Source organism: Emydura macquarii, unplaced genomic scaffold (assembly GCF_026122565.2).
Source record: "Emydura macquarii macquarii isolate MOO-44397 ecotype Brisbane River unplaced genomic scaffold, CSIRO-AGI_Emac_v2 contig_499, whole genome shotgun sequence".
Taxonomy (NCBI): Eukaryota; Metazoa; Chordata; order Testudines; family Chelidae; genus Emydura; species Emydura macquarii.
In genome coordinates this window covers 13,623,205-13,695,293 of record NW_027130636.1, presented here as the reverse complement: position 1 = coordinate 13,695,293, position 72,089 = coordinate 13,623,205, and positions in this window count along the sequence as shown.

Genomic DNA, 72,089 nt, shown 5'->3' with positions numbered 1-72,089 from the left:
TGACAGATCTTTGGGATCCACTTTAGTCTGATAGGACTTAATCCTGCATGACTGAAATCAATGGGAGTTTTATCATAAAGTTGTATGGGCCAAGGATTAGGTCTTTACTTTAGAAGATTCTGTAATCTGAATTAGATTTCAGTATTTGATTCACCTTGGACTGGCCCTGTTTTGTTTACATGTTCAAAATATTTAGGATTCCCTGAAAACCCTTATTACTCCTTCTCCCTGCACCTCCACACAAGAGTCCAGATTATATAATGAATCAATTTATAAGGTGCAAATCTTAGCAATTTAGTTTATTGGGAATCATTTCCAGGAGACTCTGCTCCTGCAAATGGAGTGAGCAGGGAGATAATAGAAAAGGGGAAAGTTACTGGGAGGAAAATTTATGAATAAGAAAGATTCTCTTTTATTCTCACTCTATCCACTGTGGGCTTAAATTCAGAGGTGATTTGCTTTCCTTACCTACTTAACATTACTTCCTGGAGCTGATCTGAAAGTAACTGAAGTTAAGATGGAACCCTATGTGGTGTATTGCAAGTTAATGTAAATCGTCCTTTTTAAAATTCCGGTCTGCTTTGGGATGTGGTGTGATAGAAGAACCAAACTAAAAATGCAGCACGTGATTTTTTTTCATACTGTTTTTCTTCAAAAGTGGCAAGAATTATTAACAAAACAAAGAATTATTAACAAGAAAATAAGGTAATTTGGGGGGCTAACTTAGACATTTATATTTCTCCTCGGCGGATAATATTAAATATATAGAGACCAAGAGGAACCTCTATTTTCTGTGTTTAGCTGTTCTTTTTAGATTATTTTAACCTGATTTTTCTTAATATGGCATTAAAAAAACTCAGAAAATGATATGAGTACATTTGAAGGGCACCACAATGCCTCTCTCTTCAGGTATTGTGAAAGCGCACTTGGAAAACCATTTTAAAATGGTTTGGGTCTGTTTTTAGTCTCATGTACACATCAGTGTAAACTGGGCTTATCACTATTGACTTCAGAGTAATTGCATTTGTCATGAAACTTTTATCATCCAACTTGCTCCTCTTTTCTGACCCACACTTTGTGAACTTGTTTGACAATCATCTTCCCCTGCTGGACTTTTCTCTCAAATTAAGAAACACTGCCTTATTGCCCCAAAAATTGAACTGTAACTAGTACACTACCAAATCTCTTCCGGCAGTAACAGCTCATCGGTGGAAATTCCATACTGATGTCATTTTAAGTTAACGTTCTGTTTCTGTACTTGCCGACTACTCACTCAGGGCCAGACATTTAAAGGTACTCAGGTGTTGCTCCAGCGGTGCAAAGCCTATATCACTTTTGAAAATTGGACTTAGCCATCTATATCACGTTGGCCTTGCAACACTAAGTACAGCAACACTTAAATACTTTAAAAAATATTGGGCCTAACCCTCTAATACCCCACTGTAATGAGCTGTAGTGGCTGCTGGATACAAGTGCCTCTATAAACCAACAACAGGAGCTGGATTTTCCACTGCCTTGTATAGTCATTTACACTCAGGCAAAGTCCGTATGAAACAATTTTCAATCAGAACAGCAGCACTTGACACCCATTTTTTTTTCAGAAGTTTAATGACTCCCTTGGTGCAAGGCAGTGAAGTAGCAAGCCCGGAAAGTGCTGCTTGCTTTTTTTTATAAAGGTGACTTAGTGTCCCAGTGTATATGTACTCTTCAGAGGCACGGCTGCAGTACTGTGGTGTATAGGCTTCCCACATTGATGGAAGTGTTTTTTCTGTTGATGTACTTAATCCACCTCTCTGAAAGATGATAATTAGGTCAATAGAAGAATTCTTCCATCAACCTAGCTGCATTTACAGCAGAGGTTAGGTTGAACTTATTACATCACACAGGGTGCTTTTTTTTTCTCCACATACCTGAGTGATGTAGTTAGGTTAATCTAATTTTTTGATGTAGACCTGGCCTTGGTCTAGAGAAAGGAGTGGCAAAAAAGAATGTGAAATTTCCTGATGACATGTATATGTCACTTTGCCAGTTAATATACTGTCTGGTTTGTAATTAAAATTAAAGTTAACTTTAGACTAAAGCTTGATAAAATGGTTCATATCCATCCCCTTCTGTCCCAAGCATAGCAAATTAACATTTTCAAACAATACAGACAGTAATGCTTGATAAGACCATTGTAGACACACAATTTCTGAATCTCAAGTAACTATTTAGGGGCAAATCCATGGCGCACAGGAACCCAACGGAAGTAGTTACCCATGCCACTCCATGGCACACGGGAAGAATGCAGAGAGTCTGTGCTTGTGTATTGGCATCCCTATAGACCCTGCAGCTCTTGTTCCACAGGGCTCCCTCCATCTATGTTACAATTGAAACTGGCTGAAATTTACCAAATTTCAGTTGTTTTGGGGATTTTTTTCCCCTTAGAATTTAGGTTTGGAAAAAAAACCCAGTATGCATTTTTTTTTCCTGATACTTTTGTGAAAAATGTGCCCATTTTCCAACCAACTTGATTTAACAGAGGTGGGCATTTTGGAGGTGGGTTAGGGACAAGGACAGAAACATGCCAGTGGATCCACTAGCCAACTCTCCCCTCCCCCGGCCAAGGCTACGAGGGCTACTGCAGGCATGAAGCTTTAGTAGTGGCAATGGAGAGACTGGGTGGGGAGGATTTTAATCCTCTTGATCTCCTCATTGTGCAGATTGCTTACTCAGGGTGTGCACCCAGAAGACTTGGCCCAAGATGTACAGTTATATACATCTTCTCATGAAAACAATCTAGGATCCATCTCCAGTAGAAGAGTTTCTAAAGTACCTGCTATCTCCAGCATTCAGATATCATGATGATTTGGGCAAATGTTTGTGTACCAACCTGAAAACGTATTAAATTTCTAGAATATGTCGTGGGGTGAAGAGAGATTTAGGTGGGAAAAGCTTCAAGAGCAACCCATCATAAAATAGGGTCATACTGAGCTTGTCCAAGATCCCCTAATGATGCCCTGTTCACTATCCCAAGTTTATTGTTTCATAAGTTTTTATTTAAGAAAGTTCATTCTGTAATCAGATAAATTAGTGCACTGCAGATTTATTCCTCAACGTGTCTGCATTTGATATACACAACATTTTACGTTTTTATCCACTTAGCAAAGCATTTATTCTATTATCATGTAATCATTTCCAGTCTAAATACAGAATCTAGAAATTAGTGCACAATAATTTCTTCTTGTAACAGTTTTATTGCTGAATTAGCTATGAAGTTTTATCTATCTTTCCTATTTTGGAAATATCACACAAAGATTTGCTTCCATTTAAGTTGTAGTGGTCAGCTTTGTAATCTTAAACATAGCGAAGGATAAAGTGTATTATTGTAATTACAGCTGATCAAATTTTGTCAATTGTGACAGTTTTAAATTAGAAAAAATTCAGGGAATACTTTGACAACATTTTTTTATTTTGTTTTTCACCACCTCATCTCCAACACACTGGTTTTTGATGAACTATAAAGCTTGTCAATTCTCTTTCAATTTTGATGAAACTTTGAATTAAAAAAAAAGTATATGTGGGGGGGAACACACATTCTGTTATCCTCCCTACCCCTTTTTTTTCCTGGACAGCTCTAACAACACTAATAACACCAATACTAATACTCTTTATAAATCTAAAAATATTGTATGTTATCCAGAAGGGTTTCAAAACCCTTCATCTCATAGGATCTTAAGTAAGGCTGCCAGTCTGTTGTGGAAGTCATGGATTCCGTGACTTTCCATGACTTCCGCATTGGATGCTGCTGAGGTGACCCTTTGGCCAGCCACACTGGCCATGGCTGACCCTGGGGACTGCTTGAAAAGTGGTCCAGGGGTGGCCCCGAAGCACAGGGTGGAATGCCCCTGCTGCCGGAGCAGGAGCCAGCCATTGGCCCCTAAAGGCCCCCAGAGCAGTGTTGCCCGTGAGAGAAGTTAAGATTTAGTTAGGAGTATTTATAATAAAAGTCATGGACAGGTCACAGGCTGTGCATTTTTGTTTATCGCCCATGACCTGTCCATGACTCTTACTAAAAAATACCCATGACTAAATCTTAGCCTTAATCCTAAACAATACATATATGGTAGAGGAATTACTTATCTACCACTGAAGTGTACCCACATCTCTGTGTTACTGGGCATCTGTTTAACACTGTACTGTAACTCTATATAGTAGATTAGGGTAGGAAGTGAAGAATAGCAGAAAATCAATGTTATAGGGCTTGTAAAAAACAGCAGCTTCAAACAGTACAGCCCTCATTAATCCGCTGGTTCAAGCAAGACTTATAAGGGAGAGTATCCCCAGTTCACTCACTGTCCCCTCTTTGTTCATAAACTGGTTTCTCCATGTAATCACTTAGACCTATTTGTACTTGGTTTAGGAGAGTTGATGAAGTCTCAGTCCAGGCTGTATGCATGGCTCAGGGAGATAAACAAAGAAACCAGTATGAATGCTTGACTACTTTCCAATATTATGTTTTCTTCACACATAACAAATCTTTTAGCTGTCTTTCCTGTTTTGGAAATATGATGCCGACTTAACTTAACTAACATAGTATAAAACTGTTACATGGAGAAATATATTGTACATTAATCTCTAGATTTTGTATTTAAACTGGAAATTATTACATGATAATAGATTACATACTTTTCTAAGCAAATAAAAGCTTAAATGCTGTATATATTAAATGCAGACATGCAGTGTACTAACATAGATATGTTTATACCTACACAGGTGGACCAGTTATAGTTTCCTTTTAAGTTTTTTACTTTTGAGTTAACTATTGCTAGTTCTAGAAGTATTGTCTATTGTAAGCACAGGGAAAAACTGCCTAAATCTACTCTGTCCGTCTGTCCATCCCACTTGTTCACTGGCCTCACTAAGTAGGAGGATTTCCTGGACAAGTGTGGCCAATCCCCTCAACTTCTGCAGAAGCCAGAATTCAATTTTTTTAAAGTAAATATTTAGGCTATTAAAAATGTTAACTGAATGTGAATCAGTTTTGCAACTGCAGGGCACCATGAGGAGCTGCTACTGTTACACTGGCCAGCCTGTGAGGGAGTTTCACTTATTCTGCTTCAGTTCCGTTTAGCACTGTACAAGACAAAGCTAGACGTAGTGCTTGACATAAAGAGATCCCTGTCTGAGGACCCCACCCAATGAAGCCAATGGAAAGACTTCTGTTGACTTCTGTGGGAGCTGGATTGGATCATAAAAATAGACAAAACAATTCAAGCAAATGGCTTAGAATGCTGTTGCACCAGAACTGGGTGAATCCTTAGCTGCCCATCACAGAAAGTTTAAGGCTCTTTCAGCGACTGGAATAATACAAATGAGCCAAAGAATGGGCTGGAATCTGATCCATAGACTGCTCTGTCTAAACAGAGGGAGATGATCTATAGGTCATTGGCATTTGTATTTTTGTTAATAGATGTGTAACACCACTTTTAGCTTAACTGGGTTATTGGCTGTGTTGGTCAAGTGGTCGTTTTCACATCTTTCCCTTCTATTCTCTTCCATCTCTCTATTGCCTGCTCGTCTCTTCCACATCCTTTTTATTCTTTTTAGTTTTTAAATGCAAATTACCACTTCTGCCAGGCCACTTTCCCCTGCCATACTGAATCAGTGTTTCCACAATGAGCGCTTCCTCTAAGCTTGGAACTGTCACACATGGAGGAGAGAGAAGCAGTTTTCTGGTGATTCAGTGCAGCAGGGGACAGATGCTCAAATGGCAGCAGTAGTATACAATTAAGAAAGGCTAAAGGAGCATGAATAGAAGCATAGAACACAATGAAAGCTGTAGAACCATTCAATGTAACAAACTCAGGGCTTCCCAATTCAGTTTGCAAGAATGCAGTAGGCAAATTCATAAAACACTGAATATATTTGAAGCAGTTGATTACCTTATTTTTGTGTAGAAATATAAAGTGGAGATGGGCAAAAACGGTTCAGACTTTGTGAAATCTAAATCATAAATTACCCTGATTTTGTCCCTCTCTGATAAAGATTTATAAAACTTGTAAAGCCCTGGTTATCTTGATTTTAGTATTTTAACCCCCCTCTCCCCCCCCCCCCAAAGTATTCTTAAATGCTCCTCTGCCCAGGGCTTATTGCTGCATGAGTTTTCTCATATTGCCAAACTAATCAGTGGCATGTTTGATCCTGAACTCCCTGGGAGTTGAGAGTGGTCAGCATTTCAAAGGAGTTGCTCAGCATCTCATATTTAGAAATGATTGGATCATTCTAAGTGTAAGATAACTTTGTACTTCTACACCATCATGTATCTGAGCTTTACATACATTTGTTTGTTTGCCTGTCTGTCTCTCTTTCTGAAGGTTTTATATTTCCACCAATCACTAATATCTGAAGGCTTTCCCCATAAAATCAACAAAATCTCTAGTGGACTTCATGGGCTTTCTGGCACATCTTCCTTTTTGAGTTCACAACTGTGTTTGGAGTAGGGTTTTTGGCAATTCATTAATAAAACATACTTGGAACTTTTCATCCATTAATCTCAAAGGCAGAATAACATCATTGTTCCCATAATAAGGCTGAGGAAACTGAGGTGTAGGGGAGGTAAGTGACACACCCAAAAACACACTGAAAGCCAACAACAGATCCAGGAAAATATTTGACTCAGTCTGGTATTGTAACACCTGCTTCCTTCTCCAAAGGATTATTTTAAAGTGAACTCACAGGCACATTTTCAAAGCAAAGCAGTGGTGACATAGAGTATTTCTCCATATATTACTTACCTTAAACCAAAACTTAGTTCTGTTGAACCACACCCCATCTGTTGCACCATTCTTTGATGCAACAATGATCAGAAACACCCTATTTTTAAACAAAGGTCTTAGAAAATGTTGGAGAAATTCATATTAGACCCTTTGAAGCTTCCTTCTCTGATATTTTTGGTTCTGCTTCTCATGCTGGACCTTTGTTGTAACGTATGCCTCTTGTACCAGACTTTTGCAGTGGGATAAGGATATTGTTGTTGCTATTTAGCTCCTACAAGTGTGGAAGAAGGCACAATCCCTCCCCTGAGGAGCTCAAAGTCTAAAGAATGCATTCCTTTTTGGAAGTGATCAGTTTGGCCATGCTTAGTTCTGAAGATGATTATGCACAGTACGATGTTTTATTCAATAAGGTGTTCTCTCTTATCTGAGCCTGACTCCGCAAAATTGTCTCTTGAATGTCTATTCTAATTTGTGTTACACGCTCAAGACACTGTATTTAAAATAGATACTTATGACAAGCACCTTCTATTCAGATAAGCACTCCAAAAACACTCTATACATAAGATTAAGGACTGAAAACACACTCAGAACATTTTGAATAATTCCTTTCCCTCACAGAAATGTTCTTGAGAAACACTTAGACTTTCAGAATAATGTGTCATGTATTTCAGACACTACGAAGCCATCTAACTGTCAGCATCATTTCAGGAAAAACTGGATGATAAATGTAAGAGTATAAGATCTTTTAAACTATGGGTCACTCAGAAGTATGGATAGTTGCTTGACAGAAGTTGGACAGTAGGGATGTCCTCTTCACCAGTTTCATTATTACATATAATAACCTTCCGAGAAGAGGACTGGCTGGAATCTGTGAAGGTTGACCAGCATAATAAAGCTTTAAAAAAGACTGAATGTTAATTTGAGGCTAATGATTTATTTTTACATTTTCTTTTGGCACAAAGCTCTCACTGTGTTGTGTGTCTCTCAAAATTCTATTGGTCTTACCCATTTTTATTTTATTGTCTTGTGTTCTTTCTATCCTGTACTGTAGCTATCTCATCATTGAACTCCTTGAGTATTGCTTCCTATTTATGTATGGGTTGGACCATTTGTGTCTTTATTTTGAAAAAGAATAAAGGCAGGAAGAAAGTCTGAAAAATAACTTTTTAATAGGAATTTAGTGTTGGTGAAAGGTGCTGGATTTACAGCCCTGGAGAATGAAGTACTCTGTTTATCCATGTAGCTGGTACAGCACATGCATTGGCAGCATCTCCACAGCACTCCTCCAGAGCACCTCAAGCCTGAGTTGTAGATACTGATACTAGAGGTAAGAGAGCCAGGTTTGCTCTTCAGCTAATGTCAATGGAACTTGGTCAATTTACTTCAATGATGCTACGGAAATTTAACCATTTGAGTGGTCAGTCTCTTTGGTATATAGAATCATAGTGTTAGAAGGGACCACAAGGTTCATCTAGTCTAATTCCCTGCCAAGATGCAGAATTTGTTGTGGTTAAACCATCCAAGACAAATGGCTATCCAGCCTCCTTTTGAAAACCTCCACAACCTTCCTATGCAATCTGTTCCATTGTCCTACTATTTTTTTTACATTTAGGAAGCTTTTTCCTGAGATTTAATCTAAATTTGCTATTCTGTAGTTTGAACCCATTGCCTCATGTCCTGCCCTCTGTGGCAAGAGAGAGAACAACTTTTTTCTATCTTTTTTATGGCAGCCTTTCAAGTATTTGTAGACCATTATCATGTTCCCCCTCAATCTCCTCTTTTCCAAACTAAACCTATCCGGTTCCTTCAGCCTTTGCTCATATGGGTTGCATTTCATCCCTTTGATCATCTTTGTTGCTTGCTTCTGAATCCTTTCCAGTTTCTCTACATCTTTTCTATACATTGTTGACCAAAACTGGATACACTACTCCAGCTGAGACCTAATCAGCGCTGAGCAAAGTGGTTTTCTCGCCTTCCATGAATTGCATGCTATACCTCTGTTAATGAAACCTAAAACTGCATTTGTGCTTTTCTTTTCTTGCAACAGCATCTCATTGCTGACTCTGTTGTGATCCACCAGTACTCCCAGATCCTTCTCAGCAGTGCTGATGCCAAGCCAATTAACTCCCATTCTGTATTTGTGCATTTGGTTTTTCTTCCCTAAGTGTAGCCCCTTACATTTGTCTTTGTTGAATTTAATTTTGTTGTCTATAGCCCAGTTCTCCAATTTATCAAAATCCATCTGAATTTTAGCTCTATCCTTCAAAGTGTTGGCAATTCCCCCTAGCTTTGTGTCACCTGCAAATTTGATCAGTATGCTCTCTCTTTCTACATCCAGGTCATTCATAAAGATGATAAACAAGACCAGACCCAGAACAGATCCCTGTGGAACCCCACTTGGGACCTCCCTGCAATCTGACATCATTCCACTAATAGTTACTCTTTGTTTGCAGTTGTTTAACCAATTATGTATCCACTTAATGATAGTTCTGCCAAGCCCGCAGTTCTTCAGCTTACTTATCAGAATGTCATGTGGAACTCTATCAAAAGCCATACTGAAGTTCAAGTATATTATGTCCACTACATTTGCTTTATCCACCAAACCATTTATCCTGTCAAAGAAGGAAATCAAGCTCATTTGGCATGATTTGTTCTTGGTAAATCCATGCTGGCTGCTAGTGATTAGTCCTTCATCCTCCAGGTATTCACAAATTGAGTGTTTCATACATTGCTCTAGTAGCTTCCCAGATATTGAAGTCAGCCTGACTGGTCTATAGTTCCCTGGCTCCTCCTCTTTCCCCATTTTAAAGATGGGCACTACATCAGCCTTCTCCAGTCTTCTGGGATGTCTCCTGTCATTCATGAGTTTGCAAATATTATTTGCTGCTAATTCCTTTAGTACTCTTGGGTGAATAGCATCAAAGCTCCATCAATTTGAATTCATTCAAACTGGTCAGAAGATCTGACATGTTCTTTACTTATCCCAGTCTGCATCCCTTCCTCTTTATTGGTCCTCCTGACTTTGTTCATTGCCAACAAGCATAGTAATTAGTTGTAATTGTGAAGAAATGTTTAAACAACACTTGAGTGTGGTACATTGTATAAATGTGGAATTTACTATAACTTATTTCAATAAGGAAAGAGATAGACACTGCTGTGAACAGTTCCTTTGGCTTTTTTCCCTTCCAAAGACAGATGCAACAAACTTCCTGTCAAGGATTCCAAGTAACGTAGTCCAGTTTCTTAAGCGATTCTTTATACGAATAAATAGAATAATTGGAAGTACCACTAGTGGGCATTTAAAATGATTCAGGCCAAAGCTTGCTCTCCATTACAATGGTTTCAATCTAGAGTAACAGTCAGAGACTTTGGTGGAATTCCTCCAAATTTAAAATAATGTCACTGAAAGCTTATTCTGAAGATTTCCACTGGAAAGATTAGTAGGTCATTTTAAAATAAAATGTGAAAGACAGATTGGAATAACTTTTTGAAAACAAAATGAAGTGTGCAGTTAAAAACAAATGTGCAAATGTATCAGTAAGATTTCAGGAAGTTGTCCTTCCATCTTCCTTAGACTGCATCCCTAGAAATTTAGAGGGACCACAAAGAGGCTAATGGTGAGTGCTTTTGAAAATCCCTCTTTTAATTGGAAAGTTCACAGTATATATTCAAAGAAGTTCATGGGTTTTATTTTAAGTGCGTTACTCTGGGACTGTGTACTGAGGCTAGCAGTCATAATCTTGGTACTGATTCTATGCAAAAAAGGACATGAGGCAGGCATGGATGGATATTCAAATGGACAACAGCAAGACTTCTGAGGGTTTGAACCAACAATACAAAACAGGAAACATTTCTCTAGGATCTAATAACTAACATCCATCTAATAATACTTAACCCTTTAGGTAAATTTTTAAACAGCTGAGCTAATAGCAACTAATTTAATCTTCCAACCACCTGAGTGAGTAAGTATTAACATCCCCATTTAACTGAGACCCAGAGCAATGTAAAGTAGTGGGGAGGGGGTGTGGAACACAATGGCAATTCTTTACTGAACTACTTTAACTGGGCCCTCACCAGTAAGAAGTACAATAGTAGATTTAGTCCTATATAGTGGAGTTTGGTATCCTGGTATGCCTATTCTTGAGGGAGAATGGGTGGTCAGAAAGACACATAAAACTACTGACACATCTCATTTCCTAGGGCACAGGTTCTGCATTAAGATCTATATTTAGGTCAGGCCACAGCTAGGAAGAAAGAACCAAGCTTGGTTTCCTGTGGGGCCCAGATGGCGGGTGCCTCTAGGATAGCTTTATCAAAGATGGACAAACAAGCAGTGCAGACCCAGGCTTCACTCTTTTACTGCACTGCAGCAATCTTAGTTCTCAGGAGCCCCATTTTTCTCCATCTCCCGTATATACATTGTAACTGAGGTCAGCCCCTCTGCAGCAGTGCATTGCAGAAGGTCCCTTGTGGGATCCCTGCTGTCCTAGTTTGTCTTCCCTTAGCTTTCCCTCCACTTCCAGAAGAATCTCAGAGGTAAAAGCATGGCAAAATCACACCTCCCTTTGGCAGCAGGTCACTATATTGCTTTAAATTGCCTCAGTTAGAAAAGTCAGTGCAGTGGAGCCTGCACCAATGAGTAATGAGGGAGCTATAGGGCCTTATCCCAGACGCTGAACTATTAGTAGCTGTGGCTGTGACATCACTTCCTTGTGTTGGCTCTCAGAGGTGGATTAAAGCTAAATGGGACCCAAATCCACCAAAATCATAGGGCCTCTATTCAGGCTTCCCTCTCTACTGGCACTTCCTCCCAGGGGGATGCTTGTCTTTCTCCTGTTCCCCAGTGCTTGAACTTCTTTCCAAGTGAGGTAATTCAGTCATTCCATAGGCTGCCCTGTGGATCATTGGCCATCTGCCAATCAGCTGTACATTGCACCACCAGCTGCTGCTCTGACCCTTGCTGCTGCCTCCATGTCTCCTCTGATTACTCTGCATTCCAAGGATCCTGCCTCAATTCTCCTCTGCTTCCCAGTAGTATAATTGCGGGTAAGCTTGGGTGAACTGAGATTACCCACTCCTCATTAGTTTAGGCTAGTATTTACTTTTTTTTTCCCCACTCCACCACTGCTACTTCCTCTCTCCACACCCACATATCCAGATATGATGGTGCTGGCACCTGATTTGTTTTTAGTCCATTGATCTTTGAGCTTCACACAGTTCTCCCACTTTTATACTTTGAAATGGGGGATGTGCCCCCACAGTCTCTCTGAAAGGGTTAATGTGAGCCTGAGAAGCCAATTTTGCTACCTGGCTGCACTTGGAGGGTGAGTTAGGCATCACTGAAGATGAGTCCCAGGTGCAGGAAGAGTGGTGGGACTAAATCATTACCAGACCAGAGGGCTGAGTTGCAGGAAGATAGACCACTTCAGGGCCAGACTGGCTGTTGGCAGGGAGTACCAGATGGGGAAAGAGCCTGTTATGCCATGCCCAGCCATGAGAGAGCAGAGTGGGAGTGAGTGTACTCTCCAACACAAGTTCTGACCCAGCTTGTCCTCAAAATATCACATACAAACTGAACCAATGGCTTCATCATGGGAGCTCTCTTTTTTCTCCCTTTGCATCATGTTCATTTCTCATTGTTGATTTGCTAGATCAGGAGGTTTGGGTCACTACAGAATGGTAAAAAAGAAAAAAACTGACTAGAAAGAAAGATATGTATGTGGGTGGGGATGTATGGGGGAGAGTTCAGGCCAACATATAAGGAAGCAATAAATTCACCTCAAATATTCACTATCCAGTTCCTGACTGGATTCTTGTCAAAATGTTTGATTAATTCAGACAAGTTCCTGTGACTGAAACTGTGTGAAACTGACGTTTTGGCTCAGGGAGGGATTGGTGAACCTTTACTTTTGAGTTCAGTTGCCTCTGAGTTTTGCTTCAGGTTTTCGTTTGCAGCTCAAAGCAAAACTTAAAAACCAATACATTTTTGTCTGGCTTTTGTTGCGGCCTATGCAAAACAACCAAATTTTACATCATTTTCTCTCAGCCTTGTTTTAGTGGGGAGAGGGAGAAGATCCCTCCCAACAGGTTTCTCTACTTTCTGTTGTGGTTGTCTGGAGTGGTCTCAATAACTTACTTACACAGACACATCAACTCTCATGATTTTGTCATGAGTCTCATGATTGTTTTTCTTTAAGCCACAGCCCCTGGAGTCAAGTGGATGTGTGATGATTTCAGCCTTCGTTCTTAAAGAAAAAATAAGTTTCTAGCCCTTGTGGCTGTGGAGAAACTTCACAATGTGACCCCAGTGTACCCTCAGGGCTCAAAAAGCAGAAGGCAAATAAAAAGAACACCAGATCTATTTTTTTTTTACATAATCTCATGATTTTAAAGCCAATCTCATGAGTTTTGGTGAGCGTAACTCATGATTTTTGAACATTTGGGGTTGGCAAGACTGCACACAACACGCCCCTCTGATATCCTTGGCCAGTGCACTTCCCTAAACTTCCTTTGAGTAGTGTTGGCAAACCAGGCCCACTTCTCCCTATGTTATATCCTGCAGCCAGGACGGGACACTGGTTACTTACCCGTCTTCTTTATTTTTTTAAGTAGTGAGACCCAAAGGGCTCCACCTGATCTTGCTTTTGCATGTTTGTTAGTTCATTCTGGGGCCTAAGATGCAAAATGCCCACCCATCCTCCAGCAGAATCTTACTTGAAATCTTCTGAAAAGTCTGAGCTCCCTGCAGTCACACTCTTCCCATGCCCCCACCTCCTCTCGAGTAGCACCATTTTAGAAGCACTGCCTGTGCTGTACAAAATGGTGATTCCTGGATCAATGTCAGCCAATCTGCATTAGCTCATAGCATGAGCTCACCCCTACTGCAAATCCTATTGGAGGCTAATGAAAACTCTGCGCCTCTGAGCAAGCCCGTGCTTGTGGAAGTTTTGTACGTCCTACCTATCCGTTACTTATCTTCCCACAGCATTAGCCTAGTGCTGAAATAGCAATGATATCCCCATGTAAGGCCACAAGGCACCTTTCAAAGGAAGGGGTGTAACATGATCATGGAATGCTCAGAAATGTATTCATTGCTATGGCTTTGTCTCTGTAAATCTTTTCAACATTCTTCAGGGTAGCCTTGCTCTGGCTGCTAGTGATTAGGGCTGCACACTGCTTTTCAGATTTACAGCTGTGTGCTTGTCATTTCCAGATGCAGTTTTACTAAGACAGTCACTCAGGAAACATTGTGAGAAGCAGCAGGTTTCCAGTAAAACATGCCCATAAACACCATGGTTGCTGGCAAAATAAGGCTTACACCCAGATGACTTAGAAAAAATACAGTCTATTCTTTGTTCACTCTTACCCTAAGGGTTTCACTCAGCTCCATAAATATATACAATGGAACAACCCATCCAGCCGAGCGTAATGGGATACATAATGTCCTATCTGCAAATATGATTGCTGTTTTATTGCACGTTTTGACTTAGGTCAGATTGATTGTTGAGATTGGTTCAGAAATAGGTGAAGAAAGCGCTATGTGGGTATTATCATTCTTTTGTCACTGGGTGTGTTAAGTACAGCAAATCCAAAACTGGTTATGAATAGGTGAAGTAATCCTGTGGTGTCAAATATGCCAAATTTAAGTAGTGATTGATTCACATAACTCTCTCATAACATCCAGCCTCAGTTCCCAAGGCAGTTTGTGTGTAGATCAGGCCTAGCTCAATAAGGGGACAAACCAGAACCCTGTGGGCTCAGTTGGTACCTTGTGTGGTTTTGGGGGTCTGTGACTTTAAGGCCTGAGCTTCCCAGACAGAGTCGGGGTGGGGCATTGTAATGCTCTTGATGTTATGCAAAGCCTTTTGTAACTAGACACAGAATAAAGCAGAGCTTTTGCAAGTACCTGGAGCACTGAGTGATCACTGAACCTCCCATTTTGCAGTGTGCCCTGAATAAGGGGCAATGTAAAGTTGTGTTGAACTATAAGCAAGTTATTGATCAAGTTCGGGCTGAGTCACAATTAGGTTCTTCCTTCCCCTTGCTCCATGGGGGAAGTAAACTGTGCCAATTCTTTTTCTGGAGCCTTATTTCCCACTCCATACTGGTTTAGTTGTGCTAGTCAGCCTTTGAGGGGCATGGTCAAGGCTCTATTCACTCCATAGCCTGTCTGCTTGGGAAGGATAGTTGCAGCCCCCCGGGAGCTGTGCTCCGCATTCACTAGTGACCCATGGTCCAGGTAGTACCTGCAGGGAAATAAGGAAGCACCTCACACTGCTTAGTTTTCTGTGTGACTGCATTAGCCAGTTCACAAGAGACCCCTGGATGCATGCACCCCTGTACTTTGGAACCAAATCTCGTTTCTTGACCTATTTCAAGACAACCATTGAAGGCCAATCTCAGATCAAGTTTCCCTGTAAGCAACATTTTTGTAACTAAACTTGGTGTCCATCATAGAATCGAAGTATTCTGTGCTCATGTCCTTTCTCCTTTATTTAAACAAAAACAAAAAAATGTCAAGCAATCTGTTGACAAATACTTTCACCTTTAAAGGAGTGTAGTCTACTATAGAAAAGTACAGATTGGATACTGGCACCTGTGTTTTCCCCTTGTTTAGGGTAGGAGAGGTATAGTATATTCAAACTCAGATAACACAGTTGAAACTGAGTGCTTTATCTTTCCTCATCATCTTTGTGATTGAGCAGCATATTATTTTTCCCTGGCAAATTTTGCCTGTTCCTTTGTAGCCTCTGTAGCACAGTAATCATTTCCTTGTAGTTGCTTTTACAGAGTAGGGTAAAAGGAGATGTATTCATTACTGGAGCTCCCCAGGCATTTTCTGTCTAATGTATAGAGATGTACTGGATGAAAGATACCTACTGCTAGCTTGTCAGCCAGTACATGGGTCTGTGCATTCCTTGAAGAGAGTGCTTTGTCTTTTGTGTCATGACTCCTGCCTGCTATCCTGTGATTTTAAAAAAACAGTGGACTGGCAATCCAAAAACAATAGTGACAAATTGAAATATGAGAGTGATACTTCAGGACCGTTCCCACCCACGCACACATAGTTACACCATGCTCTCGGCCCTTGGGATTGCAGCTTATTTGGTGAACTTCTTTGGTAAGAATAAGAAATATCCGTCCTTCAAAGTTAATGAAGAAAGTAATAGCATTAGCAGCACATTGCTAATCCTGTAATGCAAAAATGATGCATCCATTGTAGTTGACAGTTATTGTGAAAAATTATATTTCCCTATGGATTGGGGGCGGGGGAATGACTTGATGAAATAAAACGCTCAGAATTGCAAACTGAAGCTCAATGTCCCCACTGGATGTCATATTTTCTATTTAAAGGACCTTTTTAGTTCAAACTAAAATTTTCATTTCTCAGTAAATCCTGCTTTCTGTCCCTCCTCTTCCCCCTCCCCCCCCCCGACCCCGTAAATCCTTTCCCCTTTCTTCTGTTTTGGGTTGCTCTGGAGAGTTGCCTGAATATAATATATATTTTTGAAATTTCAAAATCCCTTTCATTTTGCATTTTGAAATGAAAAGTGTTTCTGAAAGTTAACAATTGATACCTAAACAAAATGTTAGGTTGTTTTGATATCTGTGTATTCCATTTTTCCACTGAATGCAATAGACTGAATAATGTCCAGGGAGGAGGGAGAGGAAGGGTTGGTTGTCGTGTTTTACTTCAATTTTCCTTTTGCCACTCAAACTTGAGGGGGAGGGGGTTAAACAATAAATAACTCCAGAATTCTGATTCCAACAAAAATATTAGAAAATTTTGAATTTTTGTCATTTTTTCATCAAACATTTTGAACAAAAATATTCTGACCAGCTCCAGTGCTGAGGTCTGTTTCCTTTTTGCTTACCTCAGAACTGCAGTAGGAATTATAGTTACTTACTAGGCTACATCAAATGGCACCTTCAAAACTCTGGCGTACCTCGTGATTCTTTGCATTGGCTGCCACACCATTTCAGAGGAAGCTTGGTATGTAACATCTTTGGAAACGAGTCTCCTCAAGATTGCATACAGCAGCAATGTTGCACAATGCTTCACATTTGTCACTACATGTAGACACTGCTCCTGAGCTGTGGTTTGCCCTGGATTTCTCTTGACTGGTATATGTGGCTTAAAAAAACATACACATAAAAACAGAAAGGGGAGTGGAGAGCAGAGAAATGGGGTTGCTGAAAGAGAGGAAGTATTCTTTCTCAGAATCCAGTTGGCTGAGACAGCATCACATGGTTAGGCAGTCAATACTTCAGAAAGCAGTCAAACTAGACAAGTAGCCATAGTGCGGCACTGTTGAATAACAAACAATTATTAATAGAGATGGGCTGGAAACAAACAGTTCAGATCGAGATCTGAAATTCCCCGAAGTTTAAAGACTGTTTATATCTGGGGTGCTGATCTGGGCTCGTATAACAAGCCTGTCTTGACAACATTGTCTCTTGTTTCACCATTGAAGGTATATGTTTCTGTGTATGTTCACATATTTAGGTACCCATGTATGTAGGGAGCGATACTTATGAGAAAAAGATAGAACAAAGAACACAATTAAATTCCTCACGTTTTATTTTCATGTGTTGCGTTGATTACATCGTCCAGGAGAGGCAGAGTGATGCGCACACAAGGTCAGTTGTTAGGTCACCCTAATGAGAGCAAATAAAATGTATGTGTCATCGAAAGAGGTGGAGTACCTTTTTAATTAGGCATTTGTGGAATGCTACTATTTTTTTATGCTTTGGTTTTATGAAGGTTGTTTTTGTGGGAATCTGCATTTATAGTGGGAAGTTTTATATAGTGTGTTTTCATGTCACGTCTGAAAGTATAAGTATTAAAGTAATTGTTCTAAAATAGAGGTAAATATATATTTTCTGTACATAGTATTTGGACATCAGCATCCTAATTTTTATCACCTCTGGTGCTAGAAATAATGAGCTTTTCATATATGCTATCTCACATGACAAATATGCACTATATTTAGTTATGCACTGTAGTTTCATAGCTCTAACACTGGAGTAAAGAGAGCTATCAAAATCGCCTTATATAATTAGTTTTAATTGGTAAATCTTTCTATGAAACCATCAAACCTCCTAAAAGAAACGATCTTTGAGATAGTGACATCTTACAGATTACAAACACCTATTCCATTTTGTGATGTACTAATACACCTTTCAGAGTCTTAATTCTATTATGACCTAAAATAAATAGCTTAAGTCACTTTCCTTTCAATAGTTAAAGGAAAGAAAGGTTGGAGTTACTTGATCACCTTAGTCCATGTGGAGGGTAATACCATGCTTGGCTGACTTCATTGGGTATGGTTGCCTAGTATTCTAGCTTGCTGTTATAACATTACATTTTTTTTTGGTCACAGAATTATTTTCGTTCCCAGTGCCATTACACTTCTGAAACTGGCTGTGGACATGTGTAGGTCAAGGGGAAGGAATATTAAGGGTCATCTTAAGTTTATACAGTGGTGCTCTTTCATTTTCTATAAAGCTAACTACATTTAGGCTCCCTGTTGGGTAAGCTTTTTTCCTGTCTATTTTCAAAGGAGAGAGTGCATATGACAGTCTGAGAATCACACCAGCCTGAACACAGATGGTGGGGATTATACCACTCTGAGCCTTGACCTTGAAAAGCCTGCCGTTTCTTTTCAAGGTTTCTCTTCTTTGACAGACTGGCTTTTGTCAATTAATTTTATTAATGCCAATTTTTTTCTTATGATCAATTACTTGTGCTTTAGAATATGACTCAAAATCACAGAAATATTCAAAGCAGGTTCCAAATTGAAAGACTGAAACAATGCTCTCCCCCTCCCCCCAACAGCCACTGTGAAATACTGGAATATTTAACTCATGATGAAGCACAGCCCAGGCTCTACTCAACTTTTTCAGTAACTCCCTGTGTTAACAGATTTCAACCAGTGCTCAAGATAAGGAATAACTTTGGCTATATGCACATCAGGGTTGTAGTGGACTCTATTTATGTAGCCACCTCAAAAATCCATTTCTTCCCCTCCCCCCCCCTGTGTTTTACAAAATATAAAAGATCTCAGCACAAAGAGAATTGAAATTTTATTTTATAATAAAGAAGGCAGCAGTATGTAGGGCCAGATGCTGGAGCCATTACTCATGATGAATAGTCCTTTTCCCTTTTCTTTGAGTACTCCCACTGGAATTTGTAGGGTTACTTGAGGAGTTAAGGGCCTTCTCAATGTGAACAAGCTTGACAGAAAATGCTCAAATAATGACATATGCCCCCAATTTTATTTTGTTAAATGGTGAAGGCGTACTGTCTAAGGGAGTTAAATATCCAATTGACTGCAACATAGAGTTACTATGGAAAAATACACAAAGGCCTGTGAATGTAAACAGTGATTCAAATTCTCCTCTGTTATGTCAGTGTAACCTCACTGAAGTTAATGGAGATGCCCTAGTGTCATAGAAAATAGAATTTAGTTTATTGTGTTCTTTATTGTATACTGTGATGAGCAAACAAAAAGTTCAAATGCTTACTGAAAGCTTTACTAACTTACCTGAACCATGTGAGTCTGCCAAATTTGGGCTGTGAATCTAAGCAGAATAGGTCTTCTTGTGAGATTTATGCTATTTCTTTTTCAGGGCCAGAGCAGCTTTTCTCTCAGTACTTCAGCACTTCCTGCCATAGTCACAGAGCAGAGTTCAGCGACATTTAAATAGGACACTTACAAGTCAGCTTTGCAGTTCAGAACCTCAAAAATGGTCTGGTTTGAATTTGTTTCTAAAACTGGATGACTGATCAAGGGCATTCTGATTTCATTTGAAACATCCATCCCTAACCACAGAGCTATGATTAAAACTATCTTTGCTGTAGAACTAGTAAAAGCAAGTTTACTATGGGCCAGATCACAGCCTGGCCTTATGCGGCCATGCAGCGAAATAAGGGGAGTCCCCCACCACACATACACTAGCAACTGCTATGAATCTCCCCTTACTGCATAGGGGAAGACCAGGGGCTGCTACTGGTATGGGCCAGTAGCAGATGCCTGCCCAAGAGCAAGGAGAAGCAGGGAAATAATTATTACAATACAGCAGTACTGTACTGGGGTGATACAGCTAGATACTTCCCCTTACACAGAGCTAGGCCTAAAGGCACAGTCGAACCCTAAGTGAAAACTTTGCCAGTGTTAACGTATAAGACAACTAAAGGAGTACAAACCCTTTGTGATACACAGGGGAGCTATGCAATTAATTCTTATTAATGTTAATAGGAGTTACAAGTATAAATCCTGTGTTTCCTGGGATGTACAGAGCAAAATTAAAAACCATAATAAATCTGACTCAAATATAGTGATATTTATTCAAACCACAGTATAATCACTATAATAACATCATGGTGCTATAATACATGTTGAAATATTATAGTGTTACATCATGTGTATATATTTGTTTCTATAATTTTACTACAAGAACTACAGTTCAACCATTGGTTTAGGATAGAAAAAATATAGTATTAATATGGCATTTGTTAATTTATATAATTTTCAGAATCCAGTACAGGTAAGGCTTTTGATCTAAAATGAATAGGTCATAAAAATGCCATGTAAGCATTGCTTATATTTTAAAACTTCATCAAAAAGGGATTTATGATTAGCACAAAATATGAGTGGGAGGGGGGAAAAAACTAATTAAAAATGGGCCCCCTCCATAAATTCACTCTGCTTTTTGCCAGGTGCTTATGTAATAATTTGCAAAAGTCAAGAACAATAGGACTGCAGTTCAAAGAGCAAAAAACAAATGTGACCCATTTTCAAAAGAAATAGTGATAGCTTAAATAAAAGCATACTAGTCACTCTGTAAACTGAGAAGCCACAAATATGACTTCCTGTTCTCTCTCCAGTCTCCCCCGTCTCCCAGCAAAAATCCCATCACAGCCTTACTTTTATCTTGCATCCCTAGTGTCGAAAATATTCTTCAGTCTCCCTAGTGAATCAATCCTACCATGATGAAATAAAAGTTTTGCCATAGATTTTGTTGGAAGTAGGTTAGGCAGATGAGAACTGGTACAGTTGAGGATTGGAATATCTAAACGAAACTTGTCCAGGAAATTGACATTTTGTCAGTCTGGTGGGGAAAGAGGAGCACACTGTGCACTTTAGAAATTCAACTTTTTGGATGGGTTTTGTTCAAGGCAAATCTTTTAAGAACTGAATCGGAATTTCTACATTCGGTCCTATTTTGTAGGTCTCATAGCTAACTTTTTAGTCACATAAGGGATATATTTCAGAGGTAAAGTTGCCACATTTGGGGGAGAGTATTACATTTAGAGCCTCTTGCTGTTGATATCATTCCTTTTTAAAAGGTGCATTGCAAAACTTTACAGTTTAAAAAGATGTGCGAATAATTTTCCTCCTTGAAATGGCTGTATGTCACATCTGAATTAGGAAGGCCCTTGTCTGTGCAAGGGATATGACCATAGTGTTATCTTTTACTTTTTACACAGTAACTATATGAAGAAATCACAGTGGCACAGATGGGCTCAAATAACCATGTTCACTAAATATACACAACTGTGAGGCCTAGTTACAAACACATTGCTGTTCTGACTGGTTTCTGGTAGTTTCTAAACCATAGAATGCAGTGGGCCCCACTAGAGGCCTCACAAATTATTTATATCATATAAATAAAGTAAGACTGCTCTATTTTCAAAACACTCTGTAGTTGATAAAACCTAAAGTGATTAGTTAGTTCATGTTGTGTTTCACAGTGACGATGAACTTTCACATAGCTAGCTCTATTATAAACTGCCAGATATTACTAGAGGTAACCAATCCTTTTCTTTGTTTTGTTATCAAACAGTATTTTCCATAATGATCTGATTACTGAAGACTTTTGATAAAACGGAACAAAAGCACATCAAATAGAAAATGCACAATACAGTAACAAAATACATAAAAAGATCAAAAGCTTTAGCTTTGACTGACAATGTACACTGTTTCATCCTGTACAAGTAAAATAGACAATATTCAGCAATTATTCAGAATCCCTAGAGTGTTACAATGAAATAGGAAATAGTGTTCCAAATAGAATCAGACTTTTATTTTTATTTTAATTGTCACAGATGAAATTTCATTGGCATTCCTTCTCCTATTTGTATATCTGCGGTAGCTCCTGAATATATCAATCCTGGCTAATTAATATTTTACTATTTTTAGTTACTATTTCTTCTATATGTCTTCTTCTGTTATTTCTCCTATAAAAACTGATGTTCAAATATAGAAAACATAGCAATATTGTCCATTTCCACCAACAAATATTTGGATGTAGTTAAATCTTACATAAACTGGTAAGCTGATAAAGTTGAAGATTTGGCAAAGAAATTCTTGGGCATAATAGTTTCTACTCATATTTCATACTGGGACAGAAAAATGCTACCCATTCTGCTGGTTAAATATCTTATGAGGTTTACTTAGACAAAGTGTCTTCAAACTATGGGTCGCATAGAGGGATCAGCAAACTTCCTATGTAAGTAGACGTTGTGCTTTGGATTTCTGCTGAGGTAAGGGGGAGAAAACGACAGAAAATGGAATTCTCCCTAGTATGGGCTAAGCGCTTCATGGATGCTTGTGCAGAGTCAGCACCTGTGCGTGGGAGTGCTGACCTCATGGAAGCACTGGCCCTGCCCCTACTACATTTGCAAATCTTCTCACATGCACAAAACATGGTCAAGCATATTTACCTGTGAAAGGCAGGAGGACACCGATTCCCCTGCATTTTGGACCTTCTGGGTCTGCACAGCTGGGAAAGAATTAGGATTTGCACCTAGAATATTATCCTGTCAGCAGGAAAACACAAAAGATCAGATTTGCCAGCATTCATTTTATTTGATGCAAAGCATCTGTAAACCTTGCTGAACAGCCCTATTAAGCTAACTTTGACTATTTTGCATCATCCAAGTGGCACAAAACATCTGGAATGTATGAGGAAAGACTCAGGGATGGATTTATATGTTGCTTTCCCTAGAATACTGTTTCTGTACCATGTAATATTATGAGTATGACTGGAACACAAATCAATCCCTGCTTTTCCTGCAAGTTGTGTTTTCAAGTAGAGTGGGTCAAAATGATACTGGCTGTGAAGTGAGCTCCCTTTATCTGTTTACAAATCATTCTCAAACAGACTTTGCTTTTCACTGATTTGCTTGCTACTCTTAATTATCAGTTTATTCAAACAAATCTCAGCCTATGGTTGATCTGTGAACTGTTTATTGTTCATTGTTTGTTGGTAGACTTGGTGAAAATGTTTTGTTCCTGATTTTTGTGTTTGTTTTTTGGCGAAGCTGAAATAAATATTTTTCTTCAGGTTTTTCTTGGGAGGAGGGGAAAGAGGGGTTTTAAAAAAGTTGGGATTTTTTTTGTTTGATTTTTACATGAAAAGCTGAATTTTTTTAAAAAACTGGCACTTTTCATAGAAATTTCCAGTTTGACAAAATTTTTCATTGAAAACTTTTTTTTGAACTAAAACTTTCTACCAGCTCTAGTTCGTAGTACGTGGTTATATGCCCTTGTTTTGCTGTCTGACTGATGCGCCAATTGAGGAAAATCCTAAATTTGTGTCATTTTCCTTACACACACTTGTGATCGCTTGATGAGAGCAAAAGTGATTATAGATACTAGTGTAGCCATGGTAGCAGGGGCAGCAATGGCACAGTTTATCCACGACTGATACGTACTCACTGGTTTGTTGGCTGCTGCTGCCACCACTGTCTACATTACTATTTATACATGCAATAGCTCTCATCGAGTATGTGTACACGAAGTGTAGTTTAGACATTAACACCCTCAGCTTGTCGTATAGACTTAGCCTTAAACATGTGCTTCCCTTTAAGCACATGATTAGACTTCATTGAAGTCATTCCCAAAAACTTCATTTGCTTAACCTTAACCACATGCTCAAGTTATCTGATAAACTGGGGGTCTGAATGATTACAGCATTTATAAATGGGAGATAAAAATTATTAATTACAAATATTAAATAACAATCTTGTGAATAGGATTGGTGAGGTGATATCCATCTCACCCACCTTGGTTTTCTAATATCCTGGAACTGACATGACTATAACTACACTGCATACAATCTTGTTCTCACACAGCTAGCTTTATTTGGGTTACTCTGAGTATCTGTGGGGAAAAGTAGCCATGTCCCAAACATCCAGGGAAGCAAACACCTACTTGTAAAAATGTTCCCAGATAGCGAACAGCGGTCCTGAACTTTGAATTAGTATCTGTAGACTTTATTACTTTATTATAGTATTTATACACTAATTAAAAAGTGCATAAAGATTGGAACTAGGTGAAATTTTTCAGACAGAAGTTTTTTTGTTGAAAAATGCAGATTCAGCTCAATGGAAACATTTGTCAAATTCATTTTGAATTAACCAAATTATTTAATCCTAAAACATCTGAAAACATCAGAATTGTTTCGTTTTGACATTTTGTGAATGAAAATTTTATTCTTTTTCTATTCAAAATTGCTTTTTGTTTTGAATATCACTTCATTTTTTTTAAAGTCCATTAAAACAAAGTTTCATTTTGGGTTTTATTTGGCCCCCATTTTTTAAAATGTATTAGTTTATTTTTGGATCGGTCAGCAAACAAAAGAATCAGGTATTTGCACAGCTCTACAAGATTTTAGTTTTAATATTATATGCATATATGGGAAGAGAGGGGAAATGACCCCGACACTTTTTGCACACACTTTTAGTTAGTAAAAACTTAAAGATGTAATACTTTTTGCTAACTTTCTCTGAAGTAAAACAATCCCTTATAAGAGGGACATTTGTTATTAATTATATAATTGATATAATGTACCACTAAAATTACTTTGTTTCTAATTAATATGTAGGCAAGAATTAATGTAACAAACAACTTTGACTAAATTTTTAACTAATAATGATTACTTTGAAAAAGAACTTGCTGAAAACCCTCAAGTAATTTTGAGTGCACCATTCTGTAATGTAATAATTCTGTAATTAGTAACTAATTACTTCATGAAATGATAGATTTTTAAATCAAATCAAGCTGTGTGTGTAGGAAAATTATATCAGTTATTGATATATCCCCCCTCTGATCAATGAGTGAGTACATCTATATCTGTAAAGTCTTTTCTTGCATCTATTAAATCTCACTTGGGTGCAGGTTCTGGCTTAGAAATTGCTTTAACTTCTTGTTCTATTTGGCATGTCTTCACTTGTCAACAAGTCACCATGTGCCAGAGGGAGAAAGGATGGGCTCCAATCTTTGCCCCAATCAGCAAGGTTCTTTGGGGTGCAGAGAACCAGAAGGCTAGAAGAACAGCAGGGACGGATGGGAAGGAGCCTGACCCTGGAAGGAGGTATGAGCTGGAAACTAGGCCAAGGAATCTGAAATCATGAAAGAACAACCATGAAATAGAGGGAAGGAACACAGGGTTGGGAATAGGGAATAAGGCTACTACAAGTATCTGTGACTCAGGTGAGCTGGATAAAGGAGACACGGAACTGGTGGGAGCAGTTAGCCAGAAGAGGAAGTAATATGTGATCTGCTGTGAGAAGAGAGGAGAAAGGTTATGGGTGTGATACGTGCCTAAAACTAAATAGGTATCTAAAACTAGATAATCACTGGAGAGGTAAGAGGAGTTCACAGAGCAATGAAGCGTGTGTGTGACAGGGAGAGAGAGATTAATTTTGGATTTGAGGAGGAATGGGGCAGGGATTTACAATGAAATGGGGGGTTAAGTAAATTCCTTTTGTGTATGGTTCTTACCATTTTTTGCATGTGCGCACACAAATTGAGTACCATGTTTGGAAAAAAATGACTGTGATTGTTAGAGAGAGGTTGTGCCATCATGAATTAGAGGGTGATTCGGAGGGAAAGTGGCTCTCAAGTCGACCCCTCTCTGAACAGGTGATCCATGCTATGAAAGTTTGAGAATCCCTGATATGTTTTATAATTTCTAGGACATGACACTCTAAAATACAGGCCTGTAAAAGTGTGTAATTTAAAAGGTTATCTACTACCATGTTTTATATATGTTAATACCTATCTGTATATCAGTAAATCTTTTCTAAAAGATACATGGTTAAAATTTAAAAGTAAAATTTAATTTCCTCTCCATACCAAATACTGTGCTTCAGCACCACATTCATGCTTCAAATTCAGCTACACTAAGGACTTTTTTCATCTTCTGTACTTTACATTGGTCCTTTTATGTCAGTTATTTATATATTCTGTATCTTTTCTCCTGACCTTACCTTCTGCTGATTCAGAGATACCATTTGCTGCTACACTTATTTAAGTCTGCCTTTCCAAAATGCTTTTGTGACCTATTTGACACCAATGGAGATTTTTCAAAACACTGAGACACAGGGCCTTCTTACAGCAGGCTGTTTATCTCTGAATATTACCCCCAAACTCTTTCTTATAGTAGATACTGTGTGTTGTGTGAAAGAGTATATGGCCAAATTATGGCTAGCCAACATGGGTGGGAAGATTGGGGAGTTCCAATTAAAGCTAATGAAAAAATTTTTGACGGAACGTTTTTCATCAAAAGGGAAACATTTTGAGGAAGGATATTGCCTTTGTCAAAAAGTCATTTAGAAATGAAAATAGAAGAAAGCATTTGGATAAGGTTGAAACATTCCATTTTGACCTTTTCAGAACAGAACATTCTGATTTTCTGTTTCAGAAAAATTTTTCATTCCTTTTTTTTAATTTGGTGTTACAAAAATGTAAAATGAAAAGAAGTCTAATCAGGAATGAAACATCAAAATTGTATTGTGTTGCTAGATTAATTGATTAGGTATTATGTTAAATTGGGAGATCTAAATAATGTGTTTTGGCAGGGTTCAGCTGCCACTAAATCAGCCATAGTATTACAGTTCTTTTGAGAGTGAGGACCTCAGTGTATGCGGGAAATATGCTCCCACCTAGGGAAGACCTGAATTTGTAATAGTTTATCAGCACAACCAGTAATATCACAAACACTACAACACCGCAAAGTAGATAGAGATAATGGACCACGTCCAGCACTTGCAAGCTCAGATTATTCTTTTGCTGGGGAGCCCTGTAGTTAGTAAAATGACCCAGGAGTGGTCCTTCGCCTGGCAGATTCTAGGAAACCTCCCTAGCATGTGCTGGCTGAATGCCACCTTTTATCATAGGTTGAGCTAATGCCCCTATGCCTTATGCAGCCCCTTTTTCTTATCTGTACTTCCTCACCCTTTTACCCATAGGTTACTAGGCCTTTTACCTCAATCTTATTGCCATATTCATCAATTAGTTACCATAGCATTACTGTAGTTGAATATCTGCTGATGATCCTAACTTAAAATATCTAAAGCTGATATAAACTGGTATTCTGCAGTTACCTGTTAGCAGTTTAGCAACACTTGCTTGTGACAGCACTCTGTCTTGTGACATCATGTGATATAGGGTCAACTACTGGTTAGTTGCTTATGTCAAGTCTTTAGGCCTTAGGCCTCAGTTAGTTTGGCTAAGATATTGTCTTACAGGTTTGAGGTCTGTAATTTATTTTTTGCATTACCACCAAACTCCAATCCTATACCTTACCAAGCATATATCCATATAGCAAAATAGCTGGCTACAGTTGAATCAAAAACATTTTGATTGATCCGAAATCCAGTGTTTTGGAGAATTCCAGTTTGCAGGAAATTTTGAAATTTGTTTTGTTCCAATCTGGAAAAGAAGAAACTTTGGAATTGTGAAACTCCTCTCTGAAATTAAAAATCCCACCCAGCTAAAGTCCTTGCACTCATCCCCATGTCTGAATACAGGCAACAGCTGTCAATGACCTGTAAAAACACTGGCGTGCAGTGGTTGGCTATTGCTACTGCCAAGGCCATGTTCCTCCTACATATCATTGTAAGTGGAAATAAAAACTCCGCTGTTTTAAAGGCGAATTAAAATCTTTTCTTTACTGTATCATTCACTTACACAGACCTAATGGGCCTGATTCTGAACTCATTTAATCATTCTCACATTGGTGTAACTCCATTGACTTCAGTGGGACTTTGGGGTACTCAGCACCAGTCCAGCTTTATATAGGGGCTTAAATATGGTTTCAGGCACCTTTTTTGACTGCTTTTAATTTTATTTTTTAACCTAAATAAAACACCAAATATAACCCATGTTTTTAACTTTAACTGTGGAACTTAGAAAATCAAAAACTCTTTTCCCAAGCAGCCTCTAAATTTCTCCCTGTGTGAAAACAGTTAGAAAGTCAGGGAGGAGGGGTAAGCCATCACAAACAAATTCCGGTTTGAAGCCTCATACCTGTAACCAATATTGGGTGTGATCAAATATGCATTTTTCACATGCAGACACCCAAAAGCCAGTGGACTGCTGACATGGGTAAGGGTTGCAGGATTACATACTGGTATATAAAAAAACCAACAAGAGATCTGTGGCACTTTAAAGACTAGCAAATTTAATATTTGCAGACATAAGCTTTCGAGAGACTTCAGCATTCTTCTTCAGATGCAGTAATACAGAAAATAGGTAACACAGAGGCACCTATTACTGCATCTGAAGAAGAGAGCTGAAGTCTCTCGAAAGCTTATGTCTGCAAATATTACATTTGTTAGTCTTTAAAGTGCCACAGATCTCTTGTTGTTTTTTGCTGTATACAGACTAACACAGCTACCCCTCTGGAACTATTCTATACTGGTATATGCAAATAGACCAAATGTAGCACACAGACCCAGTCCTGTCAGGTGCTCAGAAGCCTCAGCTAGCAAAGCCTTGAATGGAAGGAAGTTGAGGGAATTTTGCAAGAGGCAGCCAGCACCTGTCAGAATAAGGCCTTTAGCCCTCTTTAACGGTGGTGTCCTGTTACTGCACTGAGCTCAGAATCTCCTATGCATTAGTTAAGAGAGTAAATACATTCAGAATCCCAGGCTAAAGTTAATGTCGAGAGACATTTTTCAAACCTTTTAATGTTAAAATTGGGTCCAAATCATGTTAGGCTAGGTTCCAGAAAGCAAGCCCAAGTTGCTGTTTGTACTCTAAAGTGGGTTTCAGAAAAGCAATAATGAATTTCCATATAAGGCATTTCTTATAAAATGACATCCATGGTTTCATTTCACTGGCTTATGACATATTCCCAGAAATCAGAAAAGGATTAGTTCACTCTTCTACCAAACATATAAGAACAATCCCTTTGTATCTGACAGCAACCAACAGATCGGACCTTATTATCTCTAGATTTACAACGGCAGTATTGAAATATTCAATCTATTATTAGTCAATATTTACTGTTCCCTCTGATAGAAAATATATGTCACCTAATTATTTAAAGCTACAGTAAGGGAGTTTGGAACAAGAACTGTGGCAATCTCCCCCTGAACTTTATTGGAAATTAATGAGCACCATGAGCCCTATATAACCCTCCCTGCACATTCCCGGGGCACTCCAATTTTCAGTGGTCAGTGCTGTGCTTTGTTGTAAGAGAATGGAATATGCTGAACTATTCATAATCATACACAGAACTTGGTAAAGAATCTAAAAATGCAAGTACAGAACAATCACTCAGGGCCAGATTCTGCCACACTTTCTCTGGGAGTAGTGCCACTAATTTTGGAGAGATTACTCATGGGGTAAGGTACTATACAGTACAGGTAAAGGTGGTAGAATCAAAGCTTTAAATTACAATGACCTACTAGGTTATTGTGACCCAAAATTGACTCATGCGTGTAAAGTAATAGGTTCTAAACCTGTGTAGCCACTTGGAGAAGCCATTCATAAGATGAGTAATAGCTCAGACAGTCTTGAATATTAACCTGTTTTAGTGCGAAAGGGGAAGATTGTGTAGAAAAATAAATGTTGTCCTATTTATTTGTTTAAAATAAAAAAGCTAGATTTTCTAGTCGGGTCAAGCTGTGCTTACTGGAGGACTGGGAGAAAAGTGCGATAGGAGAACTCTGTAAAAAAGAGACATATGTATACGTGCTAATATTTAATTAATAGAAAGTGTGTCTGTATTTGATTCTCAGGAAAATGCAGAATCCCACATAGGTTTTGTAGGACTTGTAAAGGTGGTTGTGGCTGTGCACTGCAAATGACTTCTGGTCTGCGGCTCTCTATGTGAAACTTTTACCAGAAGGTGCAGAAATGGCCAGAGCCTATTTTTTCTGGGAATGCTTTTTGGTGGCATAGCACCCCTGCACCAGCTCCACAACACGCCTAAGTTCCTCAAACACAGGGAGAATCCCAAAGGAGCCTATTGAGACAGCTTTCTGTTACTTTTCATACCCAAGTTTGTGACTTTGTTTATCAGTTGTATGTTGTTAAATACTGCAATACTGAGGGCCTAAAACTGATAAGAATCTTCTCTAAGGTGCCGAGCACGCTTGTCTCCCACTAAATTTAGTGGAAGCTTAGGAACGTGCTGGCTTGAGCCCATAATCTGTGATAAGAGCAGAAGAAACTTTACAATGCCATTAAAGCCTCTGAGGCTTTACTTAAGGTCTATCTCAAGGGATATAGGAGGTGACTACAACAGTTTTAACGTATTTATTGTAAACTTATAATAACCTCAGTTGGGATAGGGTAATGGCAATATGAGTTTTATGTTCTGAAATATAGATTATTGTGTTTATATTGCACATAGGTTATGTACCATCCTGTCAAATAAGAAAATTCCTATTTCTAAGGATAACTGAAATACACACACACAAAGACTTTGTAGCTTTAAAAACAATCCATTACATTTCTCCCCCCCCATCCCCTTTTGTAAAAAGGGTGTGTAGGATGTTCCATCATCTTACCGTTCTTACAGTTAAGGTTTTTATTGAGATTTAAACTTTGAGGCAATTAACAGGTTGTATTCTCTGTATGAATATTACAACGCTATACATTCATCAGTAAAGCGTTACACAAATTGAGTATTACATGGGGACTTTTATTAATAAGCATGAATTTATTAATAAAAATCATTGAAACAGGATAGCAAAAATGTTTGCATGACGTTAACACAGTAAATCATCATGGCTCCAAATTTCCCCTTTATTTCCCACAAATAAACTAATAGCTATTGGCTAAAGAATATGGCTTTGACACTAAATGAAGTGACTGCGTGCACTTATGTATCTAGCTGTCTGACATTAGGAGAATTATCAAATATGCCTGGCTCATGCTAAGTTGGTACTATAAGCTGTTAAGTATTTTTTTCTTTAATTTAATTTTTAGTTATTCATATCAATTTATTGCAGTCCAAAGAATTCCATCTCCTGATAAAAACATAGGTAATGTGGAAGAGGCATAGAATTGTTTTTGCATTTCAGGAAGTTAGGATCTTGTCATGAATATTCCTAATTTCCATGTCAAAAGAAAGGTGTCTCCCCAGAAATTCATCCTCCATTCTAAGATGCCCCCTCATGATTCTTACCTCCCATCAAGAAAGGGGATCCCTGTTCAAAACTTTCCTTGAGGGAGTATTGTGTTCCTTGCATTCTGCTAGATCCATTATCATTAGTTAGAGAAGGTAAGCAGATGTGTGTGTTGCATATATGTGTGGCAGCTCTTGTAAAGGAAGAAATGAAAAGAATAGAGCATATTTATTAATTTCTGCACATGCTGGACTTGTCCAAATACATTAAGTGTAATAGTTTCCCTTCCCAGAGATCTCTGAAGCATGTTGTGGTAGACCAGAAGGTCAGGAGAAGGGCTAATTGCAAGAGCAGCTGTCATCAACCAAAGGAGTTAGTTGAAAAGTAGTACAAAGGCCTCTGGCTTTTTCATAGCATCCTTCCAAGTACTTAAGTGGTACACGTTAACAATATTTGTAAGGAGTGAACCACAAACATTTCTTACAATTTGTTCTCTTACAATAAGCAGTGGCTAAAATAAAGGGACAGATCCTCAGCTGGAGTAAGTCAGTGTCAATGGAGGTATGCTGATTTACACAGCTTAAGATCTGTCCCTAGGCACCTTACAATACAATGTATAGGAACTTTTTTTTTTTTTTTTAAATCTGAGTGAAACCAGTACAAATCCAGACCAACTCCACTGAGGTTGATGGATTTACTGTGGATTTATGCTGATGTCACAAAGATCAGAATTTGGCCACTTTTGTTCATTAGAGATGGACCACAGCTGAAATCTCAAATCCAGAACTCTTTGAACTTCAGGACAGTTCTAGATCTCTGGGTTCAAACTTGTAATTTGTTTATTTAGATTTATGGTTTGGATAGCAAATTGGAAGGGTTCAGTTTTTTGGATACAATTGAAATCTCATGAGAACATTCATCCTTATATAAAAATGTCAGAAATTTCATGAAAATAGCTGATTTTTGTGAGAATCCCGTTGTTCAGTGCAGTCGGAATTGTGTACAGCCAGCTGATTTAGTGAGAATTGCACAGTTTCTGCTTTGGTCAATGATCTTCTCCTAGTGATGTATAATGAGCAGGTGTAACAATGGATTCCGACTCCTGCCCTGTGACAGGAGCGTTAATATACCCTGACCCAGGATGTGTGTCTGGGCCAGGAAATAAAATTCGGTTATCTCTTCCAATTCTTCTGTTTCACACTTTTACTACGTACATTAGTATCAGAAGTAACCTGATTTTTTCACAAAAATGGAGCAAATGAAGCCGCCTGACCCTGTTAGTCTATGAGGGATCCTAGAAAGATATTTGACACTGACAATGGAAAAAAAAGTCACGCGCAGCAACACAAGCTCCAGAATGTGGATCCAGCTCAGCAGAACAGACCTTCTGAAAACAAGTGATCAAGTCAGCAGAATGACACCACAGTTCAGAGAATAGTTAATGACCTGATATTTTAAAAAGAGACAGACTAATCCTCCACCTGTCCGGGGTTCAGATTGTCTCCCTGAGCCCCATTCTAGATTACTTTCTTTATTTTACTGATTGGCTCTATTAGTTTGTGCTGGTTGGGAGAAGTCAAGATTTAACAGTAGCCACTGGCTGGAGTAAGTACTGACCCCCTATTATCTCATGATGGGGGTATTAATCTTTTGTAACCCTGACTGAACTTTACTTGCTGGGCCCAGTCTCTTCCCAACACTCTTGTGCGTCACAACTTTTTACAGGTGGGAGGATCCACCCTGCAGCAGATGCTCTACTTCTATCAATTATTGGTCCACTCTCATTTCACCTTGTGCATTAAATCTTTCTCCCCTTGCACAGCAAAATAGGTCCAATTCCATTATTAGGGGCCCTTGAGTTACAGAAGCAGGATTTGCCCCATAGATGCCAAGACTGTAATAACTCCTGTTAATGTGGAATGGAGCAGGAGAGAATAATGATGAAGTAAGCAGTCAGGTGTACAAGTGTTCTGTTGCATGAACACTTTCTTCCGAACATCATCTGTTGTAGAACCAGGTTTTCCTCTGGCTTCTCTCACTTCTTTTGGCTTTTGCACAGTGGTCCAACCTTTCTTGGATGGGATTGTCTGCCATTCAGTCATTATCAGTAGGGTTCTTGAAGCCTTGATTATTTTCTTTAGCACTGGGACCTTTAAACTCTATATTCTTCCATTTGCACCTGAGAAAACTGCAGTGTCTGGAAAGAATTTTCATTAACTGTACTTCAGTCAAAAAACAAAGATTCCCAAATGCTTGCTTTTAACAGGAAACATATTATGCAGAATGATATTGCTAGTTTGTAACATCTTAAATCCCTGTTGTTACAAAAACACTTTCTTGTGTTCCTTCAATTGCTAATCAAGAGTTCTGTTGACCATTTTTTCAGTCATCATTACTTTCCTGGAAAAAAATCTATCTATATCCATGTTTAATTATAGCATCCTCTCATTTGCTTGAGCATAGATCAGAGCAAGAGAAACTAAATAATCCAAAGTGTTTTATCATCTTTTGCCCTTCATAAGGAGACTAGATGCTAGCAAACTTCCTAAACTAGCAATAGCCCATAATTACATATTTGGAAGAGTTATAAGGTATCTATCATAAATACAAATAAAATAGTTTGAAATACATGCATATATGCAATACCGGTCTTAATCTTATCTGATTTACAAGAAAATAATGCTAATGATTTCAGTGGAATTAATCTTGGTTTATACTGATATGTAAGATCACAATCAATCCATGAATTCGTGTGATCCAATACTTGGGGCTCTGCTGAATGGAATGTATGCCCAGACTGGAAGGCCACAGATGTGGGCTGTGTTGTAAGCTCTAATTTCTAATGCCCTCTTTCCACTTCCAGCCCCCTGATACTGGCTTCTATGCTCCACTCTGTGCTAGGGAGCTAGAGGTGGGATAATCAGTGGGTGCAGCCTTATGAGACTTTATTTGGAAACGGATCTTGTGTAGGCATGGTTCTCTTGTTTGTTTTTTGTTTGTCTTTTCTACCCATAATAATTGTAGGTAGATTGTAAATCTAGATAGATAAATTGTAGATCAGTAGGCATACCGATCATAATATGAGGAGAAGGATCTGTGTACTTCTAAGCTCCTTTTCCTCTTCCTGGTGGAGCTCTGGGTAGAAGAGGAGGGTTCTAAGGACTGCCTAGCTGTTCTGCACAGAGTATTCCTAAAGGCCTTTTGCGTGGCTTTTTAGATATAAGATTGGTAAAGGCATATTGTTAAACTTGTTCTGTGGATGAAATTGTTCCATCTGTTTTCAAATACAATTCCCCACTAAAATCCATGGGGATTTCGACTTGCAAGCTGATGACACAACATAGTGCTATATTACAGTACAGCCTGCACTCATGTTTTTATTGCGACTCTCGCAATACTTATCTTTCTCCAAGCCTGTTTCTTGGAGTGATGTGATTATGTGAGAATCTCAGCTATTTTTTTTTTAAAAAGTTTCTAGTTCATATGGTTGCAGAGAGAAGCTTGCAATTGTGACCAAAATGCACCCTAAAGGCTCAAACTAGAGGAAAAAGCAGAAGAACCCAACATTTGTTGTTTTTAAATATTGTGTGATTTTTTTTAAGGCATTCTCAGGATTTTTGAACACTTGGGACTGTCAATACTGCATATAACTAGAACTGCAATATACATTTACCCATGGAGAAGTTTACTTATTTTAAATGATTAAAGCTTGTATTTTTATGTCTGTCCTCTTGCTTGGCTTCCTGTGTGTTATAACCAATCAGTGCTTTCCATCTGCTTAGGGAAATGATGCAATTGCTTTGCATTTGTAAATTTAAAACATAAGTAATGCTGAGCTTTTTACTCTTTGCAGAGCCTTTTTAAATGATGAGATACTAAGTTGGCAAGCAACAAGTCAAAATTAGCAATTAAATTAGCTTCAGAGGGGTTTTTTTTAGTTGCTTTAAATTCATAAGGGAAATAATTCCAGGCATTCACTAGTATTCTTTCCTCATATCCTTACTTTGACTGCCTTTTCAGAACCCAAAAACTCTCTCCAGCAAATGTAATCCAAAGATAATACATTTAAATCCTCAGAGATCTTGAAGGACCAATACAGCAATAGACATTTTTTGACTGGATCATTTAGCAGTATCTCCTATAATTTTAGTTAGGGTATATGGCTAAAGAAATCCTCTCATGAAGGTATCAGGATGAGACAGCCAGAACTATGTTTAAAACTCTAGTAAGTGTTTTTGTTTTGTTTTTTACTCTTCTTAAACCCTTTATAAGGAGCCAGAACTTCAATTCCAATTATTTGTTGTTGATATCTCTATTTCAGTAATATACCAAAAGATCCAAACATTCATTTTCATGAGTATCTCAAAGTGCCGACTTTGCTCTAACTTAAACCATCATGGCCATCTGCAATAAAAATCTTTCTCGCTTTAGTTACTGGGAACGTTGTTGAGCTCACAGACTAAACATTTAACAGTTGTAAGCAGTCAGCAGCTTTATTACTTCTTACTGCCCTTGTGGATTCATCCTGGATTCAATTTGTCTTCGTACATCAAAGAATTTTAATGCTGAAATACCCCAAGCATTTTGGCCTGTTTAAAGATTATTTGTCTTCTGAAAAGGCTGAATGTAAACTAAACTAAAAATTGTCTTGATGATTTTATTCTGTTTTAAATAACTGTCACGTAATTTCCCCTGTGCTCCGAAAATGCCCCGCAAGCTTAAACTTATGTTTCCTTCTTTCAAGTAATGCTAAGCATGTCAGTTTTAAGTTACATAGTCGACTGGGTTTCCTTTATTTTCATAGTTTTCCCTTCCAAACAAAGATCAATGAATTAAACACTTACTAATGTCATCAATTTGTCTCATATTCCTTACTTTTCTCAAGTCTCAAAGACTTTTTTAATACTAGACAACAAATGGGTACACATACAATTGATCCCTCATGTTAAATTAATCCATATCTAGTCTCAGACTAAGAATTGCCTGAAGATTTGAGCTGGTTAAATAGTATTGACCAAGCACAAAACTTAATGATTTTGGAGGTTTTTTTTGGCATGATAAAGCAGTCACATAACAATCCTGTTGTTTGCAAATATATTCATGATTCAGAAACATTCAAGAAGTACCACCAGTGAACAAATGGAAGCATGTGAATCTTCTTAGTGCATGTGCAATGTGCCTTAGGGGCATGTGACCAGGATTCATCACCAAATTTGGTTTGCTGGCTGGATCATTAGCTTCCTTGGTTTTGGGCCGGGTACTGATGAGGAGTGCAATGTGAACGCTGATCCATGATTATTCACCAAGTAGCTTTGATTGGTATTTGAGCTTCAAAACTAGTCATTCAGGTCACTTGTGGGTGAAGTATGCATATGTTCACAACCAAATATGTGTATTGGCATCAAATACATATTTTCAAATTAATCACAGAGACAACTTTCTAATCTTCATGAATTTTTGGACTCTTAAAGGGTTTGAACAAAGCCATATTGAACCAAAACCCTAGTATTTGTAAAATAAATTCTGAATGTTCATCAAGACTGGGAAGACTCTGAAGAATTCAGAGGGACCTAACAAATCTAGATAAATGGGCAACAAAATAGCAGATGAAATTCAATGTTGATAAATCAAAGACAATACCCATTTGGAGGAATAATTTGAACTACTCACATGCTTATCTAGTTAAAAATAACAGTGACAACTCATTAAAAGGCTTACTGTCTAAATAAACAGGATAGACTAACAGTATCAGGCAGATAACACAAGCAAACTATTTAGAGGCACAAAACTTGGTAGTTAGTGGTTTGATTGGATTTTTGTTAACTAATTCCCTTGTATCATTCCTGTGTCTATCTGCCTTCTCTACACATATGCCCATTGCTGACCACACCCAGCACCCAAACATTCTAAAATATGCTGTTTCTAGTGTCTAGAGGAATCCCCTTTCCTTGTACCCTACCTCACCATGATTGTTTCAGCATGAGCCTCCAACTCCTCAGGATGTGGACCCTATCCATGTAAGATGGGAAGGAAAAGTTCCTGCTCCATGTGGTGCCCTTCAGAAGTGGGGGGATGGGCTGCTGAGGCAGCTTATTTTTTAAAGGCAAACAAAATATTACAATGTTAAAAGGAATCAGTTGGAAAATATTAGTGAAAATATGATTCAATTACATAAATGAATGTTGGGTTCTCACCTGGAAAACTGTTTGGTTCTGATCAACCTAACTCAAAAAGGCTATGGCAGAGATAAAGCGTTCAGAGACGGGTGTTGAGAATAATTAGAGGCATGGGGAAAACTCTCCACACGAACAGGTATTGAAAAGAATGGGTAGAATTATGTAGTTTAAAGAGGAGATGACTAAGAGGGGATGATAGAGGTATGCAAAAAATGATGGACTACTATGGAGTCAGTAGACTGTGCTCCTATTACCCTCTCACATATTACAAAAACAAGAGAATACACAATCGAATGGAAAGGTAGCAAATATAAAACTGACAGAAGGAAATATTTTTAGCTGATGCAACTCCTTGCCAGATTATATCAATACAAAGAGCTAAATGGGATTCAGAGGAAGATGGGCTGTTTATAAGGATAAGAATATCCACACTTTCATTAGACAGAATTAAAAGAGAGGTATAAAACCTCACTTCTCAGTTAGTGGCTGGTTATGCCCTGTCTAAGTGGAACAACTTACACAAAAGAGACAGAGCGCCCCACCTCAGAGTAGCCAATAGCTGGGTGGTTAGGGCACTCACCTGACAGGAGAGACCTGGCTTCAAGTCCTTGCTCTAGAGTGGGTATCCCACATCCCATGTAGCCATTGGGCTATTAGGTAAAAGGGGATGTTGCTGCCTCCTCTGGTTTTGTGAATCAAATCCTTTATTTACTTTTGTGCTTGTTAAAAATGTCCAAAAATGAAATGTTTCATTCAACCCAAAATTAATTTTTTCCTGCTTTTTTTGATTCACCAAAACATCTGTTTCTGTTCGGCCTGAACCAAAATTTCTTTTGATTGCTTGGAACTGCCAGCAAACTGAAAAATCAGTTATTCACACAGCTCTATTCATGATCCCAGCCTTAGCACCATCCATGACCCTCTATACAGACTCAGATGAGTCATTAGCATCATGGTGTCTGTTTTCCCATATCTAATCTCTAGATGAATTATTTTCCAAATATATCTAGGGCCAGGCTGTTGAATACTTCTTGTCTCCTAGCTTTCTGCTTGTTTTCTGCTGCCTTTTTGCTTCTGCCCACACAACTGCAAATCTCAAATCCCAGACTCTGCATTTCCATTGTCTAATATTTTGGGTTGTGTCTTCCAATGCTTCAGCTATCACTCATTGAATTGTTCCCTCATTTAGTCTGAATGGAAGGTAGCTATTTGTGGTGCTTCCCAAGAGGGCTCAGAGTTGAGACATCTCACTACCAACTGTCCATAGAGTGAGGAAATCTTCTTGTCTTGTGCCTGTCATGGGTGAGCTCCCCTTTTTCCTCCAGTCTCTGATAACATAAGCCCTGCCTTCCAAGCCTCCATAGGCCTCACTCTTTCTGGTGAATAGGTCATAGCTCAACTCCTCCCCATCAAAATAATAAACAGCTCATAGCACAATAGGCCCTGACCTGGTCTACAATTTAAATATTGTATTCCTCGTTGGTTCACATATGATCCCTTAATAGGTAGCATAGGTAACATATCACAGCCTATAGGCATGCAAACAACTGTAAATATCAAAATATATCAGTCCTAATTAGAGATAAATAACTTGATTCATTAGAAAATCGGTCCAGCTTCAGCACTCAGGATGGCCACAGAATCCTTGTAAAATTCTGTTTGTATGGCTAAGAATGAAAACTTCTGTGATCACAAAATCTCTTTTGTGTAAGTAAAAAAAAGATGATTTAAAAACAGTGCACAAAAACACTTTCCAGATTGGTAACGTATATATCAAGTTTCAACCCCAGTACATTAGTTACTGCAAAAATTATAAACCTAAGAATAGAAAGGAGTAGCAAATTAAATTAAAAGATATTTAAACATACTCCTCCTTTTATGGCTTGGGCACTATATCCCAATTAAAAGCATCTGATAAGCCATTTGGAATTTTATTTTCTTGCTTATCTTCTTTAAGACTTTTGTGAATAGCAGAGCAAACTGCTCCACTGTAACAAAAAGGCATTTTTTTTTCTTTTCCAAAATTGAGGCACTAAGTAAAATAAAGGTAATTGAAACAACCTTTGGAGGAACAAAACCATTTTCCCCCACTTTTGCATTTTAACTTGTTCTCGATGCAATGTTGAAAATCATTTTTAAGTTTGCCCATCTGTTTTACATAAAACCTTAGCTGACCTTATACAAAATGAAACAAATGCACAAAAAGCTTTGCTGTTGGGTTGTTGCCAGTGAGACACACTAAGCAAAAAGGGGAAAAAACCCCAATAAGGTTATATCCTTGTCTGGTGTAAATCAGCTCAGCTCCACTGAGGTTATGGGAGCTACATTGATTTACACCAGCTGAGGTTCTGGCTTGTGGTTTTCACAATAGCCAGACTAACTTTCAGGCCTGGGCCTAATACTGCTGAAATCAGACAGAATTTTGCCATTGCCTTCAATGGAAATAGGATCAAACTCTAAAGGGAGCCTTGTTTGTCTGAGATAAATAAGCAGTGTACATCCAAATTCTCAAAATGTATTTTATGCATATTTGGGAGGTGAATGAGGAGGGCTACAAATACTCTCTTATGGTCTAATTTCATCCCTTTTCAGAGCTAGCATAAGGCTTAAGTCACACTTAAACCTTCAAAATAGAGTTTGAGTAGACTCAAAGTGGTGCTTATACTGGTTTTGCGAAAGGATTAATTTAACCCTTGTGGCTTAGCTGGTCTAGGCTGTATTAGAATATTATTTGGTCCTTGAAAATTCAAGTGGAGGGACTGCTGCATACACAGGTGATACTCAGATCCCCCAGTCAGAGCCTTTTGTTTTCTTTTATCAGTCTAAATCACTCCATCTGCCATTGTAATTTGTTGTTTGCAGTGGTGGTGTAGCCATGCTGGTCCCAGAATATTAGCAAGACAGGGTGGGTGAGGTAATATTTTTTTATAGGAACAGCTTCTGAAGCTTGAAAGTTTGTCCCTTTATCTCTTTTACTCCCTGGTCTCTCTAATCATCCTATTACTCTGAAATTGCTGATGAAATTAAATGGACTGGAATTCTCCATGATCAAGAAAACAAAAGCAAATGGAAAGCAAAATAAGTGGAATCAGAGCACAATAAGGGAAACTAGGTGTAAATCCACACTCGGCTCTGTGCACACAACTCATGTGTCCTTCAATGAGAGTTGTGTCTGAAAGTTGAAGTATGTCCCTTATATCAACAGCTCTAATCTAACAATATGATTGAGTATAAAGTAAGGTTCAAGCTTTTAATTAAAAAAAGGCAATTATAAGTCACTGAGCAGTGAAGGTCCAGCTGGGCTCCTCAGAAGTAGATTATTTAACAGAATGAGATGCCTCAAAAAGAATTAGTGGGCCAAAATCTTTCTTGACTCACATCCTGTGTAATGCATAACTGAGACCAGAATTTGATCTGTGTGTGTGTGTGTGTGTGCACGTGTGCATGTGTATGTTAGGGTGTGCAGGTCTCATTATAAGACTCTGTCTTCAACTGTTTATTACTTTCCCTGTCTCTCCTGTGCTTTGAGGGCTCCCTCACTGGTGCCCAGGCAGCAAGAAGAAGGTGGAGGGGAGAGGGGAAGGCAGCTTGGTTTAGGATTTTTTCTTCATTGCATTGTTAGCTCAAGTTATCTACATTCCAGTCAACTCATTGGAGTTATCCTTGCTCCAGTGAGAGTGATCACACTGCAGAGTAGTCCACGAGCGACACAGACTAGCGGAATCCCCACTGCATTACTAAATCGAACATCAGCAGCACTTGAGCTTCAAGCCAAACCCCAAATGGGCCAGCTAGCTGAAGTTTAAAGCACCACTTTACTTGAATGAGAGATTTTTATATGTGCAAGGGAGTTAGGGTAGGGGAAACACTTGAGTTCAAACTAAAATTGCAGTTAAGACAAAGCCTATGTATGCAGGGGGTGAGCAGTTGGGGGGCAGGGAGGAGCATGGAGAGAGGGTTGAAGGAGCCAGAGGGTAGGGTGAAGTGGGGAGGGGAAGAGCCAGAATGGGCGGAATTGGCAGAAGGAGATGGGGGGGAGAGGGGGCGCGGAGGAAAGGGGCCTTCAAGAGGAGAGAGGCGGTCACCAAAAGCTGAAGAGTTTGTAACCATTGGAGAACACTCCCTACCATACCCTGGTACTGAACCCAGTCTTGACCCTCTGCTCCCAGCAATCAACAGTGAAATGCAAAAGTGGCAAAGCATGTGACTCATTCCCTTCTCGTACCTGATCCACATACTCAGCCTACTACTACCGACTACTCCACCAGCTCAACTGACAAAGGCCTGTGGTGTGGGCATAAAGGTCCAAACCCTGCTGATGACCCAAGTTGGGGGGATCCATATGGTTCCACATAATGGAATTTCTGTTTTAGTATATTTTAAAAATTAAGATGTTATATACCCTGCTCCCCAGATTAAAAGAACATTAAAGTTGCAAAGTCAAACACTCAAAAGCCATCTTAATGTTGTCCATGCAACCCTAATTCAGCTCCCTTGTGCTTCACTGAGGCGGCTATGACAGTTTACACAAATGAAAACTCAGCCCTAATACTTATGCAATTCCTACTATCCTTATCCCTTACATGCATACTTCAAGAGCAAAAGTAATTTCCCTTGGAGTCTTTTTAAACATATGTGTATTCATATCCCCTTTTCCTGCTGTGTCTGTCATTTCATGTTTCCAGCTCACATTTTATGTTGAAAAATTGGTGAGATTGCAGAAAAGAGCCCCTAAAATGATTTTGGGGACTGGAGAAAGTGAGAGACTTAAAAAGTTAAATCTGTTCAGTTTATCAAAAAGATGACTGAATATATTCAATTTAATTAATTACTATATAAAAGAGCCACTTTTTAAAGGTATTTAGGTGCCTAATGATTCAGATAATCACCTAGTGAACTAGGTGACTAGGGCCTTTTGAAAATCCCGTTAGGTGTCTATCTGCACATTTAGAAAGGGTGATTGATTAATCATTGGAACAAACTATCAAAGGAAATGGTGGATTCCTGATCTCCTGATGTCTTCAGAACAAAACTAGATGTCTTTCTGGAAGATTTGCTTTAGCAAAAATAAAAATATGCTTTAGTCAAAGACAGGTTATTGGTCTCAATATAGGGGTTCAATACATGTTCATGGTTTGTGATATACAGGAATCAAATTAATGGTCCCTTCTGGCCTTAAAGTTTATGAATCAGTACATGTTCTGTGGGTTTACCATGTTATATTAGACTGTATTAAAAATCAGAGTTCCAGTATATCCCATTTCCTAAGGGTTTGCCTCATGGCCTCTGTGTGAACAGAGAAAAATATCTACCCTTGCATTTACACTTAAAATATAGCACAGGATACTTGCAATTCAGTGATTTTTTTTCCCTGAAGGAAAGTGAATGATATGACATTGATCATCATCATTTGTAAATACATTTCATTTCATACTTCATTTGTAAACACATTTTAATATATAATGACGCATATCAATATAGGACAGTAAGAATTGATACACTGGTCCAGATTAGTGGTCCATCTAATAGAGTATATTGTGACAGTCACCAGTGCCAGATGCTTTCAGGAAAGGTGCAAGAAACTGCATAATAGGTAATTGTGGAATAATCTACCCATTTGCAAAGCCTCTTTCTAAATCTAGGTATTTAATGGAGCATTGAAACATGAACTTTTATACATTTTTATCCTATCTAAAATCACTGACAGTGCTCTTATTTAGTCATGAAAAATGTCTCGTAATTTTTTTTTAATCCCACTGTGAAGTATCACAACCCCCACTGATATATTTAGAATTGGGCAAAATAGTTCCCAAAAAACCTTGAACTGTCAAGAAATTCCCCTGGCTTGGATTTCACTGAAAACTCAGATGAAGATTTGCAATGTGTTGCAAACTTTAGCATGCACATGGGATTATTGCTGAATGACCATGGATTTAGTTTTAAGCAAATATAGAGTTGTTTGTGAATTTTTGAGATTTCAATGGTTTCACTGGATTTAGTGCAAAACCAGGTGAAAACTGGTGTTTGTGGCTGAATTTCACATAGAAATATGGGATTTGATTGAAAATGAATCTCAAAAATTGAGTACTTTGTTCCAGTGAAGAAGCTGGATTTTCTCCTCCAGTAATAGCTCTTTAGAGATGAACAAAGCTATTAATTTTCATGTGCAAAACCAAGGGATAGAGATAGCTCCCTCCCCTTTGTTCATTGGTTATTTGTTAATTTGTTTTTAATGGTAAAAACTGGCAAAATAATACCTTTTGGAATTTGATAATTTTTCATGTCTGAGCACCTTTCCAGAGAAGTTGTTCAGAAAAACAACTTTTCAGTTGCAAAAATCACATTTTGTGAGAGCCACAAATTTTAGGCACCTATACAAAGGGCTCTGTCACAGTTACCAGGGTTAGCTGTGCCTCTTTTACCTCTGTGGTCTCTATGCGCCCCCCTTCAGACATTTTGTCTCATGCCTTTATCTCTGTTGGGGTGAAATTTCACAATTCACCCACTTTTAGGCCAGGACCCGGACTATAGTAGTGCATCAAGTGTTGTTATCTCATAGGTTTGACTGAGTTTAAGTACATGAAGTTCTTCTCATGGGTATCTGTGACCAGCGATTGGGCAACCATCTTAAAAAAAAGTATTTGTTTGTTTTATCAATAGGACTAAAGCTTTTAGAGAAAAGGGATTTTAAAATAACAGTCTACATTCATATCTATTTTACCATCCCCTGATGGTCACCTGATGGCCTTACATCTTCAGACACCCCAGCTGGTTTTCTGTGTCTATTTTCCCCCAAGCAATTACCAGTTCTCTCTTGAGACCGTGTCCTTTGGAATCCTGCCTTTTTGTTCTGTCTTTTCCTGGTCTTGGGCCAAATGAGTTTTGTAGGTTGGCTGGAGCAAAGGCAAAATCATCAAAGCTAATAGTTCTGGCATTGTCCCTGAGGAACTCTTTAAGTGTTTGCTGAGAGGTGGCTATCTTGAGTCATTCTTTTCTTTCGTGACTGATTCTTGACAGATTCTTGTTGAGTTAAACCAATCAAGTCCTATAGGAGGCATCCCGCTAACCAAACCTATATAAAATATTAAGAAATTATTGTACAGCAGCTCCAATTTCATCACAAACTCAGTTATAGCTCTTCAGGCTGGGTTTGCCAGGGAGGACCATACCCTTTTTGACGTAGCCTTGACTTTAGGCACAGCACTGAGCACGGGGTAGTTAATGGACCTGGTCGAAAATTTTGGAAATTTTGAGATTTTTCGATTTTAAAAAATTGACAGTTTTGGGGGGAAAATCCCACCCCCTTTTTTTTTTGACTCGCAGTAGCCTGGGAGGCATAGCATCTCAGAGACACCTATCTTAGGCCTAGTTCCCTCCCATGCTTCTTTCCACAGGACTTTCATTTACTGATAATCTATATACCATCAATACATTACTACCTTTCAGCCAATCCCATCTGACTTGGCTACTGTGATCATGGGGAATGGGACCATGGCTCCACCCATTCCCCACTATTCATCCACTTGCTCCAAAGAATGAATAAGCCGATGTATAATCTTGTTTGTTCCTACACATTCACATCCACCATCTAAGTTTTTGTTAATGAGATTTAGATTCCCTCCTGTCCTATGCAGGGCTATGCAGTCCAAGTAACCATGTGTGACTTGCTTTTTAGTAAAGTACAATGCAATCTGGCTTCCTTGTGCTTTGCTATCACTATTCTGTGTGTTTTTGTTCTGTTCAATCCATTCAAGTCACAATCTAATTCTTCCACGAATATCTGAGTAATCAAGTTTTCCTAGAAAAAAAGTTCAAAGTGGGTTGGCCCTTGTAGCAGCCCTCTGCACAGGGGCAAATTTCACCAGGAAACCAGGCATCATGTTTACATATGCAGGTTTTCATACTGGAACGTTTTCCACTCTTTTAGTCAGTGAATACAAACAATATCAAGTGACTTACCTGATCCTTCCTAACTGTGAAACGCCTCTTGAATTTCAAATATTTCTCATCAGTCCCCTGCATAAGAAAATTCAAGAATATGAATTTGAGGAAATTGTGGTGTCTTCATGCTTATTTTGCAAGCTGAGAAAAGATGAAATTCATTGCATAAATTATTTTTTGTGAAATTTTTGCTGATGGAGATCTCAGAACTTGCAGAGTAATTCTTTGTCAGCTAAAGGTCAGAAAGGTTAGGTCTTGTCTTCACCAGAAAATTACATTGCATTAGAACACAATCTTGAAGAGTCATGTCAACTAACATGATGTCGACCATGACTTTACAGTCAGCGTATGCAGAGATAAGTTATGTTTGTTCTTATCAGCTGTCTGTGGATATCCCGGTAATTAATTCAAACACATTGTATTGTACTTTAGTAATAGGAAACGTAACCTTGCAGGAAGGAACACAAAATACTCTTTTGTTAAACCACTGTTCAGGTGCTCAGGAGATATGACTTCAGTTTCTGGCTTTGCCACAGACAATGGTGTACCACGGGTCTCCGGTGCTTGCGGGGGCCAAAGCTTGCATTGGGAGTCTGTGGGCTCATTTCCTGTTCTCCCTCACTCAGCCCCTCACTGTCGGGGCAGCGAGTGCTGCTGGGAGCAGAAGTAACAGGGGCACATGCTCCCTGTGCCTCGGTGGGGGCGGGGAGCATGACAGGCTCTACCCCAGAGCCCTGCCACTGGGTTGGCTGCCTCAGGCCCCTGTGTGGCTGGGGTCCCCACAGCGCCCTGGTGTGTTGTGCCCAGCGTGGGGGTGAAAGGGCTTGAAGGATACTTGATTCCCCTGCATTGGGAGCCCTTGGCTGCCGGCAGGCCTGAGCTGGGGTCAGCACGGCCTCCAGTGATGTCAAAGCCCGGTGGCCCCCGGCCACCTGCGACAGCGTGGAGGCGGCTCCTCCGAGAAGGGCCCAGCCATCACCTCCCAAGGCTTGCGCTCGGGGTCATGGCCCCCTTCTGCTCCTCCCTCTCCCTCCCCCCCCCCCCGTTGGTCCACAACTGGCGGCAGACTTTCTGCATGACCTTGAGCAAGTCACTTATCTTTCTGTGCCTCAATTCCACGTTTTTAAAAAGGGGATAATAATACTCTTGCCCTTCATCTGTCTTGTTTGTTTTGACTGTGAACTTCTCAGGGTATGGACTGTCTCTTATTAAGTGTTTGCCCTATACCAACCACAAAGGGATTGTGATCTTGTTGTGGACTCTAGACCCTACCATAATACAAACCAGAATAAAGAAAGTGACCAGTGAGATATGCAGTTGTTTTGAATCCCAGTGATCCCTGCAGGTGTTGCTGTGAGGCAGATGACTCCTGAAATAGAGTTAAGATTAGACAGAAGGAAAAATGAAAAAGCAAGTGTAAATAAAAGGGATTTCTGTTTGCTTTGCCAAGATTCTCTTACAACTTGACTTGTAGTATTTTAATAACATACTGAGATGGAGCAAGGCGATATTTTTAAGTGCCTCAGGGCATTCTTCCAATCATTTGACAAGAAAGCACTACACATACTAAAAAAAACAAAGTATCTACTCTTGTAATGCAGGTTCATTAGGCATCAGATTGATTTATTGTATTGTTTCCTTTATAAATTATTTTCATTATGTTGTATCAGAGTACATGCCTACTGCTCTGGGGGAATATGCAGGAATGAATTGAACGGCATGTGTAATAGACTGCTTTAATTAAAATAGTGTAATGCATATTTCAATGCTATTAACAAAAACAAAATTGATTTTTGTTTTCTGGGTAATTGAATATATTAAAGCTCAGGTGCTTTGCTTCTATTGTTTAACCCTCGAAGGTCAACTTCATTTGGTGTGCTAAAGCAGACGGAATTTATTTACTTCCAAATCTGTCAGATGGAGAATTTTCCTTTCCACTATTGGCATTTCTCTCACCCCCTTAGCATGTAGCATCGCTGCTAAGGAGCAGAAGAGCATAACCCTCAATTTCAATAAGACTCTTGATTCCCTCCAATGCCTTGGAGTGGGCTCCAGAAGTGAAACCCAGTTCCAGAATAGAGGAAACCCCATTACTCCTGTGCACTTTTTAACCTGATGTTCTGTGGTGACAGAAATAGTACACTACCATAATTCCATTAGTTAATGAATGCTTCAAGAATGTGTTCATCATACAAGTACACTTAAATTAGTCTATCAATTACTTCTTCCTTTTAAAGTAGCTTCTTGTTTCCTTCCTTTTTAATTTAGGTCAATTGTGATTATTTTTTCCATCAGCCCCTCAGAGTCCAAAAGTTTACTTTTTTTTTTCTTTCTTTTTTTTTTAACTTTAAGGCAGCTAGCGAGATGGTAGATTGAAAGACATGCATACAGATTACAATAATGGTGGCTGAACTGTAAATACAAAAAAAAAAACAAATAAAAAGCAAAACAAAATAAAATAAAAAAATCCCACAACTGTAGTAAATTGAAACGGCATAAAGAAAGACTAGCTGTCCCAGAGTGGTCACCATTAAAAACAGTCTTTTTGCTAATGGTTTCCACCTATTGTAGCTAACATACCGCAACACACCCCTAAACCTATTATAAGAAACAACACTTTTGTCTCTTTTGGAAAATGTGGATTTTTTTAATGGAGACCAATGTAGTAATGGTTCACTTCAATGCCCAGATATTAGGATTCAGTGAATGTAAGCTATCTTTATCCTCCTATGATAGGGAAGTACATAACAATTTGGAATCTAAACTCCTATGGCCAGATTTTTTATCCCACTCCATCCCCTTTGTGCTGCTTCTGTGGTATAAAGGGAAAGCAGATGTAGCTTGCCTGCTGAGGATATCCCAGTTTGGGGAGTTGCTATCAGGTGAACAGTTGGCATAGCCAGACTTTTGACCACTCTTCCCATAGACCCATACAGAAGTGACATGGTGGAGGTTGGGGATTGGAAAGGGGTTGAAAGAAGAGTGCTCTAATGCACTGTTCTCTAACTATGAATTATTCATGAATGGTTCCTTAGGAATAGTTGCCAGCTACTGCAAGTTAGTGCAACCTCCAAATGCCGGGGCTGAGGATTAGGGAGCCAATAACTGCCTCCCTGATGACCTTCCCTCACTGTTGTACTCATTAAATCTGAGCTCTAAATTATATTGTTTTTAGCAGAGATGCGGGGACTTGACAGATTCTTCCTGATGGTAGGGAACCTTATTGGATGAAATCCTGGGCCCTTCAAAATCAATGGCAACACTCCTTGGCAGCAACAGGGTTAGGATTTCATCTGCTGTTTTATAAAGTCTGCAATATTTGCCAAGCATGTATCCTAGGTGAAAGTGAATTAAACTTGTGTATCTGGGTGGATGGGAGGGATAAGAGGGATAATTACAGAAGAAAGAAATGAATCATAAAAGTAAAAAAAAAAAAGTAACAAGTCCAACAATCTAGGAGCAGTCAGAGGTTTGATAATAGTTGTGTAGGTTTGGATATGTCAATTATAAGAATAAATAAATGACCAAGGCCAATCAGAACTTTTGTAATCCAAAAAGGCAGCAAAGCCATATATTCCAGAAAATTCAGTAGGAACTTCATTATCACCAATCCAGTTAACATTGAAGGTACCCAGATAGTACAGTGAAGGGTGGCAGTACAGGATCCTAGCTTATATATATTGCCTCACAAATCTGTCATCCTCATTTTAAAAAAAGTTATTTCTTTTCTAAGTGTTCTGTAGGAACTCCTTTACTCAGCAATAGATTTTTAAAAATGATTGTTCTGCCTTTTATAACAGAAGAGTGGTCCATATTAGTGATGAGTCATCAATTCACTGGATTTCAGAAGAAAACTCTTATTACTTTTAAGCACCTGCTGTAGGTCTTTTACTTACTTCTCATTGAGGAGCTGCAGACAGAGCTTAATTCCAAATAGTTCCCATAAAAGAATAGACCACTGAACTATTTTTACATAAATGTCAGTCTTTGTAGTTTCCGCTGCTATGGAATTAATGTGCCTTGGCTGGAGGCCAACTACTTCTGGGTTATGATTTATAAAGCACCAGTCCAGATTTAATTTTTTAAAAGAATGATTTCCCACATGTTAATGTTATTAGTCTACTTTTTAAGATATCATATCCCCTTTTATTTTTTTCCCCCTTGAAACTGGTCACCTTTTAATAGTCCTTTTCAGAGCCCACCTGAAGGTGTTTCAAGCTGAACAGGAATATGCCTATAAGTGAAAAGCATAAGAACTTAAGAACAGCCACGCTGGCTTAGACCAATGGTCCATCTAGCCCAGTATCCTGTCTTTCGACAGTATCCAATGCCAGCCATTTCAGAGGGAATGAACAGAACAGAAAATCATCAAGTGATCCATCTCGTTTAAAGAATGTAGGTAACATGACAAAACGATGTGTTTTGGGTATTTAAGATTTCCAATGCAAAATGAATCAATACACTAAAACTCTAAATTAAGTCCCAGGAATCTGATTACTAGAGCTATAAGAATTATTAATTGCAAATAAAGCATGGGAAGGATTTCTCCTTTATTGTATCTGTAGATTCTCAATAAACTGATCTTGATTTCTATTATGTATTTGTTCCTTGTCAATATTTGTTGAGCAGTTTTCTGGAAAAATGTCAGGCTATTGTTCACAAACTGTTTATTTTGACAATTTGCTAGTCATTATTTGTGTTGTGTGATTGGTCAATAAAATTATATTGTTTACACATTCCTGACTGGATGATTGAAATTTCTTAAAGAGGAAAGTAATGGATGATGGATGAGGAATAATAATAATTTATTATTGTTTTATTATGATGTATGGATTATCATAGAAGCTAGAGGCTCCAGCTGACCCAGATCCCCATTCTGCTAGGCAGAACATTTTCATGAATAATGGGGGGTCAACCAAATACCCAGTCAAAGCATGAGATGAAGCAAATTTATCACCTTTATGTGCAAAAGTATTCTCAATAACGGAGTCAGATTTCACCATTAAGGCACAGACATGTGATGAGAGCAATGTAGCTCCATAGCACCCCAGGAAAAGCTCAGAAAGCAAATTGTATCTTAGAGCTATCAAGCTTGGTGAGCATGTATAGCCACTGAAAAGTCACATAGAAGTGTTTGGTGAGCATGTCCCTCTGCAGCCAGCCATTTTTCACTGGTTGTTTGTGACTATCATTAGTTATTAGGATAGCCTGGATGCTCCATTGTGCTAGGCACTGTACAAATACCCAACAAAAAGACAGTCCAGTTACAGGTTAGGTACAGAAAGGGCTCAATCCTGCAAGGTGCCAAGCATTCTGACTCTGATCCAGCAAAGCACTTAACCATGTGCTTAACATCAAACATGTGTAGTCCCTTTGATTACAATGAGACCATTCATATGCTTAAAGTTAAGCATATGCTTAAGTGCCCTGCTGGAACTGAGTGCTTGTAGGATGGAGCCCAATGGGATCTGTTGAACTAGGAAGCACCTGTAGAAAAGCAAGTGCTTCAACTTGGAAGACTTCAAGGGCTGTAGTTGTGCCCAGCTTCTATGCAGGCAAGCGAAAGGGGAAATCTCCTTGCTCCCTAACCTGCTACTGCACTGACCCTTTGTATTATTCTGCTCATTACTAGCAAGCTAGTTGGCAAACAAAGTGAAACACTCACATGCAAAGCAGCATCCATGTTAACCATGTAAACATCTGCCAGCTTATTCACTGAGGATTAGCAAGAGACTTGAACCAGAATGCCATATCCAAATACCCCCAAACTTTGTTCATAATTGGTTTCAGATGCATAATTTGGGGGTAGACCCCTATTTTTGTAATGTGCTGAACCACAGCCCTGGAATAGAATACCTTGGGATGTATTCTCTCCCACTCTGATGAAGAAGGATTTACAGCTCCAGCATATTGGGTGCTGATCAAACAAGGGGTTCCTGATCCTAATAGCAGCCTCTGTGCCCTACTGTAATACAAAAGGAAAGGACAAGTACTGAAGCACTCATTTAGGAAAAAAGAAAGTATAGTAAATGATATATGCTTTGCAAAAAGATGTAAGAAAAGCAAAATGCAGTATAAGACGTATGAAAACGGTAAATAAAAAATGACTAAAAGCTAGGACACATGACTGAGCATATAATATTGAAACATTATCTTCATGAAATGGAGGATGCAGGAAATACATTTCACTTTTACATTTAAAAATGCATTGCAATCAACAATGATATAAGAAAAATCACACAGAATTTAATTCAATAAAGAGCTGAACTGGGAGCTAAACTTTTGAAAAAGTCTTTTTTTACAACCCATGGTTCCTGAGAGGCATACAGGAAACAATTCTGTTCATGTGTGAGCATGCTCAAAGCTTTGAGTCAAATCTTTACCTACAGAAGCAGTCCCATTGAAGTGAATGTGCCTTCCCTTTAAAATCTCTCTCTCTTTAGATATCTGACCCAGGTGTGTTCAGTGTAAATTTTCTATGAGGTGAAGGGGGAGAATCAAACAAGGATACTAAGCATCCCAGATTGCTTTAGAAGGATAATATCTTGTGCTATTACGACATTGGAACAGGATTTGCTCTAGCTATCAACATATTTCACCGTACCTTTTTTTCATGTCATAGTGTAACAAAAATAGCAAGCTCATCACTAGATTCACTTGCTTGAATGTTATAGTCTCATCCCTTATCCTTTATTTCCTAGTGTCTTTTTAGACCCTGTTCCTGTAAAATCGTTACAGGATTCAGGACCTTAGATTGTAAACCTTCCAGAATGGGGATATTTTTTAATCTGTGTTTGTACGAATTTTCTGTGCACAATGGGGCTTTTATCCTGATTGGAATCTTTAGTCACCACCATAATATATCATGCATCAATCATTATATATTATATGAATTATATATATAAGCCATATAATTAAGGGTTAATGTGACCATAGACAACCTCTACTGCTAGATGAGATGTCCTACTTTCTTCTATGCTGTACCATTATTGAACACACATAGACTAGCCTGCATTTTATCTTATTTAAAAAAAAAAAAAAAAAGCAAAGAGTCAGTCATTCTTGCTGCTTTCAAGTCACAGGGAAATGGGAAACAGTTTCTATTTACTTGTCCCAGACAAGCAACCAATGTAACTTAATTTTCCATAAATAGTGCCTCTGCATCGTCTGACTTCTGCTATTTTTGTCTGTTAATAAGCTATACACACTGACTCATTCCTATATAGTATCCCTGAGAGACAAATCTATTGCACTGCAATGATCTCTAAATATGATTTTGATAGTTTTGCTGTATACAGTAGTTCTGGCTCCAAACCAAAGGACCTGATCTTGCAGCACTTATGTGAGTATAGCTCCTCCTGGAATCAGTGAGGGGTTTTGTGTGTGTAGTGGTTATAGGACTAGGTTTAATAATAACTAATAAAAAAATCTTTAAGTGATCTAAGTGCAAAATATTGATTTTGTTTTCCTGTTAGTCAGTTGAGGATGGGCCTCAAACATTTATTGTTCACATTCTCTTTGAAGAAAAGCCCCTAGAATTCAAGGGTTGATTCTGATGTCACACCAGTATCAATAAACAATAAGGCCAATGCAGTTACACAACCATAAAACCAGTGTAAGACCCCCTTGCAGCATGGGAGATCCATGAGTGTGGCTCCCTAGGCCCAGGCACAGTAGTCTGATTTAATGGATTGATGCAGGAATGGGGATGAAGTGAGACCACAATTGGTCCTTAAGGGTTTATCTGAATCTTTCAGGACAGTAGGGTTTTGCTGAAAATCTCTCTCAAGAACAGGATTTCTCACAAGATAGGAGTTTTTCTCATGGCAGTTTCACACTTCCCTAGTCCGTGCCCTGTTTAAACCCAGAGGTTACAAAGGAGAGTAGTTTGTTTGTTTTTTAATGGAGTAAATAAACGGAACTTTTTCTGAATCTCACTCTCCGCCCCCAAACTTAATATTTGGTTAGAGTTTGGGGTGAAGGTTCAGAGCATTTATAATTGTATCTGAATCTGTTCATCCTAAGTGTTAGGCTTTTTGCTCAGGGGGGGAGATCTTCATTTCAGCTCTAGACTTTTTACCTGGCATAAAAAAATCATAATAGTGAAAAGGGGCCCTGAATTCCCCTGGTGCAAGCAAAGCAGTGTGGGAGACTGCCTTCCAAGGACCCTCTCATGAGTCCTGGAGTAGGGGGCATGCTGAGACTCAGAGTGTAGGGTGAGAGGGGCATGTGGGGAGTGTGTGGAGATTCTGGCATCTCTCTGGCCCATTAGGCAACATGAGGAAGCTGCTGTAATTTAAATAGACAGCCCTAGGTGGCTAAATTGTAGTGGGAGCTTCTTCAGCCCCTGGAGTAGCCCACAAATGAGAGGGCATAATGGTGCTTTAAAGCCATCTTAACCACCCTCACCTCTCTCCTTGGGCTGCTGGTTCTGTGCTCCTTCTATAAGAGGTGCAGGCCAGAATCTCACCCTTGCTGTTCTGAGTCACAGATACATAATAGAAATGGAGATTTGAAGCAGAAAGCTGCCTGATCATCCAGTGTGGCATTCATATAGAAATATGTATTAACTTAATTAGGATGTAGTTTATTAAATTATATCATTAGCAGCCTACAGGTACGGCAAACATGACTTATTGGTTTATGTATTTAGGATAATACTTGGCAGTAAAACTTATTATCTATTTTATGTGATGATGTTGTACACATAAGCAGACTGAACTGTGTTTAAAACAAAATAAACACCTTTACCTGAATACCCTTTCTAAATGGAGCATGTTTTCTTTGCCTTTGAAACATTGTATATGATTTTTGTACTGTGATGGAACAAACTTCTGAACTGAAAGAAAAAACAGCAAGATATTAAAAATAGAAAGGTATGTCTTAGCAATGTATTATCCGGAGGTTTAGAAAATGGATTCAATTTAAATGAAATGACAGAAAATGAGTCCATCAAAGTATCTGCACTCTGAGTCATGAAACTCCCAGGTTATAAAAGAAAGCTACACATGAGACATAAAGGCGGTCGGGGATGGGGATGGGGGAGAAATTCTTTAGAGATACGCATTTAAATATTATTTCTTGATAAAATATTATTCATTATGGGCAAATTTATACTCATAATAAATCTTGATTATCTATATTTTAAATAAACATGGGGAAGTAGCACATGGAAGCGGAGTTCAGATGTGCTTCAAATTATACCCACTCCTTTTGCATTTCATGTACAAATATGTGATGATAATTACCTAGTAATTTTTAAGATACTAAAATGGATGGAATAGTACTTGATGTCAGATATTAGATGTGTGAAGAAATTTGATAAACTGGTAACTGTCTCTGTCTGCAGCTAATGCCCGTTGATCTTCGAGGCTAACGTGACATGATATGATTCCTAAAAGCACTTCCTCTGCAATATCAGGCGTCTGAGGCTGATTTATGGTAGATAAACATGGAATTACCCTAAGAAGAGGTGAAGGCATGTAGCTCTGTACATGCATTACAAAAATGCAACATACAATGAGTCAAAAATGCTTTTAATGTGTCTTGGAACATAATTACATTTTAGGGTAAAATGGTTACCTTTGTTCCTGGTAGTTATGCCCACAAAAATCTAGTTCCGATTATTTTGGACCAGGAAATTTAAAGGGCATGAATTTCATTGTAGCCTTAATCAGGCAAGAAGATTAAGGCCTTAATCATCAGGTCCAATGCAGCTATGTTCAGTGCAGGAAGCCTAAGATGGGTAGGAGGGTGAAGAAGGTGGCTTTCTTCCACCTTTACATCCTTCCCACTCCTAGCAGTGAGCTGCTGTGGTTGCTGGTGCAAGTTAAAACACAAGACACTTTATGCCTTGGACACACCCTCAACATCAGATGTAGTTGTAAATGAACAATCATGATTGTGCACTAACTGATCATGAGTATTCAAATAGTCACAAGAAATGACAATACTACAGAATGAGTTTCTTTAGCTTTATTTAACTCCACCAAGGTTACTGAATATTTAGGGTTCCCTGCTTTATGGTACCACCTAAGTAGCAATCACGGAAATTAATATCCACAGGGGTCTTTGGTGAGCGTGCACACGTGTTTCAGTTACAGGACTGTAATGGGTTAAAAATCAATCCATTATTGGAGGAAGCACAACAGATCTACCAAGTTTTGCAATGCACATCTTTTGAGGATAAAAATATGAATAGATTAATTATGTGCAGATTCTATATCCCAACCTTATTCTAAGCTTTAAAAAGTGGTGTCCTTTCTGAATGGATTGATATTTGACATATAAATACTTTTATAGATAACGCTTGCATAAGAGCTACATGTTTACATATAGTAAGAGTTCAGTAGTATACTTGAAGATAGAGAAATGCACACTAGTCACTCATACTCGCAATCAGAACTGTCAAGGATTGTGAAAAGGGAAACAAACCATCCCAGCATTAATATGAAAGCAATTTGTTAGGATTTCTGAAATGCCATCATAAATAAGCAATCTTCTAGCATGATTACACTTGTGCTTCAAAAGACAGCAAATAAGAGTCTGGTGTGATGCAAAATGTGTGCAACATAATAGCTGAGCAAATATAGTAGGAGAAGAAATTGCAATTGTAAAGATACTGAGTGGTCCACTTAGAAAAAATAATATGGCGTTTTTTTCTTCTCCCCCTCGTTTACAAAGAGGGAAACAACAGAACTGCATTGGCAAAGGACTTTTCAGAGCAGAGGCTGTTGTTACTGCTTTGTATGCTCATGATATTGCTACTGTCCTGAGGATAAGCAAGTTACATTCATTTCCAGAAAATATCTTAGCTTACCTTTTCCAGAGAGATTTCTCTCCTGCCTCCCTTTACATCAACTCATATGGCTATTTAGAGCTGTTCCCAACATACCCCTACAATATAATGATTTCTCCATGTATATTTTGGGTAAAAATATAGTCTGTCTCAGACTTTCTTCTTCTTCTTTTTCTTTTTTTTAAATCCTCAACCGAGAGCTGCTACAATTAGTATTAGAGAGACCATCACTAGCCAGCAGGGATTAGTGGAATGGCTACGCAGCACGTTTAGGAAAGTGACAGACTGCTACCCAGACTGAGAGTGAGAAGCCTCAGGAAGGTTTTCATGTTTTAAACTTATTCAAGTCAGCTCCACAATACCGGCACCTCTAGTGAATTAGAGGCTGGGGGGTGTAGGCAGGAGTTCTGCTGAACAGCAAAATGTTGCTAACATGGTACAATAAACTAACTAGTCAATGGGGCAAGTGTTTGTTTGATATATTAATTGATTAATGAACTATTTTCATATAATGCTAGTGGAATTCAGTTCCTCTGGGGAAAAAAGCAGTAGTCAGGCAATCAACCAGTATGCAACAGAGATAAAACTGACATTTTGGCCCCGGACACAGTGGCAGGACTCCTTTCTAATGAAATCTGCGATGGTATCTTCAGAATCTGCACAGAGCAGACATGGGCCCCAATCCTAGAACCACTTAAATATGTGCTTGAATTCAGTCCCACGCGTAGCCTAAATTAAACAAACGAGATTACATCCACATGCAAAAACCATGACCTTGGGTTTTTTTACAGCTTCCATGAAAAACAACATAACTGCACAGTACTCAAACTATCTACTGCACAAAAGTAGAAGTGTGAGTTGACTATCATGAGTAGGACCTGAGCAGGCAGGATCTTTGTCACAGTGGGCCTATTTTTGTGTATTACTCAGCAGAGTAGCACCTTTCTGTGGAAGTAATCTCACTGAGATCAATTCAGTGTAAGCAATCGTCTTCATGACTCAGATCAATAGGAGTACTTGTGTAATAAGATGCTAGTCAGCAAGAGCAAGGGTATCAGAATGAATGGTTGTGGTGTGGGGGAAAGACTGAATGGAACAGTGGTTTACTACCCTAGTTTTTCCTTCTGGAAATGTGATTTCAGATCATGATTAGACCACAAGTAAAAGTAATTTTGGTGGCGATCACCTCCTAGTTCTCTATGGGCATCTTTTCAGACAGAAACCTTGTGCCATTTAGCCACAGCTGTGCATGGGAAGAATGGAATTAGAAAACTTCTCTGGTTGTGGTGTGAGGGAGAGAAATTTGCAAGGTGCAAGCTACTATTCTGCAATGTGACTTAGAATCTCTGTTGGATAGTGTTGGGGGACCAGGGTCTATCCATGGCTTTACTTATTCTCTGCTCCTCCCTGATACTTTTTTTCTAAAAAGTGGGCCCACAACTGGGGAAAAACCATACTCAAAGAATCGTTACCCATGATTTGCTATCAAACTGGGAGGGTGTATCTAGTGGGATCCTGCAAGGATCTCTCCAGGATCAGGTATAATTCAATATTTTCATTAATGACTTTGATAATGGAGTGGAGAATATACTTATAAATTCTGTGGATGACAACAAACTGGCAGAGATCCCAGGTATGATGGAGGAAAGCATCAAATTCAAAACAACTTTGAATAAGTGGAGAATTGATGTGAAATCAACAAATGCAAAGTACTACACTTGGGAAAAAATCAAATGCACAGATACAAAATGGAAAATAACTGGCTAGGCAGTAGTACTGCTGAAAAGGATCTGAGGGTTATAGTGGATCAGACATTGAATATGATCCTGCCAGGGAAAAAAGACTACTATAATTCTGAACGTTTTGACAGAAGGAGTGTCCCATATAAGACACTGGAGGCAATTGTTCCACTCTACTCAGGATGGATGAGGCCTCAGTTGGAGTATTGTGTCCAGTTTTAGGCACCACTCTTTAAGAAAGATGTGGACAACAGAGAGGATCCAGAGGAGAGGAACAAAAATGATAAAAGGTTTAGAAAACCTGACCTTTGTGGAAAGGTTTAAAAAAAACAAAACCAAAAACCAAAATTGGGCACGTTTAATCTTGAGAAAAGAAGAGTGAGATGGGCCCTGATAAGTGGTCAACTATGTTAAGGGTGATTATAAAGAGGACAGTGATCAATTTTTCTCCATGTCCACTGAATGTAGGACAAGAAATAATCAGCTTAATCTGTAGCAAGGAAGATTTAGGTTAGATGTTAGGAATGCCATTATAACTATAAGCATAGCTAAATAGGTTACCAAAGGAGTTTTTGCAATCCCCATTCTTGGATGTTTTTAAGAACTGGTTAAACAAACACCTGTCAGGGATGGTCTTGGGATATTTGGTCCTGCCTCAGAGTGGAGTTTGGGGAGACTAGATGACTTCTTAAGGTCCCTTCCAGACATACATCTCTATGATTTTATGAAATCAGTAGTAGCACTGATCTCCCCACAACCACAAAGGCTCTGGCCAGCCATGGGATGGGAGTTCTTATACATAGAATAATAGAATATTAGAGTTGGAAGGGACCTCAGGAGGTCATCTAGTCCAACCCCCTGCTCAAAGCAGGACTAACCTCAGCTATATCATCCCAGCCAGGGCTTTGTCAAGCCTCAGCTTAAAAACCTCAAAGGATGGAGATTCCACCACCTCCCTAGGTAACCCATTCCAGTGCTTCACCACCCTCCTAGTAAAAAACTTTTTCCTAATGTCCAACCTAGACCTCCTGCCCTGCATCTTGAGACCGTTGCTCCTTGTTCTGTCATCTGCCACCACCGAGAACAGCCTAGCCCCATCCTCCCTGGAACCCCCTTTCAGGTAGTTAAAGGCCGCTATCAAATCCCCCCTCATTCTTCTCTTTTGCAGACTAAACAAGCCCAGTTCCCTCAGCCTCTCCTCATAAGTCTTGTGCTCCAGCCCCCTAATCATTTTTGTTGCCCTCCACTGTACTCTCTCCAACTTGTCCACATCCTTTTTGTAGTGGGAGGCCCAAAACTGGACACAATATTCTAAATACGGCCTCACCAATGCCGAATAGAGGGGAATAATCACTTCCCATGACCTGCTGGCAATGCCCCTCCTAATGCAGCCCAATATGCTATTAGCCTTCTTGACAACCAGGGCACACTGCTGACTCATATCCAGCTTTTTATCCACGGTTACCCCCAGGTCCTTTTCTGCAGATCTGCTGCCCAGCTCTTCGGTCCCCAGTCTATAGCTGTGCATGGGATTCTTCCTTCCTAAGTGGAGGACTCTGCACTTTTCTTTGTTGAACCTCATTAGATTTCTTTTGGCCCAATCCTCCAGTTTGTTTAGGTCACTATGTATCCTATCCCTACCTTGCAGGGTATTTACCACTCCCCCCAGCTTAGTGTCGTCCACAAACTTGCTGAGGGTGCAATCTACCCCATCCTCCAGATCATTAATAAAGATGTTGAACAAAACCGGCCCCAGGACCGACCCCTGGGGAACTCCACTTGTGACCAGTTGCCAGCTAGACATGGAGCCATTGATCACTACTCATTGAGCCCTATACTCTAGCCAGTTCTCTATCCATTTTATAGTCCATTCATCCAACCCATACTTCTTTAACTTGCTGATAAGAATACCATGAGAGACAGTATCAAAAGCTTTGCTGAAGTCAAGGTAAATCACATCCACTGCCTTCCCTACATCCACAGAGCCAGTCACCTCACCATAGAAAGCAATCAGGTTGGTCAGGCATGACTTTCCCTTCGTGAATCCGTGTTGACTGTTCCTGATCACCTTCCTCTCTTCCAAGTGCCGTAAAATGGATTCCTTAAGGACCTGCTCCATGATTTTTCCAGGGATTGAGGTGAGGCTGACCGGTCTGTAGTTCCCTGGATCCTCTTTCCTCCCTTTTTTGAAGATGGGCACTATATTTGCTTTTTTCCAGTCCTCAGGGATCTCCCCCTGTTGCCACGAGCTTTCAAAGATAATAGCCAACGGCTCTGAAATCACCTCAGCCAACTCCCTCAGCACCCTCGGGTGCATTGCATCTGGCCCCATGGACTTGTGTATGTCTAAGCCTTCTAAATAGTCTTGGACCCGTTCCTTCAGCACTGCGGGATGTTCGCCTCCTTCCCATTCTGTGCCACCCAGTACAGTAGTCTGGGAGCTGATCTTGTCTGTGAAGACTGAGGCAAAAAAGGCATTGAGTACCTCAGCTTTCTCCACATCCTCCGTCACTAGGTCGCCTCCCTCATTCTCTAAGGGGCCCACACTTTCCCGAATCTTCCTCTTGTTGGTAACATGCCTGTAGAAACCCTTCTTGTTCCCCTTCACGTCCCTTGCTAGCTGCAACTCCAATTGTGCTTTGGCCTTCCTGATTTCATTCCTGCACGTTCAAGCAGTGTTTTTATAATCCTCCTAGTCATCTGACCAAGCTTCCACTTCTTGTAAGCTTCTTTTTTGCGTTTAAGTTCGCCAAGGACATCTTTGTTAAGCCAAGCTTGACACCTACCATATTTGCTATTCTTTCTGCACATTGGGATGGTTTGCTCCTGTGCCCTCAATAAGGTCTCTTTAAAATACAAGCAGCTCTCTTGGGTTCCTTTCCCCCCTCATATTAGCCTCCCAGGGAATCCTGCCCATCAGTTCCCTGAGGGAGTCAAAGTCCACTTTTCTGAAGTCCATGGTCCGTATCCTGCTGTTCTCCTTTCTTCCTTTTGTCAGGATCCTGAACTCGACCATCTCATGGTCACTGCTGCCTAGGTTGCCACCCACTTGTACTTCCCCTACCAAATCTTCCCTGTTTGCAAGCAGCAGGTCAAGAGAAGCACGGCCCCTAGTTGGTTGCTCCAGCACTTGCACCAGGAAACTGTCAGCGACACTCTCCAAAAACTTCCTGGATTGTTTGTGCTCTGCTGTATTGCTCTTCCAGCAGATGTCAGGGTGATTGAAGTCTCCCATGAGAATCAAGTCCTGTGAACTGGAAACTTTCCCTAGTTGAGTAAAGAAAGCCTCATCTACCTCATCCTCCTGGTCTGGTGGTCTGTAACAGATCCCACCACAACATCATGCTTATTGTTCTTGCTTCTAAGCTTAACCCAGAGACACTCAATTGACTTATCTCCAGTTTCATACTGGAGCTCAGAGCAGTCATAGTGCTCTCTTACATACAGTGCAACTCCTCCCCCTTTCGCCCCTGCCTGTCCTTCCTGAACAGTTTATACCCATCCATGACAGTGCTCCAATCGTGAGAGTTATTCCACCAAGTCTCAGTTATTCCAATCATGTCGTAGTTTCTTGACTGTGCCAGGACTTCCAGCTCCTCCTGCTTGTTTCCCAGGCTTCTTGCATTTGTGTACAGGCACTTGAGATAAGTAGCTGATTGGCCTACTTTCACAGTATGAATCGGGAGGCCTCCCCTGCTGCACCCTCCTCCTTCTGCTTCCTTGTGATGTCCCTCTTCCCCACTTACCTTCGGGCTTAGGTCCCCGTCCCCTGTCGAAACTAGTTTAAAGCCCTCCTCACTAGGTTAGCCAGCCTATCTGCGAAGATACTCTTCCCTGTCTTCATTAGATGAATCCCGTCTCTTCCTAGTAATCCTTCTTCCTGGAACAGCATTCCATGATTGAAGAATCCAAAGCCCTCTCTTCGACACCACCTGAATAACCACACATTTACTTCCACAATGCGACGGTCCCTACCTGGGCCTTTTCCCTGAACAGGGAGGATGGATGAGAACACCATTTGCGCTTCAAACTCCTTTATCTCTTTTCCCAGAGCCACATAGTCCGCAGTGATCCGCTCAAGATCATTCTTGGCAGTGTCATTGGTGCCCACGTGGAGAAGTAGGAAGGGGTAGCAGTCTGAGGACTTGATAAGTTTTGTCAGTCTCTCCATCACATCTGTTATCCTAGCTCCAGGCAAGCAGCACACTTCTCTAGTTTCCTGGTCCGGACGGCAGTTGGATGACTCCATCCCCCTTAGGAGGGAGTCCCTGACCACCATCACCCTTCTCTTCCCCTTCGGAATGGTGTTCGTGGAACCCCCGTTCCTAGGAGAATGCATCCCTTGCCTTCTGATCAAACGGGTCTCCTTCTGATCCATTCCCTCTGAAGGGTCCTCCAAATCATTCTCCGCCATAGTACTTGTGCAGAGAGGATGAAAACGATTCCTTACTTCTATCTACATCAGTGTTTCTTAACCTGGGGTTTTAGAGGGGTCGCAAGTGCAAAGCTGGTATTGGGGGTGTCAAGAAAGGCAGTTGCCTGGAGCCACAGAGGCGCCATGAAACTAAGTTACATGCCTCAGCCCCGTGGGGGTGGGACTCAGGCTTCAGGGGTACAGTAGTTTGGAAAGGTTAAGAACCACTGATCTACATGGTGGGCACATGGGTTCTCTTTCTTCGGGAGGTCACATGCTGCCAATTTTCTTCCCCATTCTTCAGTTTCGCCTGCCCGGCCTTTTCTGAATCTTCCTTACACTCTGCCTGTGCCTGATGAAGAAAGACATCGTTTTCTGTAATGCAACACAGGGTTGATATTTGGATCTCTAGACCTTTAACCTTCTCTTCCAATAAGGAAACCAGCCTGCACTTGGTACAGATGAAGTCATCTCTATCCTGTGGGAGGAAGACAAACATAGCACATCCAGTGCAGGTGACAACTCCATTTCATGTCTTAGTAAGGGCCCCAGTATTACTCAAAACTAATATGGAAACTGTCAGTCTTTACTTAAGAGAAGCTCAGAATTACAACAGTAGGCTCAGCTTTTGGTTCTTACATTTGAGCATCACGTTCATCTACAAATTTAAAAAAGTATGTAAAGATAATAATGATCGTCACTGGCCATAAAATGGTTCCTGAATTACTGTCTTTATTCCAGTAAAAAAGGAGTTGTTAAAACATTCCAAGCAGAGAAAACATACTTAGAAATTATGATTGGCCTTCAGGACTCTGGACTGTGAGAAACAAAATTAATCAATGTTAGGTAAGTTTCACTAAAGTGGCTTTCTGGTATTCAGGCTTAAATTGTATTGCTCCTTGGATCAGACCACAAAATAATTTACTCATGGTGCTGATTGGCCAGTCCAATTTAGTGTGTCTCCATCCTCTGACTTCATCACTCCTATGGCCACTCATCGTCATCTCTTCTATAAATGTGTCAGGGTGTCTTTTCATTGCTACAACAAGCCATGAAAGAAAATTAAGTGAATAAGGGTGTCACAGATCTTAGAGAGCACCCTTCCTGGCCACCCACAAAGACTGCTATGTGGGGGAATCGAAGCCTCTGTGCGTCGACTAGCCAGGGTGTTTCTAGCTCCTGGAGTCTGAATGGAGCCAAGCTGCTGCCCAATCTCAGGGTCCCTAGCCACGATCTCAGGGCACAGGCCTTCTGTCCCCCTTGGAGTGTCAAACCCACTGTCCAGCTGCCTAGCCACACTGGGCATGGCACTGACCAGTCAGTCTCCCTGCATGCTTAAACACATCCTTCCCCAGAACTCCATACAACAGGTGTGAAGCTTTTGGTTTACCGTTTAACACTCTCAGGGACAGACGGTCATTGCGAAGCAATCCACACTCACATTCACACACAATCTTTGTTCAATCTGTCAACTTTATGCTCCTCAAATGTAATCATGTAATGCACAAGAGAGTACTGATCACACAAAACAATAAAACACCCTAAAAATGATGTTCCTCATTAGCCCACCCTTCCTGAGAGAGTCATTGGGGATCCTGTGTTCCAGCAGGTAGCGACTTTCACCCAGTGCTTACCCTGATGCTGCAGCAGCCTCCTTCATCTTACTTTGGTGTAAGATGGCTCCCCCCCCCAGTTCTCCTCTGTGGGTCCCTTTATAGATTCCTGCTCAGAGCACCTGCATCTTTTCTTTTGCCCTTCGGTAATTTTTTATTACTCCCAAACCCCCTTTCCTTGAGATAAGAGGAGGAAATGTCTTTTCCCAGCCGGAGCAAACCCACTGTCCTAAAGTGTTATCCTTTGAATAGGTTGAGTGCTGATCACTCCCCATTATCAATGGCCTGTCAGAGACATGACACAACCCTGCTAATTCAGGGTGGATACACACACAAAGGCTTTCCATGACTCAGTAATTTCGTGATACAATTTCATAAAATCATCCCCAATTCAGAATGCGGTATAGATTGAACCCTCAGTTTGTCACAAGGGATTTTGTAGCTACTGTAAATACTTGCAGCAGCTATTCGCATCCATGACTTGTTAGAAACATCTTAGAGTTTTGGGCCAGATCCTCAGCTGCTGCCTATTGGTGTAACTCCATTGGATCTGGACTATTAACTGTGAATACTGTGCCAGGGATTCCTTGTTGTGAACTAGCAGAGCCAGTGTGCAGACTCGTACATGAGAGGCAAACCAAAGACTGAAAGATGACGGCATTCATTTTAGGAATTTTGTAAGTAAAAAGAGGAGGCAATTGACTATGTGAACTCTGGCCATTTTGGGTGTGCAAATTCTATTTCAGGATAAAGAGTGCCTTATAAAATTTTAATGAACGAGGCCATCTGTCTACCTAATCTTTCTGTGTACTGTGCCTCTGAATGTAAGCATGCAGTATATCTCAAGACAGCAAAATGAGAAATTCAAGTGAACTAACTTTGTCATTGCTTTACCAGTACAGAAAAGTATGCCAAATTAGTAGGCCATCATGAAAATGACAGCCAAAGAAGCCTGGCGATCCAATTTAACATATTGAATTTTCAATAAAATAAAGTAATAAGAAATAAAGTAAATTAAAGTAAAAATATATTTAATAGATCAGAGTTTGCAAAGTCAATGTATTAATGCACAGCCAGGTCTTAATTCTTATGTGATCCTTACTGTCAGGACATTGAGATCCTGACTCTAAAAAATGCCGAGCACCTTCTTGGAAATGGCCTTAGTGGGATTTGAGGGTGCACAGAACCTTTCAGGTTACCAGGCTGAGGCCTCTATTGAATTCAACATGCTAGGCTCAGTTTTCTTTATTTTTGTAGTCTCTTTATCGCACTCAGTGACATAAACAGTGCAGAAATACATCCCCATCTTCCTCCAAGGAATACCTCATGCATAAAGGGGCTTCATGGTTGGTGTAGAGCAGTTGGAATAGCTCCAAACCTGGGACTTCCTCCCAGCCACTGGTGCTAGAGACAGAAAGGAGTAGGCATGAACGTGGTCCGAACAGTGGCTGTTCCTAGTTGATAACCAACCCTGGGTGCGATGGGCAGCCCAAACACAAATTAGAATAGTTCTAAGGCTTAATCCCCATCTTCCCTCCCTTGCATCATCTTCTTGATTTCTGCATCAAGCTCAGGAATGGAGGAGCTGAGAATTGGACCTTGGCTCAGGGACTGATGGTACAGCTGGAAAACTTTTTAAGGTAATCTGTGTGCTCTTTTTTTAAAAGACATTGCTTTCTTCCTTTAGTTGCAGCCTTGCTGCCTATTCTCACTGCTCCCCTGGTCTCCTATAAATGGCTTCCCATCAAGCAGTGCTGAACCTTTTTGGGAAAAAGAAATAAAATCTTGCATCCAGAAATGGTTTTGTCAGGTACAGTTTATTTCCCTGTTGTTAATGCCTGCTAATTTCCCTGGGGCCCCGCATGTGACTGTGGATTGCTTATACAGTATGAATCTACTTGCAAATCTAATATAAATGGTGTAAAATGAATTAAAAAGTGTTTCATGTGCAATACACCATAAATGAAACCACAGCTCTTCCTGTTAGAAGTCAGAGGATGTGAAAAAATTTGAAACACATTCAGAAATATATGACTCAACCCCATTCTATGAGGTGGTACGGAGATGGTTTATAAAGTTCTCAACTTTTGATGCATTAGGAGAAGGGTGTTTTCCGCCCTCTCTATCTTTTGTGCCAATGACTGTAGATATCTCCCTTCCCTCTGGTGCTTTGGAGACACTTAGCACCATTGTGAGGACCTGTTATAAAGCTCATGGAAATGCATAGAAACATTCCTGTTGACTTGAAGAGGCTTTGGATCAAGTTTTGGAAGCATAAAGGCTAAAAGAGCTTGACCTCCATGTGGTGGTCTAAGAGTTCCAATTCACTGTACACCTGACAGGCTGTGGCCTGGGACATCAGCTTTTTGCTGTGAACCTATACCCTTTTCTATCTAATATTTCCTGCTATAACAGGGCTCTTAATTTTGGTTAGAGATGGCTTTCAAGCTGCAAAGTTTGGAGTGGCGGCATCTTGTTCTTGTTGTTTGTTGTTGTTGTTGATTTGTATGATTGAATCACCTAGGAGCCCATTGTGCTAGGCATTGTGCAAACACGGAATAAAAGGACAGTCCTTTCCCTAAAGAGCTTTCAAACCACATGTCTTCAAAATTTGGTAGTGTTTGACCTGAAGTTTTGCTTGAGGCCCTTCTCTGTTTCTGGTAGCAATATTTTTACAGGGTCAATTTCTTCCTTGGTTCCTTTCTGTGAATAAGCATTGTGGGAATCTTTAGAATTTCTCTGGCCTTTGAGTTCACATCTCCTTTCTACCTAAGATTTGAGAAAAAAGTGCATACCTGCCAACAGGATGCACATGGGAGATCTTGTCATATAAAGATAAATGGGGGAAATCCTGGCTGCATTGTAGGCTATGCCAAACCTCCCACTGATTTCAATATGGCCAGAATTCCACAGAGTAATAATAGCTTACATTTACATGCGGCAGGTCATTTCATTTCAAAGTATTCCTGTTCACTTTACTCACTATATATTCCCATGTGTAGCTTCAAAAGTGTTTACCCGGAAAGGTTAAAAATGTCTATACCTAAAGAACTTTTCAATCACCATTTTTTTTTTTTAAATTTGATTCAAAGACTCCTAGCACATATTTTGTGGCTTCCTCCTTTGTTTGCAGTTGTCAGAGGACCCTGCTGTCACAAAGGGTTGTTGACAGTCAGAAGCCTTTCCGGTTTCTTTCTGATTCCAGGGGAAGCACTTGAGACTCTTAGACTGGGCACTGTTATCATCCTGATGCCTAAGAAGTGAGCTCTGTTCAGCATCAAGAATTGATTCCCATGCTCATTGTTCACCCTACATAAGAAGATCTCAGTTGAGGCATTCATCCTGAGTCTGTGTTGGCAGAAAAGATGCCGAATTTTAGTGTTGCTCGTGTTTGGGCAGGTTGTCCTCTTGGTGTTTTTAAGGAACTCCTGGTAGCTATTGTTCAGGTGATTTTTTTTCCCCTGAGGTAAATATAACTTTGTTGGAATGATCTGGTACTGAACTCCATGCCATCTAATCAGCATCTGAGGCTGTATTATAATTCAAATGTAAGTTACCATCTGAATTATAATAGGACCAATGAGCAATTCTGGACCTTCACTGTCAGTCAATGAATAATCATAGTAAACCAGCACTCTTATTGATGCCACAGTATCTAAACAGCCACAATTTCTGAAGAAACCAAGGCAATGATTTCAATATGTAGGGCTAGCTTCTGAGTGCTCAGATATATTGACTTCAGCTAGAGTTTGGTGCATGTACCTAAAGTAAGAATTTGGCTTTTGGACATCATGCCCTTGTCTTTTTGGAACGTGTGCAATCTAACATAACTGCTTCAAGGATGTAGCCACTTTAAGGTTGGAGTTTGGGAATTTTAGTGACCAGATGAGGCACGTTGTGGAGGAATCAGGTGACATGATATCACATGATTCCTTTGGGCACTATATAAAGTCTAACTTTTGGCTGTCAGGGAGAGACCAGGATTAGGGAAATACCTAAGAGGCAGTGATGATTTTCCCTGGCAGTCAAGCAACAGGCTTGGACTGGCTGAGCTCCCAATGTAGAGAGAGCTGGAGAGGAAGTTGCAGGAGAAAGATTAGCAGGAGATGTTGCTGGGGAATCACAGTGAAGCTATGATACAAGGTTGACTATGAAGCATTGATGTGAGAGTGATTCGCTGTGAGCCTAGAAAAAAAGGACCAGACAGGACTCAGGGAACCTGGATAGGAGGGTGAAAAGTGAATACTTTTTGTTCAGTTATATTAATAAAACAGACCCCAAAAGGGGATACTCCCATTTGAAACACAAAAGAGAAACTGAGCCACAGCAGTGTGTCCAGACGGAGAGACTACAGTGACTTGGTGTCATGCCCAGTTTTCTAAGTAATCTCATCATGGCCTCTTTTTGTATATGCACAAACCACCCACTCTCACAATGATCCTGACTATGAAAGCACTTGCAAATGCCATTTTCACTGAATTTGTATGTGCAACATTCTCTGGCACATTTCCCTCATTGGAATCAACTTGCTACTAGCCTGCTCTCCTGGTCCTGTAATTCCCCTACAGGCTTTTATCTAGTCATTTAGAACTGATCTCTTTAAAGGTGTTCCAAGGTCATCATTTTCTGGTTTCCTATTCTGACTCCCAGCTTCTTTAAGGTAACGCTGGTGCTTTGTCAGAGAAGCTAAGGATTTGCAGGAAATGCAGTTTGAATCCCCCCTTTGAAGACTCTACAGATGCTACATAACTCCTGGGTTTTTCTTACGCACTTTACATTCTTCCTTCATTTCAATTAACAAGGACTAAAAAACATCAGTACTTTCCCACTCTAGGATAGCCAAGACACACACTCTGAACATGTGAAAAAGTTATGTGCAAAATTACATACACACAAATGGAGACCACATTTTGGAAACGTCACCCTTATTATCCAGTGCTGACATGATCTAATGGTTTGATTTCTGTGCCTCTTTCCCCTCAGTTGCTGCCTGGTTCAATTTCCAGCTCTGTCACTGACTTCCTATGTGGCTGTTTGGCAATTCACTTCATCATTCTGGCCAGGATGTTGGCCTCTGTACTTCATCTTCGCATCTTTACAATACGGATAATAATGCTTCCTTTCTCTCTCTCTGATCTATTTAGACTGTAAACTCTAAAAGACAGTCCCTGCCCTGAACCCTGTGTTTGTGCAGCAGCTAGCACATTGGGACCCTCAGTTAGTCACTACTGGAATATCATTCGGTGTTATATGAGAGAAGAAAACTACGTTTGGCCAGGTATTTTCCACCATGATGATTGCAAATAAATCTGAATATTTTATTCATTTTTGTATTACTAACCTTCTAGCCCACCTTTGGGTTACTTTTATAGATCTGTTCTAGTTCTTTGTGATTCCCTGGCAACCCTAACTCTAATTACTATGGCTGAATCACTGGAAAAGATTTATAGGGTGAACAGTATTTAACTATGAAATATTCTACTGGGTTCTGGATAGAAAGAGAGATTTCTTGTTCTCTTTGGTTACTGCATGTCCTCTGAACAAAGTCTGCTCTATGATTAGACCATTTGTCTATGACTTGACTGGACAATTTGCGTTCAGAATATTAGCCCATATAAAAGATTCATGAGTACCCAATTACATAATATTAGAGTGAAGAAAATATTGGAATTTCCAAGCAACGGGAAATTCTTATGTTTCAACATTTATTTTTGGGTCTGACAAAAGGTTGAAATATCAAAATTTTTCATACAATGAAAAGTTCCAAAAAAAATTCTATTTGAAAATGGTGAAATATTTTGTTTTGGCATTTTTGATTGAAATGAAACATTCTGATCTTTCCAAATGTTTTATTTCAAATCAGTTCAACATTATATTGCATTTTTCAATGGTGACACAGTACCTCCTGGGAGTTGTAGTTCAGGTGCCTGATGCCCCCATTCTGCGCTATAGTCAGGCTCTCACTTGGCTCTAGTTGTCTTCTTTGACCTGCCTTCTTTAACAAAATCTCAGAACAGCATGCACATTAAAAAAACAAAAACAAACTAGAAAAACGCACCCAAAACTAAAAATATGCCAGAACAAAACACTATAATTTGCACACCGTTCTCCCCCTGGGGACAGGATGAGAGAGAGAAAATGTGTTATGTCTCACAGCATAGAAACGGAGAAGTAGATAAAAACATGCAACCTTCTGGGAAGAGTATTTAACATAACACATTATTTCTTAGAATTCAGAATGCACAAGAACACAAAAACAGAAACAAAACAGGCTGCTCCCTAAAACAGAGAGGCATAACTAACCCCACCTCATCTTAAAGCCATCTTGGCTTAAAGGAACTCTTTTCAGAGTGATGACTGTGTCTGTTAAAGCCCTAAGACTGCAAGCAGGACTCAGACTCCCTCGTCTGCACACGCACATGTAATCTTAAAGTGATAGCTTGCAATTCCAATCTAGTCCTCAATACTCCACAAAATGGACCACATGTGGCAGATGTTAGTCACATCACTTGATGAATTGCTGGAAGGAATTCAAATACTGTAGATATGAGAATGGTATAAGAACCTAGAATAAAATCTCTTTGTAAGGATTTCAAATCTTTATTGTAACTCCACACAGGGGTTCATTATACCCTTTTAATACCCCATTAGAAACCCCCTCCATTGACCTTCCATTAGACTTAGTTATCTAAGGTACTTTTAAAAATGGGATCTAAGCTCCTAGGTCACTTAGGAACTTTGTAAAATTTTCTCTTAGCTTTCTCTTTGATCGCAGTTGGAACTGGATTGGAGCCCTCTTCTTAGGCAAAATTAAGTCAGTTTTAGGTTTCATGTCATGCTAGCAGCAAATGCCTCCTGCCACCACGGTAGGGCATTGGTTCAGAACTGGCATTAATCCAAGTTGCCAACACCATTTCCTGTACTAAATGAGTTTTCAATAGAGGTCTATGAGTCCTGACCATGCACAGCTTATTAAATCTAATTTGCTGTATAGCACAAGCTTCATTAGCTATTGTAACATAAGCCTGGTATTTAAGTAAATGAATTGATAATTATTTCTAATATGCAGCACAGTATTTACAGGAAGTCTGGATTGTTTTCTTTATTGTCGCTAAAATGGCATTCAAGAAATTTAGAAGGCACTAATTTAAATTAGGAGGATATGATTCAGGAATAATAAAATACATGAATAATAATGTTCTGTTGGTTGTATAATCAAGGTTAGCATTGCATGTTTGAACAGCCATTTTTTAGTTTTTCATGTGCTTTTTTCCAACTAAAATATTATTTGGCATCACCTGTTAATTTGATTAATTCCTTTATATGATGTTTTTAATTTAATATTCCCATTTTAGGCACAATAATCACTTCCCACCATTTGGAAAAATTAGCTAATATATTTTTAAAAGGTAAGAGCTAATTTCAGGCCAATGTTTCTACAAGATCATTTCACAGTTATGAACATACCCTATTTACAATTATTTAACAATAGTATTAACTTTTTGTTAGCTTCATTATTTTGCTGGATAGGCTGATTGGTTGATGAAGTGTTGCTTCTATGGGCCAGTCCAGCAAAGCACTTAAAAATGTGTGTAAATTTAAGCATGTCATTAATCCCTTTGAAGTCAATGGGGGCATTCACATGCTTAAAGCTATGGATGTGCTTAAGTGCTGCGTTGGATCAGGGACATAATTTCCACCTTAAGTAGGGTGGTAGAGGTGTTTAGTGAAGTGCATTGAGATTTACTATAATCATGAATGAATCTGGGTTTTGGAAAGCTTCAGCCTTTACAGCTTCCGGGACTTGAATTTTCCCCATCATGCTGAGAAAGGGTACAAAAGAGCCTTTCCTCAGTAGGCTAATAACTAGTGTTGTATGACCTCAACAGCTTTTTTAGTTCAGTTCAGCTAAGGCCCTAAACATCTGTATGTGTAGTTGAATCTTAGCCAAATTTATCAGAACTTTTTGAGACTCCTAAATATCCCATCCTTCTCCTTCTCCTTCCATCCCATTCAGAGTCCATTGCCTCACCTCACTCTTTCCAACAAGATTCCTGATCCTATCCTTGCCTATATGATAAACTCTTGATTAATCTCCCAGGGCCTGTCCAGTGACTTTTGTTATCTCTTTGCTTATACTTTCCCCATCTGACACCACTCTTTTTACTCTTCCTGACTGCCCACTCCCCCTCTAAGATGATGGAATGGTTTCACCAGCCAAGGAATAGAAATAAAACCCCAAACCTCATTCCCTTTAAGGATCTTTTTTAAAGG